The 59,475-nt window shown below is 47.1% G+C and overlaps 1 protein-coding gene across 1 annotated transcript; it reads right to left on the reverse strand.

The window, feature by feature from the left end:
* Positions 1–6,399: 6,399 nt before the first annotated feature.
* On the reverse strand, positions 6,400–35,376 carry LOC144591230 (ribonuclease T2-like). Its single transcript, XM_078395508.1, has 9 exons — positions 35,275–35,376; positions 29,028–29,086; positions 27,619–27,673; positions 22,058–22,116; positions 19,128–19,214; positions 17,125–17,158; positions 13,553–13,597; positions 8,231–8,263; positions 6,400–6,893 (listed from the first exon to the last, which is right to left on the reverse strand). The coding sequence occupies exons 1-9, from the start codon at positions 35,374–35,376 to the stop codon at positions 6,861–6,863; spliced, it is 507 nt and encodes a 168-aa protein (XP_078251634.1). The 3' UTR covers positions 6,400–6,860.
* Positions 35,377–59,475: the final 24,099 nt, after the last annotated feature.

Raw genomic sequence — 59,475 nt, forward strand, 5'->3', positions numbered from 1 at the left:
AGGAGCACCACACTGTGGGAGGGGCAGTACTAGGAGCACCACACTGTGGGAGGGGCAGTACTAAGGGAGCGCCACACTGTGGGAGGGGCAGTACTAGGAGCACCACACTGTGGGAGGGGCAGTACTAGGAGCACCACACTGTGGGAGGGGCAGTACTAAGGGAGCGCCACACTGTGGGAGGGGCAGTACTAAGGGAGCAGTGTGGGCGACACATATCCTTCTGAACCGTTCTTATCAATGTACCTGCCCAAATGTTCTTTGCCAATGTGGTTATAGTCCCGACCTGAACTAACCACTCTGACAGTCGCCCAATATACCGACCACCCTCTGTGTACAAACATTGTCCGTACGGTTCGTAATCATTTGTCTTTTTGCACAATTACCAACTGCTCCCTTGTTCTTGATACCATTACTCAAAAAAATACACAAAAAAATACTCTGCCCATCTAACTTATCTATTTCTCTCCTGATTTTGTACACCAGCTGTCATCCTCCTGCGCTCTATGCAATACAACCCGCGCCGTCGAAAACGTTCCCTTTAAGTCCTACCTCTTGGCATGATATTAAAAAGAGATAGGTATTGATCAGGTGAGGGGAGGGGGGATAAAGTTGATGGAGGGGGGAAGGAGTGTGTGACTGGGGTTCTTTAAAACAACCTTAACTCAATTTCAGTTAATGTAGGGGGGGTTTTGGGGAGCTTTTAAGTGGGGGTTATCTTTAACAGCTCAGCAGCAAATAAAATCTTTATACAAAAACTCTTGTTTGTTTGTTCCGGGACTACAGCCAAAACGGTACACGTTAGCATGACAATTTTAAGCCCACCTTACCATCGTCCGGTGGTCTTATTGGAAGACGTTTCATCGAAATAGGTGTTATATTTTTTTTAAGTTATTCACATTTTAAAGTTTAAATCTGTCTCCTTGGGAGGAGGGGGGAGGGAGGAAAGGAGAGGGGGGAGAGAGGAGAGGGGGGAGAGAGGAGAGGGGGCGAGGGAGGAGAGGGGGGAGAGGGGGGAGGGAGGAAAGGAGAGGGGGGGGAGAGAGGAGAGGGGGAAGAGAGGAGAGGGGGAGAGAGGAGAGGGGGGAGAGGAGAGGGGGGAGGGAGGAGAGGGGTGTGAGGGAGGAGTGGGGGGTCAAGGAGAGGAGGGGGAGAGCAGGGGGGGAGAGAAGAGAGGAGAGGGGGGAGAAGAGGGGGGAGAGGAGAGGAGAGGGGGAGAGGAGAGGGGGAGAGGAGAGAGGGTGGGGTGAGAGGGGAGAGGAGAGGGGAGAGGAGAGAGGGCGGGAGAGAGAGGGGGGAGAGGAGAGGGGAGAGGAGAGGGGGAGAGGAGAGGGGGAGAGGAGAGAGGGTGGGAGAGAGAGGGAGAGAGGGTGGGAGAGAGAGGGGGGAGAGGAGAGGGGGAGAGGAGAGGGGAGAGGAGAGAGGGCGGGAGAGAGAGGGGGGAGAGGAGAGGGGAGAGGAGAGGGTGGGAGAGGAGGGGGGGAGTAGAGGGGGGCAGAGGAGAGGGGGGAAAGGAGAGGGGGGAGAGGAGAGGTGGGGGGAAAGGAGGGGGGGGGAAGAGGTGATCGGGCGCTGCGCGAATGCGGGAGGAGTTTGGGCCCAGTTGGTCCGCTTGGTCTAATCAGTCTGATAGGTGGGCCTAAAAATGTTGTGCTATCTAGTACAGTTTTGGCTGAAGTTCAGTCACAAATAAACAAACAAACAAGAGTTTTTGTATATAGATAGATGGCTGTATGGTAACTCAAATTTCACTGTACATGTGACAATAAATTGAATCTTGAATCTTGAATCCTGAATCTAGTACCTGCCTCAACTCCGGCAGCTCGTTCCATACACCCACCACCCTCTCTGTGAAAACGTTACTGCTCAGTTTCCTATTAAATCTTTTCCCCTCTCCTTAAACTTATGTTCTCTGGTTTGTGATTCCCCTACTCTGGGCAAGAGACTTTGTGCGACTACCCTATCGTTTCTTCTCATGATTTTGTACACGTCTATACGATCACCCCTCATCCTCCTGCGCTGCAAGGAATAGAGTCCCAGCCTGCTCAACTTCTCCCTGTAGCTCAGGCCCTCGAGTCCTGGCAACATCCTCATAAATCTTCTGTGCACCCTTTCCATCTTGACATCTTTCCTATGTCATGGTGCCCAGAACTGGACACAACCCTCTCAATGCTGCCTCACCAATGTCTGATACAACTAAATCATGACCTCCCAACTTTTATACTCAATACTCTGAATGATGAAGGCCAATGTGCCAAAAAGCCGTTTTGACCGCCCTATCTGCCTGTGATGTCACTTTCAACAAACTATGTATCTGCACTCCTAGATTGTCTGCTTTCCAACACTCCCCAGAGCCTTAACATTCACTGTGTAGGTCTTGCCCATGTTTGACTTTCCAAAATGCAACACCTCACATTTCTCAGTGTTAAATTCCATCAACTATTTCTCAGCCCACATGGCCAACTGATCAAGATCCTGCTGCAATTTGAGTTGTGATGGTGGGTGGGTTTATTGGCTGTTTTGAATTGCCCTCAGGGTGTGCGTGTGCTGGGGGGGGTGTTGGTGTGAATGTGGGGAGAGTGAAGTGGGTGAATGTGGGATCAGTGTAGATGGGTGTGTGGGTGGTCACTGCACGGCTGGAGGCACTGCCACTGTGCTGTATGACTGAGAGCATCTCTCCCTCCCACCACCAACATCACAGAATCCAGTCCATTCCCCACTCCGTATCAGTCAGCTACTGCCTTGCTGTGGTTCTCAGCTCTCCCTCAGTGGCAGGCACACCATGGAATCAGAGCCTCCACCTTACCATCCACGGTAATGATACAGCCCTGCAATCTCTCGAACCCCGCTCGACCACCCTCTGATACAGAGGTATCCACTTGGCATGCAGTCTGCTGCTCTTCCTTGGGTGCTTGCTGTTGGGATCAGCCAGCCACTGAGCCGCTATCATGGCTTTGCCCACGTTGATGGAGTCTCCAACCTTCATCCCCTCATTTATCGAATATTGTGCCGAACCTGATGCCAAATTAAACCAATCCCCCCTGCATGCACATAATCCATATCCCTCCATCCCCTGCATATCCATGAGCCTGTCTAAAGCCTTTTAAATCCCACTATCATATCTGCCTCTACCATCTCTCCCAACAGCACATTCCAGGCACTCCCCACTTTATGTTGTAAAAACTAAATTTTCCCCTTATATTCAACCTCCCAAAATGCAATTCCGCATATTTGCCCGGGTAAACACTGCCTGCCATTTCTCCGCTCACATCTGTAACTAAGTTATATATACATTTGAGTCTTTTTTTCACTGTCCCTGAGCACCAATTTGTGCATCATCTGCACATTTACTGGCCAACTAATTTTCATCGCTATCATTAATATATATACTGTTAAAATAGGTGCCAGCACTAATCCCTGTGGAACTCCACTGGTTATGGGCCTCCAGTCAGAACAACATCCTTTCGCCACAGCCCTGTGTCTTCCCTGGGTGAGCCAGTCTGAATCAAACTATCACTGGTCATCTATTCTATATATGGTACGCGTTTATAGTATGATGTTCATAATGCATAGGAGCAGAATGAGGCTATTCAGCCCATCGAGTCTACTCTGCCATTCAATCCTGGCTGATCTATCTTTTCCTCTCAACCCCATTCTCCTGCCTTCTCCCCATAACCTTTGTCGGAGCCATGTGTATTTGCTAGCTGTCTTAGCATATTATATTCTTTTGTATCCTATTTTTGGGGTTGTCGTCAGATGAATACTAGGCTTACATATATGGGCATATGTGCATATATGGACTGGGAGGAGCCAGGGGAGGGGCCAGAATTATAATTGGGAAGACAGCGATGTTATGCGATAGACACGAGAGGAGCTGTGGTGGGATACAATTCTTACCAAGTCAATGACTAGAGATATACTAATCTGTTTGTATAACTACTTCAATAAACGACTAATTAAACTGAAACGTCATGAAGATTTCTGTCGTTGTTTGCGTCAAGAATGTTCACTCCACTCCTTTCGTAAAAGTGGTAAGCTTAAGGACTTTATTGGGAAGGACTAAGTTGCTGCTACAACCTTTGACGCCCGGACTAATCAAGAATCTTGATTAGGTTGAAGGAGCCGAGAGAGGGAAGAAGGTCCAGAAGAGGCTCATGAGAGTTATCCCGGGGGTGATTGGGTTAACCCGTGATGTGTGTTTGAAAGCTGTTTGTCAGAGGGTGGTGAACCTGTGGAATTCTTTGCTGGCTGTGGAGGCCAAGTTATTGGGTATTAGAGAAGAGAGTCTAAAACTAAAGGGCATACGTTGACGCAGAGAGGGAAAAGATTTAAAAGGGATACAAGAGGCAACTGCTTCCCCATACAGAGGGCTGTGTACATATGGAGCTGTCAGATGCGATGGTAGAAGCAGCTACAATTATGACATTTGAAAGCCACTGACAGCTACATAGAAGGGGGTGTTTGAAGGGATAGACACAGAGTGCTGGAGTAACTCAGCATCTGCAGTTCCTTGATAGACACAAAAAGTTGGAGTAACTCAGCGGGACAGGCAGCATCTCTGGAGAGAAGGAATGGGTGACGTTTCAGGTCGAGTCCCTTCTTCCGACTGGTTAGGGATAATGGAAACGAGAGATATAGATAGCGATGTGGAGAGATACAGAAGAATGAATGAATGATTGAATGAAACAATGAATGCAAAAAAGATATGCAGTTCCTTGTTTCAATCAAGGGTTGAGGGGATATGGGCCTGGTACAGGCAAGCTGTGGCTGGATAGTATGCAAAATAAAATATTTCATTGCATCTCGGTACACGTGACAGCAATAACAGAACTAAACTAAACCAATTGTCTCGATCAGGCTGCCATGAGGTACTTTATCAGGATGCATCTCTGCTTGGCTTGGGAACAACTCCATCCAAGACCACGAATTGTGGACGCAACCCAGACCATCACACAAACCAACCTCCCTTGTATTGACTCTATTTATATCTCATGCTGCCTCGGCAAGGCCAGCAGCATAATCAAGGACATCACACCTTAGCCACAACCTCTTCTTTCCTCAGGCAAAAGGTATTAAATGTGAAAACGCACACCTGCAGATTCAGGGACAGTTTCTTCACAGCTGTTATCTGGAAAGTGAACTATCCTATCACAGCCAGAGAGCAGTTCTGAACTACTCTCTATCTCTTATGGTAACCCCCAGATTTCACTGACACTAATGTCCATGAAGCCGGAATTAAGAACAGAGTTAGGCCATTTGGCCCATCGAGTCGACTCTGCCATTTATTCATGACCGATCTATCTTTCCCTCACAACCCATTCTTCAGCCTTCTCTCTGTAACCTTTGACCCCCTTACTGACCAGGTCAGCAGCAACATTCACTGACACTCTTGTCCATGAATCCGGAATTACGAGCAGAGTTCGGCCATTTGGCCCATCGAGTCGACTCTGCCATTTATTCATGACCGATCTATCTTTCCCTCACAACCCATTCTCCTGCCTTCTCTCTGTAACCTTTGACCCCCTTACTAATCAAGAACCAGTCAACCTCTGCTTTGAAAATACCCAATGACGGCCTGCACAGCCGTCTATGGTGATGAATTCCACAGATTCACCACCGTCTGGCGAAAGATATTTCACCTCATCTCCATTCTTATGGTCCGTCCTTTCATTCTGAGGCTGTGCCCTCTGGTCCCAGACTCTGCCACTAGTGGAAACATTCTCTCCACATGCACTCTATGTAAGCCATGCCTACTGGTCACTGCAAACCTCCCATGGCCTCTGCATTGTCCTCCACTACCCCCCCCCCCCCCCCCCCCCCTCACCCCAACCACACACACTGAACTACAAACAATTAACCCCTTCAAAACCTTTACACATTTCTGGATTTCTTTATGAGGAAAGCCCTTTCAGTCCTTCCAGTCTGTGCAATCGTATTGGCCCACAAAGTTTACCTGTGGCCCAGGATGGGCTACCAGAGTGACCGATCACCCCGTGGGGCAGGGGATGTGGGAGGAGTGCCAGGGGAACCCACGGACACAGGAAGAGCATATAAACTGCACACGGATTAGAGCTGGCAGACAGCAGCACTAACTGCTGCTCCACTGTACCCTCTACTTGGTTTTCTTTCTTCCAGCCTGTTTCATCTGCTTTGCAGACTCATTTACTGAAGGCACCCAGCGGTCCTGAATCATTGTGGGTTTCCCTTCACCCTGCCAATCCAGCTCTGAGCCTGACCATTCAGTTTGGCTGCCCTGCCCCAGGAATCCAAGTCCTTCCTCTTGTATCAGTTGTGGGTCACACATTCACCTGCACCCCCTCCTGTCTCCATCCATGGCACCAGGAGAGGTCCAGACATACATAACCAATACAAGACAAGTTTTGAAATGATTTTTTATTGCTTAAAAGCCACAAAGCAAAGCATAGCTCGCATTTGCTGAACCCCTGGAGTTTCAATCTGTCTATCACACCACTTCTTTGCCTGTTTGTGTGGTGTCCTTCCTTTGCTTGTACATATGTTTCCTCTAGGTCTCTCCCCATAATAATTTTGAGAACATTGAAAGGTGCATGTCCATGTAGTGACGATGTGTGATGTGAGCACAGGTCACAGCTGAGTCTCCAATAAAGAATATTACCTTCAGGTGATAACTGCAGTGAGAATTTAGCAGCTCGACAGGACTAACACATGAACACCTCCAACTTTCTCTCTTTCCCTCTTTCAACCTGCCTCTTTTTCCTGTTTATCCATCCACCAGAGTGTCTCTGGCAGTCTCTGTTCTTCCATCCCTTTCCATCCCCTGTCCCGCTGAGCATTTGCAGAATCGTAGCGTGCTGTGCAGTTGGTTGGCTGTGAGCTCTGTACGGTTAGTTGAGATACAAATGTGCTTCAGTAATAATCTGCGGGCAAAAGAAAGTGGTGAAAACCTTTCTGGGAAAGGAGCTGGAGTGAGGGTGACCAACAGTCGGTGAAGGGTCACCCCTCACTCACTCACTGTGGAAACCCCCCATTAACTCAGACTATCACCCCAACCCACTGGCAGGCCCTTGTCCTTGTCAACCCAAACCCTACTACCTCTCCCCCCCCCCCCTCCCCCCCATTCACTGACGACCACCGCCCCATCCACCCATTCATCCTCTGGGGCTCTGTCACTCCAGGTCTGTCCCTGCCCAAGAATAGATGGGAAAACCATGCTGCTAGGGGAAGTGAGCAGGTTAGGCAGCATCTGTGGAGGGAAGGCACAGTGGACAGGACTAAATAATCTAGAAATAATTTACCAGAATTTTTCATGGCTTGATGGCCTGAGTTAGAGAGAGTGATGTGTTTTGGGTGTTTAAAATCATGAGGAGAGTGAATAGAGTCTTTTATCCAGGATAGACAATCAAAAGTCAGAGGTCCTAGATTTAAGGAGAAAGGGGCAAGATGTAATAGGAACCTGAAGACCACTTTTTTCAATCAGAGGATGTTGGGTCATGGAATTAGGTGCCAGTGGAGATCATTCTTGCAGGAACTATAACAGCATTTAAAAGACTCTTGAACAGGCACATGGATATGAAAGACATTGAGGGATATGGGCCAAACACAGGCAAATGGAACTTGCTTATCTGAGGCATTTTGGTCGGTGTGGACAGGTTAGGCCGAAGCAGCTGTATCCATGCTGTAAGAGATAGATTGTAGGAAATGTTTCCCAATGGTACATGTGTCTAGGGACAGAGGGTGTTGGTCTAAGGAGGATCCGAGGAAGACCTTTATTCATTCAGAGGGTGATTGGAATCTGGAATGATCTCCTTGAAGGGATGGTGGAGGCAGAAATTTTCAGTGTTGAAGAAACATTTGCATGAGCTCCTGAATTACCAAGACTGAGTAGGGTGCGGACCAAGTGGTTGGAGTTGGATACCTAATGGTCAGCATGGACACAATGGACTGAGGGTTCTGTGTTGCATGATGTGGCCATAACCCTTGCATTTCTCTTTGCCACTCTTTCTTCTCTTCTCTATTTCCCTCTCCTTCCTCCCGGTCTACCTATCTGCCTCCCTCACACTCTCCCCCCAAACTATCTCTCCCCTGTACCCCTCTCACCTCACTCTGCCTTCCAGTTCTCTGTTTCACTTCTCTCACTCACTTCCTGTTCCACCCATTGTCCTGTCACCAACATCACTTCTCCCCACTAGCGCTTAGTTGCAGACACCTTCTCTGGATCGAGTGTTCGCTTTTATACTCAGGACTTGATACTCACTTTGTTTCCATTTACGTTTCCCCAGATTATTTGCTGTGAACAGAGAGCGGAAAGATAAGGTTACCAGGTACGGACGGATCTAAGTTAGGACATCAGGAGCAGAAATAAGGAGAGGTTATCAACTACTGAACCGTGGAGAGGGAGAGCCAGGCACAGGGTGGGAACAAGTCCCACATCCCCTCCCCCTCTGGAATTCCAGATTGGATTTGAGAGTCGGTGAATGACAGGAGTCCACTCAGCCCATCAGGCTTGTTCCAGCTTGATGGTGGAGCTCCTTGCTGAGTCTCACTCCCCATTCCTCCCCACAGTCCAGACTTTCTCCAGTTCCCTTTACCCAATGCTGTGAATCTACTGAGCTCCATTCAGGCAGCACATCCCAGATCACTGGAGTTCCTCGCCTGAAACATCTCTGCTGTTGTCAATCCCCTTCCCCCCCCCCCCCCCCTGTTTCTTCTGCTCTCCCTCTCTCCTGCCATCCTCCATCTATTCAATCTCTGAGAGGGCTTTCAGGGGTTTGATGAAGTCCTACCCTCAAGGCTGTGTGAAACTGGGCCAGAGGGGGTTAAAGATTGGGTAGCAGCATGGACCGGCAGCTGAGAGTGGGGGATAATTGTATTTCAGACTGTAGGCAATGGAAACATCAAATTCATATCAAATCCAGTAAAAATTTGTGTTTCAATGAGATCACCTCTCATTCTTGGAACTAGAGTTTAGACCAAGTTTGTTCGTTCTCTCTACAGAGGAGCAGCCAGACCCCATCCCAACCCACCATTCAACCTGGTAAAGCAATGCGGCTCACCCTCCATTGAGGGTAATCTTTCCTCAGGCAGGTACAGCAGATCTGTACATATTCCAGATCCTGTCTCACCAGTGCCCCATATAATTGGAGCAATCCTCTTAAAATAAAGCTCAACACACAACAAATAGCTCACTACCCTACATGTGAACTTTCAGTGGTTGGTGTGCAAGAACCCCATACTTGGACCTCTCCCAACACCAACACCGTTCAATTTCCCACCATTTAAAATTCTCCACCTTTCTCCACATTATTTTCCATCCGCCATGTTCTGCCCGATGTCTCTGCATAATCCTGGCTTGGTATCGTCAGCTACCTTGGATACATCATGTAGTGAGCTGGTGCAGGATCCTGACCCCAAACAGGCACCATCCCTCTGCCTCCACTGATGCTGAGTTCCTCCAGCAGTTTGTGTTTTGCTTGGACATATCCAACCTGATCTTCTAATACAATTCAGGGATATCAATTGTGAGCAGCTGGGCCCAGCATTAATCCAGCATCATTCCTGGTCACAGCCACCCAGTCCAAAAAATGACCCATTTTATCCCACTCCATCTTCTCTCAGTTGACCAAGTCCTGGCTCGTATATTATCCTCATGGCCGAGCATGTAAATTTTGTTTAATAACCTCCTATACTCCACTTTATTAAAGGCCTCTGAGTCCAAATACATATCAACTGGGTCCTCTTTTTCATTCCTGCCTGTTGCAACTTCGAAAGACATTAAGGTTTCAGGTTGGGACACTTCTTTGGACTGATTTTGGGGGTGGGTGGGGTGGGAAGGAAGTTGGATGAGAGGAGGGGCAGGACAAAGCCTATGAGTCACGGGTGGACACAGACAAAGGTTTTTTGATCAGCGAATGGTTGAACAAAGTCCAGAGGGTGAGTTGAAAATTGTGAAGCTAGAGGAAGGAATGTAGTTGGAAGGAAATGGGTGAGAGAGAAATGGTTATGAGTCCAGGTGTAGCACAGGGAAGAGAGATGGACTGGGGGGAAGGAAGGGGGGAAGAAGGTGGGGGAGTTTGGTAAGTTACCCAAATTGGAGAATTAAATGTCCATATTATTAGGTTGTAAGCGACCCGTGGAATTTGAGGCACTGTTCCTCTAGTTTGTGTCTGGCCTCACTCTGGCAATGGAGGAAGCACAGGACAGAAAAGTCAGTGTTGGAATGGGAAGGGGGGTTAATGTGGTTAGAAACTGGGAAATCCAGTCATCTTTGGTGGGTCGAGCTCAAGTGTCCGGCAAAACAGTCGCTGAATCTATGCTTTGTGTCACCGATAGAATGAAGGCCACATCCGGAACACCTGGAACATCTGGAAGGTTAGATCGCATGTGATCTAAGGAGAGATAGCTGGATGGATAGAAAATTGGCTTCATGAAAGGAAGCAGAGGCTGATGGTGGAAGGTTTCTTTTCACAGACTCGAGGCCTGTGACTGGTGGTGTACCTCAGGGTTTGGTGGTGGGCCCATTGCTGTTTGTCATCTATATCATTGATTTGGATGGGAATGTACATGATTAGCAAGTTTGCAGATAACACGAAAGTGGGTGGTATTTTAGATAGTTAAGATGGAGCTTAACTACAGCGCCTTCGAGAGCGAGTTGGCAAGCTCGCACCTGTGCCGACGTCCCGCCATGGTACATTCCGCCTGTTCATGCCATCGGCCCTCCGGGACTGCACCCATGTGTTCCTGCGCCGTGACACCCACCGGACGCCACTCCAGAGGCCTTATGAGGGCCCGTAACGGGTGCTGGAGCACGGACAGACAACCTTTGTCTTGGACATGGGGGGCCGGACGGAGGCCATGTCAATTGACCACTTGAAGCCGGCCCACTTGGACATCGACCAACCGGTGCGGGTTGCCCAGCCTCGGTCACGAGGTTGCCCCTCTTTGCAGGTCCCACCACCTGTCCCTCCAACTGTGCCTCCGCCGGCCCCTCTGTTGGCCGATTTTCGTACGCAGTCCGGTCGGGTAGTGCGACCACCAGTGCGTTTCGTGCCTCCGGTTCTGGGGCGCGGTGTCCTGTGGCGGCTCCCAAGGGTCGGGCCATACCACTACCGACCCCTCGGCACGGGAATGGACCGGTTCAGGGGGGCGGCCCTTTGCTACGGTTATAAAGGACAAGGTTTTGGGCACGATTTCACTCTGACAGACTTGACCGGTCTAGCAAACGTAATAAAATCAAACCTCCCGAAATACCCGGCTCCTTGCCTTTATTTCGGGCCTTTCTCGATACGTTGCCACAGTTGTCAAAAATTGCAGCAGGATCTTGATCGGTTGGCCAGGAGGGCTGAGGAATGGTTGATGGAATTCAATCAGAGAAATGTGAGGTGTTGCATTTTGGGAAGACTAAAATGGGCAGAATCTACACAGTGAACGGTAAGTCTCTGGGGAGAGTTGTAGAGAAGGAAGATCTAGGAGCGCAGGTACATAGTTTGTTGAAAGTGGCAACACAAGTAGATAAGGTGGTCAAAAAGGTTTTTGGCACACTGGCCTTCATCTGTCAGAGTATTAAGTATAGAAGTTGGGAAGTCCTGTTGCATTTATATCAGACATTGATTAGGCATTAGGCAAGATGGTGTCAAGCTGGAAAGGGTGCAGAGAAGATTTACAAGAATCTTGCCAGGATTCAAGGGCCTGAGATTTATGAGTCGTAATTATATGGAGGTTGAGCAAGCAGGACTCTATTCCTTGGAGCGCAGGAGGATGAGGGGTGATCTTATAGAGGTGTACAAAATCATGAGAGGAATAGATTGGGTAGACATACTGAGCCTCTTGCCCAGTGTAGGGGAATCAAGAACCAGAGGACATAGTTTTAAGGTGAGGGGGGGGAAAGTTAATAGGAACCTAGGGGTAACTTTCACACAGGTTGTGGATGTATGGAATGAGCTGCCGGAGGTAGTAGAGGCAGGTAGTATCACAATGTTTAAGAAACATTTGGACAGGTGCATGGATAGGACAGGTTTAGAGAGATATGGGCCAAACATAGGCAGGTGGGGCCAGTGTAGATGGGACATGTTGGTTGGTGTGGGCAAGTTGGGCCGTAGGGCGTGTTTCCGCGCAGTATGACTATCCTCCTGTCGCCTTCAGTTCTCTCTCCAACGCCATTCTTGCGAAGTACATTAATGACTTGGATGAAGGGATTAAAAGTACCATTAGCAAATTTGCAGATGATACAAAGCTGGGTGGCAGTGTGAACTGTGAGGAAGATGCTATGAGGATGCAGGGTGATTTGGACAGGTTGTGTGAGTGGGCAGATGCATGGCAGATGCAGTTTAAGGTGGATAAATGTGAGGTTATCCACTTTGGTGGAAAGAACAGGAAGGCAGATTATTGTCTGAATGGTGTCAAGTTAGGAAATGGGGAAGTACAAAGAGATCTGGGTGTCCTTGGTCATCAGTCACTTAAAGTTAGCATGCAGGTACAGCAGGCAGTGAATAAAGCTAATGGCATGTTGGCCTTTATGACAAGAGGAGTTGAGTATAGGAGCAAAGAGGTCCTTCTGCAGTTGTACAGGGCCCTAGTGAGACCACACCTGGAGTTCTGTGTGGAATTTTGGTCTCTAAATTTGAGGAAGGACATTCTTGCTATTGAGGGCGTGCAGCATGGATTCACTAGGTAAATTCCCAAAACGGTGGGACTGTCGTATGTTGAAAGACTGGAGCGACTAGGCCTGTATACGGTGGAATTTAGGATGAGAGGCGGTCTTATTCAAACATATATTATTAAGGGATTAGGCACATTAGAGGCAGAAAACATGTTCCCAATGTTGGGGGAGTCCAGAACCAGGGGCCACAGTTTAAGAATAAGGGGTAAGCCATTTAGAACGGATATGAGGAAATACTTTTTCATTCAGAGAGTTGTAAATCTGTGGAATTCTCTGCCTCGGAAGGCAGTGGAGGCCAATTCTCTGGATGCTTTCAAGAGAGAGCTAGATAGAGCTCTTAAAGATAGCGGAGTCAGGGGGTATGAGAAGAAGGCAGGAACGGGGTACTGATTGTGAATGATCAACCATGATCACATTGAATGGTGGTGCTGGCTCAAAGGGCCGAATGGCCTACTCCTGCACCTATTGTCTATTGTCAAAATCTGTTGTAATTTTAAGGGGTTGCAGCTCAGGGTGAACTTGTTGTGGTACATTTGGACCAGAGTGATTTTATCCTGAGGAGAGATTAAGCAGAATGGGCCTGTCCTCTCGAGTGGAAAATAATGAGTAATAACCTCTTGATGATTTGCATATCCATTATAGGCTTTGGGAGGGGATTTATTGCAATGTTGGTTCCTCTAGTTGAGAAGTGTAGAAGTAGGGGGTTGTTGGGATTGCAAGTTGGGACAGGCTGTTGAGTACTGAGATAAGAAAAAAATCCCCATCCTCATAGGTGGCGATTCTTTAGATTTCATCACACAGGGGTGTGGGAGCTCAGCCACTGAGGGCATTCACAACAGAGATTACTAGATTTCTGGATATCAAGGGGAACATGGATTATGGGCTGGTTGTGAGCTTTTTCCATCAGGACCTGATACTTACACATCTCTTCACAGATGGTAGATTTGTGAAGCATGCTTTGGCTTTCTGTGAACAAAGGAAAGTGGAGGTTACCAGGAGTGGACTGACCAGCTATGATCCTTCAGACAGAAAAGACGATGACAAACTAATGAAACGCAGAGAGGGAAGTGCTCCGAGCACATTACATCAGCACGTATTACTGGATGACGGATTGGCTGGAAATCTAAATAAAATAGAAAACAATAAATAACCTCAGCAAGTCAGGTAACGTTTATAGGGAAAGAAACAGATTTAACATTTCAGGTTCAACATCCCACTACAGTATCGGCAAAGGAAAGCACAAAAGGTAATTGAAGTTGCAGAAACGTCCTGAAAAGGTCAGGAAAAAGGAGGCTTGGATCAGGTCCAGGTGGCTGGGACAAAGCGTATCCCTGGAGAATGTAGTGGACTGCAGGGCACATTTATAGTAATGGAATCACACAGCACAGAAACAGGCCCATAGGCACAACCTGCCCATGCTGACCAATATGCCCCATCTATATTAGACAGTAGACAATAGGTGCAGGAGGAGGCCATTCGGCCCTTTGAGCCAGCACCGCCATTCAATGTGATCATGGCTGATCATTCTCAATCAGTACCCCGTTCCTGCCTTCTCCCCATACCCCCTGACTACGCTATCCTTAAGAGCTCTATCTAGCTGTCTCTTGAATGCATTCAGAGAATTGGCCTCCACTGCCTTCTGAGGCAGAGAATTCCACAGATTCACAACTCTCTGACTGAAAAAGTTTTTCCTCATTTTTTTTCTTCTTTTTTTTTCTTTCATATTTCAGATACAGCACGGAAACAGTCCTTTTTGGCCCACCAAGTCCGCGCCGCCCAGCGATCCCCGCACACTAACACTATCCTACACACACTAGGGACAATTTTTACATTTACCCAGTCATTTAAACTACATACCTATCCATATCATCTCCGATCTAAATGGCCTACCCCTTATTCTTAAACTGTGGCCCCTGGTTCTGGACTCCACCAACATTGGGAACATGTTTCCTGCCTCTAACGTGTCCAACCCCTTAATAACCTTATACATTTCGATAAGATCTCCTCTCCTCCTTCTAAATTCCAGTGTATACAAGCCTAGTCAATCCAGTCTTTCAACATATGACAGTCCCGCAATTCCAGGAATTAACCTAGTAAACCTACGCTGCACGCCCACAATAGCAAGAATATCCTACCTCAAATTTGGAGACCAAATCTGCGAATTTGCTAATGGTACTTTTAATCTCTTCATCCAAGTCATTGATGTATACTGTAATTAGCTGCGGTCCCAGCTCCGAGCCTTGCGGTACCCCACTAGTCACTGCCTGCCATTCTGAAAGGGACCCATTTATCCCCACTCTTTGCTTTCTGTCTGTCAACCAATTTTCTATCCATGTCAGTACCCTACCTCCAATACCATGTGCTCTAATTTTGTCCACCAATCTCCTATGTGGGACCTTGTCGAAGGCTTTCTGAAAGTCGAGGTACACCACATCCACTGGCTCTCGCCTGTCAATTTTCCTAGTTACATCCTCAGAAAATTCCAGTAGATTAGTCAAGCATGATTTCCCCTTTCGATAAGATCCCCTCTCATCCTTCTGAATTCCATTGTATACAAGCCTAGCCACTCTAGTCTTCCAACATATGACAGTCCCGCCATTCCATGAATTAACCTAGTATACCTACGCTGCACGCCCTCAATAGCAAAAATATCCTTCCTCAAATTTGGAGACCAAAACTGCACACAGTACTCCAGGTGCGGTCTCACTAGGCCCCTGTACAACTGCAGAAGGACCTCTTTGCTCCTATACTCAACTCCTCTTGTTATGAAGGCCAATATTCCATTGGCTTTCACTGCCTGCTGCACCTGGAGCTTCCTTTCAGTGAATGATGCACTAGGACACCCAGATCTCGTTGTACGTCCCCTTTTCCTAACTTGACACCATTCAGATAATAATCTGCATTCCTATTCTTACCACCAAAGTGGATAACCTCACACTTATACACATTAAACTGCATCTGCCATGCATCCGCCCACTCACACAACCTGTCCAAGTCACCCTGCAACCTTATACCATCTTCCTCACAGTTCACACTACTACCCAGATTTGTATGATCTGCAAATTTGCTAATGGTACTTTTAATCCCTTCATCCAAGTCTTTAATGTATATATTAAATAGCTGCGGTCCCAGCACCGAGCCTTGCGGTACCCCACTAGTCACTGCCTGCCTTTCTGAAAGGGACCCATTTATCCCCACTCTTTGCTTTCTGTCTGCCAACCAATTTTCTATCCATGTCAGTACCCTACCCCCAAACCCATGTGCTCTAATTTTGCCCACTAATCTCCTTTGTGGGACCTTGTTGAATGCTTTCTGAAATTCGAGGTACACCACATCCACCGGCTCTCCGCTGTCAATTTTCCTAGTCACATCCTCAAAAAATTCCAGAAGATTAGTCATGCATGATTTCCCCTTCGTAAATCCATGCTGACTCGGAACAATCCTGTTACTGCTATCCAAATGCTCTGCAATTTCATCTTTTATAATTGACTCCAGCATCTTCCCCACCACTGATGTCAGACTAACTGGTCTATAATTTCCCGTTTTCTCTCTCCCTCCTTTCTTAAAAGTGGGATAACATTAGCTACCCTCCAATCCACAAGAACTGATCCTGAATCTATAGAACATTGGAAAAGGATCACCAATGCGTCCACAATTTCTAGAGCCACCTCTTTAAGTACCCTGGGATGCAGACCATCAGGCCCTGGGGATTTATCAGCTTTCAGTCCCATCAGTCTACCCAACACCATTTCCTGCCTAATGTTCCTTCAGTTCCTCCGTTACCCTAGGATCTCTGGCCACTAGAACATCTAGGAGATTGTTTGATTGTTATACTAGTCCCACCTACTTGCACTTGGCCCATATCCCTCCTTCATTATCCATGTACCCATCCATATACCCAACATTGCATTTACCCACCACCCTCTGTGTGAAAAAGTTGCCCCTTGGGTTCCTATTAAATCTTTCCCCTATCACCCTAATCCTATGGCTTCTGATTCTTGATTCCCCTACTCTGGGTAAAAGACTGTGCATCTTATACATCATGATCTTATACTCACTCCTGTGTAAGTTCATTCCTCATCCTCCTGCATTCCAGGGAATAAAGTCCTAGACTGCCCAATCACTCCCTGTAGCTCAGGCCCTCAAGTCCTGGCAACATCCTTGTAAAGGATGTTCGTAAAGGAAAACTAAAGGCCAAAAAAATAAGGCCTGGCAGACCTCTGGCAGATAAGATGCAAGAGACTCCAATGAGTTTTTGTAACATTTTATGCGTGGGTGGGGGGTGGGAGACACGACATGGGGGGGGGGAGATATGACACGGGGGGGGGGGGGGGATATGACACGGGGAGGGGGGGGGGAGATATGACACGGGGGGGGGGGGGGGGAATACGGAAGAGACGGCGCCGAGGACTCCTGTACATTGGTAACATTAGGTCCCTGTCTCAGAACATAAACACCTTGTAACAAAGAACCATTAATTGAGCATGACTTACCTCTGGGTCTTGGTCTACACAACCTTTCACACGTCTGCAACAAAACAAAGAAGTTTTGTTTCCGCTGCACATCAACATTCAACGCTCATAAGTAAATACAAATTATTGTATCCCTTCCTCCCCCTCACCAACATACCGTCCCCACATTCCTCACCCTCTCTGCTTAATCCCCATTAACCCATGCGCTCCCTCTCAGTATTCCCACCTCTCCACACACTCTCCCTCTCTGGCACACAATCACATTGGAGAGTAGCAACGATTTGTGAACAAAAACTGATCTGTGTTCCTGTTGCATTGTGCAGCTCTCTGTCCATCTACACAGGTTCACAACCCAATGGTATGAACATTGAATTCACCAATATCAAGTAATACCCCCATGCCCTCTCTCGTTTCCGTTCCCCCCTCCTACACCCGGTGCAGCCCATTTATTTCACTATCTCCCATCTGCCCCTTCACACCCCACCATTTTCCTTCCTCAGTGTGCTCATCTCCCATCCCCAGATCCCTCATTTCTCTTTTATTCCCCCCTCTTCCCCCCCCCACACAATACTGCACACAATACTCCAAATGTGCCCTGACCATAGTTTATAAAGCTGCAACATGATCACCTGATTGTAAAACCCACATCTGACTGATGAAGGTAAGCAAGCTGTCTGCCTTCTTTACCTCCCTATCCATGTTGTGCTTCCACTTTCAGTGAACTATGGACTTGCTCCTCAAGATTCCTCTGCAGATAATGCTATGGAGGGTTTAATTTATAAGGACCAGATTCAAAGAGCAGAGGGCAAAGCTTTAAAGTGAGAGGGGCAAAGTTTAAAGGAGAGTGGTGGGTGCCTGGAACACACTGCTGAGGGTGGTGGTGGAGGCAGATACAATAGTGGCATTTGAGGCCTTTAAATAAGTACATGGATATGCAGGGAATGGAGGGATGTGGATCATGTGCAGGTGGAGGAGATTAGTTTATCTTGGCATCATGAACAGCACTGACATTGTGGGCCAAAGGGCCTGTTCCTGTGCTGCATTGTACTGATAGGCCTGGAACAATGCAGGGTGTAACACAGGGAACTTTGATCATGTGGATGATCACAGTCTTTTCCCAAGGGCGGGAAAGTGTAAAACTAGATTTTCGATGAGAGGGGAAAGATTTAAAAGGGATCTGAGGGTGGTGGGAGTATGAAATGAGCTGCCAGAAGAGGTAGGAGGAGCGAGTACAATAACAATATTTCAAAGTTATACGGACAGGTACATGGATTGGAAAGGTTTAGAGGAGTATGGGCCAAACGCAACCTAATGGGTCTGGCTCGAGGTGAACACTTTGGTTAGCATGGAAGAGGTGCTGAAGGCCCTGTTTCCATGCTGCGTAGCTCTCTGTCTATATGATCTATATTCTGCCTCTCCCTCTACCCATCCATCTCTTTCTCCCTGCCTGTATAGCTCTCCATCTCTTCACATCTGTCCTCCTCCCCTCTTTTCACACATCTATCTGTAACTATCTATCTATCTTCCTGTGTCTTCCTCTGTTTCCCACATCTGTTTGTTTTGTCAGGCATCTGTGCATCTCCCCCTTCTCTCTCTCCCTCGCTGCATCCTTTATCTCCCACTCTCTCTCTGCCACTCATACACTGTTGCTCTCTCCTTCCACTCTCCATCTTTTCCCATCTCTTTGTGCTCTGTCCTCAATCTCCCCTTTCCTTCTCATTGTCTCCCCCTCTGTCACTCTTACTCTCTCCATCACTTCTCCCTCAGACTCTCTCTCTGTCCGTCCTCCTCCTCTCCCTCCTTCCATCTCTCTCTCTCTCTCTCTCTCTCTCTCTCTCTCTCTCTCTCTCTCTCTCTCTCTCTCTCTCTCTCTCTCTCTCTCTCTCTCTCCATCTCCCTGCCTCTGTCTATCTTCTTCCATATATTTGTCTCTCTGCCACCCTTCCTCATTTTGTCTCTCTCTCCTCCTGTGGATGGTGGTAGTGGGGCTGTATGTCAGTGAGATACACACATCAGGTCCTCACCTGTAGTAGTTCAGACCTTTCTCAAAGTACCGATGCACTGTTAATGTCTGAGTAGCAGGCTTCCCGTGTGCATACCACTGTTGGGGCCTGTGGAAAGAGATTAGGAACAGCAATGTTTCAATATGAAGAGTTTTCAAGAGTGCAGAGCTGAAAGATGGATTGAAGGAGAAACAGAAACTGTCTTTGAATGATATTGGTGGTGAGACCACACTTGGACTATTGTGCAGAGTTCCAGTCACCCAACTACAGGAATTATTCCAACTAAATATATAGGAATAATTTCAACTATGGGAACCCCGTCATTAAGTTGGAAAGGGTACAGAAGAGATTGATGAGGATGTAACAGGGACAGGAGGGATTGAATGATATGGAGGGACTGGACAGGCTGGGGCTGTTTTCTGGAGCGAAGAAGGCAATAAAGTGACTGCTTTCCCAGGGTTGGGGTGTCTAAAACATGAGGGCATAGGTTTAAGGTGAGAGGGGAAAGATTTAAAGGGGACATAAGGGGCAATCTTTTCCACACAGACGGTGCTACATTTATGGAATAAGCTGACAGAGGTCATGTAGAGATGGATTTAAAAGACATTTGGACAGGCATTTGGATAGAAATGTTTAGAGGAAATTAAAAACAAGTTGGTGGAGACCAGACAGTATCTGCAGGGAGAAAATGCACAGATGACCATTTTTTCCAGTCTGAAGATCAGGAACCAAAACATTATTTGTCCAGTTGGAAGGGGAGGGGAGGGGAGGGGGTGGGGAGAGTGGGTGATGAAGGAGAGTGTCCATGGTGGGGGTGGGGGTGGGGGTGGGGAGAGTGGGTGATGAAGGAGAATGTCCATGGGAGGGGAGCGATGATGGGGGAGAATGTCCATAGGAGGGGTGGGGGCAGGGAGGGTGGGTGATGAGGGAGAGTGTCCGTGGGTGGGGAGGGGGTGGAGAGAGTGAGTGGTGGGGGAGAGTGTTCAGAGGAGGGGTGGGGGCAGGGAGAGTGGGTGATGAGGGAGAGTGTCCATGGGAGGGGAGGGGTGATGGGGGAGAATGTCCACAGGAGGGGTGGGGTTGGGGAGAGTGGGTAATGAGGCACAGTGTCCATGGGTGGGGAGAGTGGGTGATGGGGGAGAGTGTCCGTGGTAGGGGTGTAGAGTGGGTGATGAAAGTGTCCGTGGGAGGGGTGTAGAGAGTGGGTGGTGCGAGTGTCCGTTGAAGGGTGGGAAGGGGGTGGGGAGAGTGGGTGATGGGGGAGAGTGTCCATAGGAGGGGTGGGGATGGGGAGAGTGGGTGATGAGAGTGTCCATGGGAGGGATGGGGATGGGGAGAGTGGGTGATGGGGGAGAGTGGGTGATGGGGCAGAGTGGGTGATGGGGGAGAGTGGGTGATGGGGGAGAGTGGGTGATGGGGGAGAGTGGGTGATGGGGCAGAGTGGGTGGGGAGAGTGGGTGATGGGGCAGAATGGTGGAGAGAGTGTCCGTGGGAGGGGATCCAGTGGGTTGGAGATTTGACTGATATGAAGGTACAGCACAGCAGTCAGTTATTTGGCTTATTGAGTCTGCACTGACCACCAAGCACCCATTTTATGATCAATTGCCCCATAGATTCTCCCCCTTCATTTATAGCAGCCAATTAACGTAGCACTCACACATCTTTTGAATATGGGAAGAATCCAGAGCACCCTTGGGAAGCCCACAGAATAACAGGGAGAATGTACAAACACAGGCAGCAGCAGATATCAGGATTGAACCAGGGGTTACTGGAGCCGTGTGGTGGTAGCTTTACTAGTTGTACCACTGTGCCACCTAAACCATTGAACAGACAAACTTTGGTGTTCAAACCCAAGGATTGCAGGTGTGCAGTACACAAGGTTGCCAGCACAGGTGTGCACAATATTTCCCTTCATTTGTCAGGCACTAAATAAGAACAGTGTTACAACTTTATCTATTGGTCAGGCCACACCTGGAGAACTGTATAATTCTGATCTAGGATTAGGCACCTGAATTATGAGGAACGACTGGATAGACAGCGTTAGCTTTCCCGGGAGTTGAGGAGGCTGAAGGGGACCCGGTGGACATGCACAAAGGTATGAGAGTAAGAGACAGAGCAGATAGTAGGAAACTAGATGGCTCACTTTTAGGAGAAGTGGGAAAAGATTTAGAGATCTGAAAATAACTTTTTCAAGAGAGGGTAGTTGGAATCTGAAACACACTGCTCGAGGCAGTGGAAGCAGTGACTCTCACAACATTTAGAAGTTAGAAGAGGATTGATGAGGGCAGTGTGGCCTGCTAAATTCAGCAAGGCCTTTGACAAGGTATCGCATTGTAAGCTCGGCTGGAAGGTTAGATCACATGGGATCCACGGCAAACTAGCCAATTGGTGAGAAAATTGGTTTGATGGCAAGAGCCAGAGGGTATAGTAAAGAGTTGTTATTCAGATTGGAGATCAGAAACCAGTGGTGTGCCACAGGGATCGATGCTGGGTCACTATTGTGGAATGACCGAATGGCCTAATTCTGCTCCAATCACTTATGACCTTGTCATGGCCCAGCTAATGTCCACATAGACAACGATCTTTAACCTCAATCAATCCTCTTGGTCACCTCTTTAAAAAACTGTCTGCTTTGTGAGATATGATTTCCTATGATTATCCCTGATCAGTCTTTATCTATCAACTGCTGGTAAATGATGTCCCTCAGAATCACCTGCAGTTACGTACCCACTACTGATGCGGTCTCACCAGTGGTGCCCTGGCTTGTCCTTGGTGCCCTTAAATAACTGTACATTAGCCACCCTCCAGTCTACTGGAACTTCACCTGTGCCTAAAGATGATGGTAATATCTGTGCAAGGGCTCCACAATTTCTACCCGAGCTTTTCACAAGGTGCAAGTATACATTTGGTCAACCCCTGGGGATTTATCCACCTGAGGTACAAACCATTACCAAAGAGCGTTATGGCTAGACAGATCGGGCCAAACGACGGTCAACTCTTCCATTAAATCCTGAAAATAAACAATTTAAGTTTGTGTCAGGACAAGAGTGAAATAAAAACTGAAAATACAAGAAAGAGAACATCACATCACAATAGCAGCTGGATTGCAAACAAGTTGGTCCATACCGGCCAGCAGTGGCCCAGCTACCCTAGTCCCATTTGCTTGGTCCATAATACTCCAAACCTGTCCTATCCATGTACTTGTCCAACTGTTTCTTAAACAATGGGATAGTCCCATCCTCAACTACCTCCTCTGGTAGCTTGTTCCATACACTCATCACCCTCTGTGTGAAAAGGTTACCACTCGGATTACGATTAAATCTTTGTCCCTTCACCTTGAACCTATGCCCTCTGGTCCTTGATTCTCCTACTCTGGGTAAAAGACTCTGTGCATCTACCCGATCTATTCCTCTCATGATTTTGTTTACCTCTATAAGATCTCCCCTCATCCTCCTACGCTCCATGGAATAGAGACCCAGCCTAGTCAACCTCTTCCTATAGCTCACACCCTCTAGTCCTGGCAACATCCTTGTAAATCTTTTCTAAACCCTTTCAAGCTTGACAATATCTTTGCTATAACATGGTGACCAGAACTGAACACAATATTCTAAATGTGGTCTCACCAACGTCTTATAAAACTGTAACATGACCTCCCAACTTCTATACTCAATACTCTGACTGATGAAGGCCAAAGTGCCGAAAGCCTTTTTGATTACCTTATCTACCTGCGACGTGACCTTCAAGGAACCATGCACCTGTACTCCTCGATCCCTCTGCTCTGTAACACTACACAGAGGCCTACCATTTTACTGTGTAGGTTCTACCCTTGTTTGACGTCCCAAAATACAACACCTCACACTTCTCTGCATTAAATTCCATCAACCACTCCTCCGCCCACCTTGCCAATCGATCCAGATCCTGCTGCAATTGTTCACAACCATCTTCACTATCTGCAAAACCACTAACTTTGGTATCATCAGCAAATTTGATAATCTTGCCCTGTATGTTCTCATCCAAATCATTGATGTAGATGGGAAACAGTAATGGGCCCAGCACCAAACCCTGAGGCACACCACGCGTCACAGGCCTCCATTCTGAGAAGCCACCTTCCACCATCACCCTCTGCCTCCTTCCATGGAGCTAATTTGCTATCCTTTCAGCTGTCTCTCCTTGGATCCCATGAGATCTAATCTTCCAGAGCAGCCTACCATGTGGAACCTTGTCGAACACCGTACTGAAGTCCATTAACACAACTTCTACAGCTCTGCCCTCATCAACCTTTTTGCTCACGTCTTCAAAAAAATCAAACAGAATTCTGAGACATGACCTCCCACGTACAAAACCATGCTGACTATCCCTAATTAGCCCTTGCCCATCCAAATGCCTGTATATTCTATCCCTCCGAATACTCTCCAGCAACTTACCAACTACAGATGTTAAGCTCACCGGCCTATAGTTCCCAGCATTTTCCCTGCAGCCTTTCTTGAAAAGAGGCACAACATTTGCCACCCTCCAATCTGGCACCTCTCCTGTATTTAAGGATGACTCATAAATTTCAACCAGGGCTCCCGTAATTTCCTCTCTAGTTTCCCGGAATGTCGTCGGATATATCTGATCAGGCCCCGGAGATTTGTCTACCTTCATACACGACAGTACCTTCAGTACTTCCTTGACGGTAACAATGACTCTCATGACACTTCCAGTGACTGCTCCAATTTCCTCTGCCCTACTGTCTTTCTCCTCAGTAAATACAAAGGAGAAATACTCATTTGAGGACCTTGCCCATCTCCTGTGGCTCCACACAGAGGTGACAGTTTTTATTCCTGAGATGTCCCACTCTCTCTCTAGTTACCCTTTCTCCCTTAATTATTTATAAAATCTTTTGGAATTGTTCTTGAGGCTACTCGCCAGAGCTATCTCCTGGCCTCTTTTTAGCCTTTCTGTTCTCCTTTTTTTAGTTGCTCCTTAGTTCCCAAAACTCCTCCAGGGGTGCACTTGATCCCAGCTGCCTATACCTGTCCCATGTATCCTTCTTGTTTTTGACTAACATCTCAATTTCCCTCATCAGCCAAGCTGCCTTGTTTGCCTGCTATGCCTTTCACTCTAACGGGGACGTACACATCCTGAGCTCTCTTTAGTACACTTTTAAAAACATCCCACTTGGCCGATGTTCCTTTCCCCATCAAATAACCTGCTCCAGTCAACTTGAAGGGTCTCTAATACCCTCAAAGTTGGCCTTGCCACAGTTGAGCATTTTAACACATGGACCCTCTCCATCCCGATCCATAGCTTTCTTAAACCTCATCTGAACCCTTCATGCTATGATTTTCCCAGTCTATATTAGGAAAGTTAAAATCCCCTACAATAACAACCTTATTTGACCTGCAGCTGTCTGCAATCTCCTGGCACATTTGCTCTTCTAATTCCCGTTGATTATTTGGACGTTTGTAGTACACCCCTTTCCTGATCATCCCTTTCTTGTTCCTCAGCTCCACCTATATAGTTTCAATAGACGAACCGTCCGTAATGTTACCTCTGAACTTAACCTCTGAACCAAGCCGTGCCATCCTCCTTAATCAACAATGCAACTCCCCCTTTGCTTTTTTCGTCACCCATGTCTCTCCTGAAGTTTCTGTACCCCGGATCATTGAGCTGCCAGTCCTGCCCCTCCCTTTTCCAGGTTTCAGTCATGGCTACAACGTCCCAGTCGTTCGAACCTAACCACGTCCTAAGCTCATATGCCTTACCCATCAAGCCCTTGCATTAAAATACATGCAGTTTAAACCATCCCTCCTTCCACACTCTCCGGGTTTTTCCCTCTTCTGTCCATCAACCTTTCCTACACCACCCTCCATTCTAACCTCTCCTGTGCCTCTGTCCTGCACGAGATCCCACCCCACTGCCAATCTAGTTTAAAGCCTCCCATGTAGCATTAGCAAACCTTCCCGCTAGGATGCTGGTCCCCCTCCAGTTTAGGTGCAACCCATCCCTTTTATACAGGTCACCCCTGCTCTGGAAGAGATCCGAAAGATCCTGAAATCCGAATCCCTGCCCCCTGCACAAACTCTTCACGGAGTTGGACAAAAGAAAATTCACCAGGATGTTGCCTGAAAAGGAGGTTGATAAAGGATAATAAGATCATGAGGGGCATTGACAGCATAGATAGTTGGAGTCCTTTCCCCAGGGTAGGAATGTCCAGATACATGGGTAGGAAAGGAATAGAGAGATGAGATCCCAATGTGGTCAAATGGGGTCATGCAGATGAGGATCATGATCAGCATAGACAAGGTTACCTGAAGGAAACGTTTCTGTGCTGCACTACTCTACAACTCTATAAGCATCGAATTGAGCTCTTTGGCATACTGGGTTCATGCAATTTACCCAACTACACTAATCCCATTTGCCCACATTAAGACAGTATCCCTCTCTGCCAAGTCCTATTTAAGCATTTGACTCAAAGCTTTTTAAACATAGGATTCAGATTAACATTCAGCGCGGAAACGGCCCCTTTGGCCCAAGTCCTCGCCAACCAGCGACCCCCGCACATTAACACTATCCTACACACACGAGAGATGGGGTTTTTAACATTTACCAAGCTTACAACCCAAGAGTATGAACATTGAATTCTCCAATTTTAGGTGACCTCTAACAACCCCCCCCCCCCCCCGCCTTACCTGGCTCACGCCTATTTCTCCCTTCCCCCTCCTCTTACATCTCTTCCTATGGCTTCACAATTTGTAATCCCCCTCCTCTCTCCAGCTTTCTTTCCCCCCACCCCTTACAATCAGTCTGAAGAAGTATCCTGACTTGAAACGTCTCCAATCCACATTCCTCAGAGATGTTGCCAGACCCACTGAGTTACTCCAGCACTTTGTTTCTTTGTTTAACACAGACCAGACTTAGACCCAACCAGTGACCCAACCAACACAATCACTGACTTGTCAGACCCTGGTCATCCTTCTCCCTGTTCCCTTCCAGCAGAAGGTACAGAAGCTTGAAAGCGTGCAACACTAGACTCCAGAACAGCTTCTTCCCCTCTGTTATCAAGCTTCTGAACGGTCCTTCCATTAACTAGGGTACTAAACCAATTCACCTCTACTGCATTGCAGACATTGGACTTTGTTTCTGGAACTAATGCACTACAAAGCTGAGAAACATATTCTCAGTTACTCCAGCACTCTGTATCTTCCCCTTTGTTCTATCTATTGCATTCGAGTTTGGCTTGATTGTATTTATGTATAGTATTTTCTGATCTGATTGGAAAGCATGCAAAAGAAAGCTTTTCACTGTATCTCGGAACATGTGACAACAATAAACTTAAGCCGAACCTAAACCTAATATTGTGTAGGAAAGAACTGCAGATGCTGGTTTAAATCGAATGTAGACACAAAATGCTGGAGTAACTCAGTGGGACAGGCAACATCTCTGGAGAAAAGGAATGGATAACATTTCGGATAAGACTTCTTCAGACTGAAGGGTCTCGACCTGAAATGTCACCCAGTCCTTCTCTCCAGAGATGCCTCCTGTCCCGCTACACCTAATATTCACAGGTGAAATACTACAAGATTGGAAGGCTTGAGTTATTAGGTGACATTGGATCAGCTGGGGACACAAGAAACTGCAGGCGCCGGAATCTTTAGCAAAAACAATGCTGGAGTAAGATGCTGGATTCAGGCAGCATCTGCAGAGGGAATAGACAGGAGACCTTTTGGGTTGGGAACCTTCTTCAGATTGATCAGACTGAACAGACTGGGACTGTTTTCCCTGGAGTGAAGGAGGCCGAGGGGTGATCTTATGGAGGTTTATGAAATCATGGGAAGCATAGAGAAGGCGCATGGTCACAGCCTATACTCCAGCATAGGGGAGTCTAAAACTAGAGGGCGCAGCTTTAATGTGAGAGGGGAGAGACTTATTCCCACATAGGGTGCTGGGTATAAGGAAGAAGCTGCCACAGAAATTGGTAGGGATGGGTAGAATTATAACGTTTAAAAGACATTTGTACAGGTTTATGCATAGGAAGGGTTTAGAGAGATATGAGCCAAACAGGCAAAGCTCACTAGCTTTGGTAGACATCTTGATTGGCATGGATAAGCTGACAGGTCTCTGTGCATGCTGCATGATTCTAATATCAGATATCTGTGGGGGAGTAACATGCTTGGATCTATGGCAGGAGTTCAGATAGTTTATGTGTGGAAATAACAGATACCAGAGTTACAGAGTGGGAAGTCATTCATTGTCTGTAGGAAGTAATTTACATGTTGAATAACAGATACTAGGAGTGGGTTACAAACTGAAGGTTTTCAATGGGTTTGTGTGTTAATGTACACAATCTCAAATACTGCAGCTGAGGCCAATGTAAAATGCCCAGAGAACAGACCTGAGGACACTTCCTGCTGCTGTGTGATTTGAAAAGCCCACCCACCCTCTAGAGAAATTGACCAAAGGCCTGTGTGCCAGCGTGTCACCCCAGACCCAAAACCCACGATGGTCTTGAACCGTAAGTACTACTGACCTTTATTTTGTTGTAGTTATACGGATCCATATTCACATTGCAACCCTTGGGGGGCCTGGAAGATAAATGGATGGGATGAGTTACTACCTCCAAGCTGAAGAGTTCCTGCACTTTGCTGACAACTTCTTCACAGGGACAACACTTCCTGTTCTGTCTCAGTGCCAGAGACCAGGGGCTCCGTGGTAACTCCAGCGTTGCAGAATCGGTGCTCCCACACTGCAGCTTGGAGCAATGACAGCAAATATACCCCGTCCCGGGTTTGCCGGGTGTGAAGTGTAATAGTGAGGAGGTGTGGGAATTGTGGGAAGAACTGAACTGCTCTCTGTCTTGTTATGAGCACTTCGTACCGTGGAAATAGAACTTTATTTTAGTGAAGTGTCTCATAGGTTGAACATGTCTGACCTTGTACTTTTGATCTTTAATGTTAAGGCTGATAAGGGAAAGAGGAGAATTCTGGATCACAATAGTTAACCATGTTAACAAATATACGTGACCCACTCCACATTTCTTGCTATTAAATATGATATTAAAAGGTCGCATGCTCTGAGTCAGCAGAGCAGTCTCTGGCTTGACACCGTTATTGTGAACAAAGAAGTGAATTGTCACTCACGTCTTGAATATATTATTCCAACAGAGGTCTGGCTTTGTCTCTGCAGACCTTTAGTGACATCACAACAGATTCTTGGTCTCTTTATTTAAAGAGAGGTATAGCTGCCATGGAAGCAATAGACAATAGACAATAGGTGCAGGAGGAGGCCATTCAGCCCTTCGAGCCAGCACCGCCATTCAATGCGATCATGGCTGATCACTCTCAATCAGTACCCCGTTCCTGCCTTCTCCCCATACCCCCTCACTCCGCTATCCTTAAGAGCTCTATCCAGCTCTCTCTTGAAAGCATCCAACGAACTGGCCTCCACTGCCTTCTGAGGCAGAGAATTCCACACCTTCACCACTCTCTGACTGAAAAAGTTCTTCCTCATCTCCGTTCTAAATGGCCTACCCCTTATTCTTAAACTGTGGCCCCTTGTTCTGGAGCAGTTGGGTGAATGGTGAAAGGTTGAGTCCTGGGATGGGGTGCTGTATGAGAGATTGAGCAGGTTGGGCCGAAGCTCACTGGAGATTTTGGAATGAGAGGTGATCTTCATGAATTGTCTAAATTGTGCGGGGGACTGACAGGGTTGTGTCAGATTCAGGGGCGGCCATTTGAGGTGGAGCTGAAGACCTTTGCTCAGAATGCAGCCGTGCAGCTGCAGAACCAGCTGTTGTTCTGGCGCTGGTGCCCAGTGCCTGGGCTCAGTGGAGACCACAGCCCAGCACCACAGCCCGACACTACCACTGGAGACCCCCCTGTCAGCTCTCCCTGACAACTCCCATCTCTCACTAGAACCCATCTGAGTAACGAGACTTACCACCAGCCATGGATGGTCCACCACTCAAATTTACATCCTTTGCCGGTCCAGTGATTCACCTGGAGAAAGAACAAAGAAAACCCATCACTGAAACAGAATGGATGAAAAAGTTTAAAAAAAAGATAGATCATTGGGGTCATTGTCAGGCAGAGAGTGGGCAGGCAATGGGAGGGTTTGGCAAAAGGACAGAGGGGTGAGTGAACAAAGGGAGGGGTGGAAGAGACAGGTGGATGGGTCAAAGTGACTGTGGGATTGGTTGCTTCTCTCCAGGTGGATGTTTCTCTGCTTCTCAGGATATGAGTGAGAGGGTGCAGAGGAAAGTGGGACCCAGAACAAGCGATACACATTGGTACCAATGTGGAGAAGGCAGCAATGGAAGTCTGTCAATGTTGCCAGAGGTGGACAGGTGGCAATCTCTGGGCTGCTGGCACGGCCAGGCTTCAGGGAGAACAGAATATGAAGAGAAGGTGGTAGACTGGTAACATCCATGATGCATGCAGGTACATTCAGATTCAGAGGCAGATGAAACCTGCATGAGATGGACGGGTCACAAGTTAATAGGATTGGGACAATGCCCAAGTCATGACAGTTGAATCAAGATCAGCAGGGTATGGGCATACCAGACAATAACAGCAAAAATAAATAAGGGGAACAGAGGGTGTGAGTGTTGGATGATGACAGAGAAGGAATTGTTGGATAGGAGCAAATTGAGAGACACAATCTGGTGTCCACAATATACACAGAATGTGATGAGTAAGATTGGTGAGCTGCAGGTACAAAGAGCCATGTGTGATTATGATGTGCTGCTGATCACATGGCTCATTCTCGGCAGAACAGACCTCTTAATATTCAAAGATATGGTGGACAGAAAAGGCAAGGATGGAAAACAGGAGATGGGGGGCAGAGGAAAATGGTATTATAGACTATTGATTAAACATTCCCTTCTCCAAACAAGACAGCATCAAAGCTTCACCGTCGCCTCTCGCCGATGGACGGATGCCAACTACTATAGACTGAAGAGAGGGGATGTCCTTGAGGCCATGCACAAACTCGCTTGGGCTGGAATTCACTTTGCAGAACTTCCTCTTCTTCCCGACGTCGTTCATGCCCACGTGCACAACCACTTCTGGCTGTTCACCCTTCCTCTTGAGGATGTTCTGAAGTCGGTCTGTGACATCTTTAACCCTGGCACCAGGGAGGTAACAGACCATCCTGAAGTCCCGCCTGCCGCTACAGAATCTCCTGCCCACACTTCGGACAATGGAGTCACCCACTACTATGGCTCTGCCTGACGTCGGTCTCCCCAGTCGAGTCTCCTTGCCAGGATTGGAGCCACCGACCTGTTCACCGCTTGGACTGGAAGCGTCTTCTGCTCCGACAACTCCTAAGGGGGCATACCTGTTTTCATTCGGCACAGCCACCGGGGTCGCCTGCTCTCCACGTTTACTCCCTTTTCTCCCAGTCACCCACCTGCTCTCCTCCTGAATCACTGGCGTAACAACCTCACTTGTCCAGGAAACTCTCATTTTCCAGGATGGCCCTAAAGTCATCCAGCTGCTTCTCCAGTTCCCCAACACGTTCACTCAGGAGCTGCACCTGGACACAATTCCTGCAGGTGTAGTCTCCAGAAGCTCCATAGGCATCCTTGACCGCCCATAACCTGCAGGAAATACACTGCACCAACCCGCCTGCCATTTCTTCAGTGGACAAAAAATCACAAGTTTTAAAGATCTGGGATACCAAAGAAAATTAGAGATTGCCAAATTTTATTTGGAGAAAAAAATAAATGGACAGAATACTTTTCAACTCGTGTTTCCTTACGCAAGCATAGATAATGTGCTTTGTGTTAGTAGATAGCGATATGGACCGCTCTCCCCAGTCCTCATGTATCACCAGTGTTGATGTTGTGGCAGCTGGCACTGTCACTGAAGAATGGGAGATGTTTTATGTACAGACGAGGAGTATTCCCACACCAGGGAAAAGTAAAGGAACTCTGGTGCTCCCTGGATCACCCAGGAGGGAGTGAAGGAAGGAGTGAGCATGAGGAAGGTGAGACTTCAATGGAAACCCACCTGAATGTGGTGAGATGGGAGAGGCAGTGAGTACAAAAGGAGAGAGGCTTTTCAAGGGAAAGTGGAACAATAGACAATAGACAATAGACAATAGGTGCAGGAGTAGGCCACTCAGCCCTTCGAGCCAGCACCGCCATTCAATGCGATCATGGCTGATCACTCTCAATCAGTACCCCGTTCCTGCCTTCTCCCCATACCCCCTCACTCCGCTATCCTTAAGAGCTCTATCCAGCTCTCTCTTGAAAGCATCTAACGAACTGGCCTCCACTGCCTTCTGAGGCAGAGAATTCCACACCTTCACCACCCTCTGACTGAAAAAGTTCTTCCTCATCTCCGTTCTAAATGGCCTACCCCTTATTCTCAAACTGTGGCCCCTTGTTCTGGACTCCCCCAACATTGGGAACATGTTATCTGCCTCTAATGTGTCCAATCCCCTAATTATCTTATATGTTTCAATAAGATCCCCCCTCATCCTTCTAAATTCCAGTGTATACAAGCCCAATCGCTCCAGCCTTTCAACATACGACAGTCCCGCCATTCCGGGAATTAACCTAGTGAACCTACGCTGCACGCCCTCCATAGCAAGAATATCCTTCCTCAAATTTGGAGACCAAAACTGCACACAGTACTCCAGGTGCGGTCTCACCAGGGCCCGGTACAACTGTAGAAGGACCTCTTTGCTCCTATACTCAACTCCTCTTGTTACGAAGGCCAACATTCCATTGGCTTTCTTCACTGCCTGCTGAACCTGCATGCTTCCTTTCATTGACTGATGCACTAGGACACCCAGATCTCGTTGAACTCCCCCTCCTCCTAACTTGACACCATTCAGATAATAATCTGCCTTTCTATTCTTACTTCCAAAGTGAATAACCTCACACTTATCTACATTAAACTGCATCTGCCATGTATCCGCCCACTCACACAACCTGTCCAAGTCACCCTGCAGCCTTATTGCATCTTCCTCACAATTCACACTACCCCCCAACTTAGTATCATCTGCAAATTTGCTAATGGTACTTTTAATCCCTTCGTCTAAGTCATTAATGTATATCGTGAATAGCTGGGGTCCCAGCACCGAACCTTGCGGTACCCCACTGGTCACTGCCTGCCATTCCGAAAGGGACCCATTTATCCCCACTCTTTGCTTTCTGTCTGTCAACCAATTTTCTATCCATGTCAGTACCCTACCCCCAATACCATGTGCCCTAATTTTGCCCACTAATCTCCTATGTGGGACCTTGTCGAAGGCTTTCTGAAAGTCGAGGTACACCACATCCACTGACTCTCCCTTGTCAATTTTCCTAGTTACATCCTCAAAAAATTCCAGTAGATTTGTCAAGCATGATTTCCCCTTCGTAAATCCATGCTGACTCGGAATGATCCTGTTACTGCTATCCAAATGCTCAGCAATTTCGTCTTTTATAATTGACTCCAGCATCTTCCCCACCACTGATGTCAGACTAACTGGTCTATAATTACCCGTTTTCTCTCTCCCTCCTTTCTTAAAAAGTGGGATAACATTTGCTATCCTCCAATCCACAGGAACTGATCCTGAATCTATAGAACATTGAAAAATGATCTCCAATGCTTCCACTATTTCTAGAGCCACCTCCTTAAGTACTCTGGGATGCAGACCATCAGGCCCTGGGGATTTATCAGCCTTCAGTCCCATCAGTCTACCCAACACCATTTCCTGCCTAATGTGGATTTCCTTCAGTTCCTCCATCACCCTAGGTTCTCCGGCCCCTAGAACATTTGGGAGATTGTGTGTATCTTCCTCAGTGAAGACAGATCCAAAGTAACGGTTTAACTCGTCTGCCATTTCTTTGTTCCCCATAATAAATTCCCCTGCTTCTGTCTTCAAGCGACCCACATTTGCCTTGACTATTTTTTTCCTCTTCACGTACCTAAAAAAACTTTTGCTATCCTCCTTTATATTATTGGCTAGTTTACCCTCGTACCTCATCTTTTCTCCCCGTATTGCCTTTTTAGTTAACTTTTGTTGCTCTTTAAAAGAGTCCCAATCCTCTGTCTTCCCACTCTTCTTTGCTATGTTATACTTCCTCTCCTTAATTTTTATGCTGTCCCTGACTTCCCTTGTCAGCCACAGGTGTCTCTTACTCCCCTTAGAGTCTTTCCACCTCTTTGGAATAAATTGATCCTGCAACCTCTGCATTATTCCCAGGAATACCTGCCATTGCTGTTCTACCGTCTTCCCTGCTCGGGCCTCATTCCAATCAATTTTGGCCAGCTCCTGCCTCATGCCTCTGTAATCCCCTTTGCTATACTGTAATACCGACACTTCCGATTTTCCCTTCTGCCTTTCCATTTGCAGAGTAAAACTTATCATGTTGTGATCACTGCATCCTAATGGTTCTTTTACCTCTAGTCCCCTTATCAGATCAGGATCATTACACAACACTAAATCCAGAATTGCCTTCTCCCTGGTAGGCTCCAGTACAAGCTGTTCTAAGAATCCATCTCGAAGGCACTCTACAAACTCTCTTTCCTGGGGTCCATTTCCAACCTGATTTTCCCAGTCTACCTGCATGTTGAAATCTCCCATAACCACTGTAGCATTACATTTTTGACACGCCAATTTTATCTCCTGATTCAACTTGCACCCTATGTCGAGGCTACTGTTTGGGGGCCTATAGATAACTCCCATTAGGGTCTTTTTACCCTTACAATTTCTCATTTCTATCCATACTGATTCAACATCTCCTGATTCTATGTCACCCCTTGCAAGGGAATGAATATCATTCCTTACCATCAGAGCAACCCCACCCCCTCTGCCCACCTGTCTGTCTTTTCTATACGTTGTATACCCCTGAATATTCAGTTCCCAGCCCTGGTCCTCTTGTAGCCATGTCTCAGTGATCCCTACAACATCATACTTGCCCATGACTAACTGAGCCTCAAGCTCATCCACTTTATTTTTTATACTACGCGCATTTAAGTACAACACTTTAACTTCTGTATTTACCTCCCCTCTCACATCGTTCACAATTGGCCCTGCCCTTAATTTCTTTTCCCCTCTAGAACTTCTGTTCCCATTCTTCCGAGAGTCTTTTGCAATATCTCCTGTATTCCCTTTTACCTCATCTTCATATTCACAATTTGTTAACCCCTCCCCCCCACTACTTAGTCCCTAGGAACAGAGCCTTCCAAAGGCCTGTAAATGGGATGAGCGGAGTGAGGAGATCAGGGTATAACGGAGTGATCTGCATCAAGGTAGAGGCACAGCTGGAACATGGCTGAGGGCATTGTATCACCCGTTATCAGGAAATGGGAGCTGCCAGAAGCGGAGTGATGCAGATCTGGGAGAGGGGGTGGGGGTAACTGATGAGGAGGAGGAGGAGGTAACACTAACAAGTCACTTGCACTGGAAGGGATAATCCCAGGTTGTTAAAGGAGGCAAGGGTCGTGGAGCAGGTGGCTGTAATCTATGTTGCCACCACCTTCTGTGTGAAGAAATTGACCCTCAGGTTCCAATCAAATCTTGCCCCACTCACCTTTAACCTAAGTCTTCTTGTTCTTGATTCCCCCACGTTCGGTAAAATACCCTATCTATTCCCCTCAAGACCCTATACTCCTTTATAAGATCATTGCTCATCTTCCTGCACTCCAAAGAATAACGTTCTCACCTACACAACCTCTCTCTGTAGCACAGGCTCACAAGTCCTGGCAACATCCTCTTCTAGCTTCTCTGTGCTCTTTACAGCTTAATGACATCCTTCCTATTGCAGAGTGACCAAAACTGAACACAATACTCCAAATGCAGCCTCAAAGTCTTGTGCAACTGTAACACAATATTGCAACTTCTTTACTCAACACCCTGATTAATGAAGGTATCAAAAGCCGTTACTACCCATTCCTCAAACCTCCCTGAGAGGATGTTAGTCCTTTTCCAGTTTTGATGCACCCTGTCCCTCTTGTAAAGGTCACACCTGCCCAGAAGTTATCCCAGTGATCTCATCAGCTAAAGGCCTGCCTTCTGCACCAGTTCTTCAGCCATGCGTTCATCTATTCTATTGTTACCATCATTGGCATATGGCACTGAGAGGAATTTTGAGATTACACTCTGGAAGTTCTGCTTTGTAAACTTCTACCAAACTCTCTAAGTTCACCCTGTCGGATCTCACCTCTCGTTCTGCCTAGGTTGTCAGTACCATTGTGTACAACAATCTCAGCTGTTTTCTCTCCCCTTTCACAATGTCCCGGATCCAATCCAAGACATCCCTGTCCTTGACACGTGAGAGGCAACAAACCATCCTGGGATCTCGCTCTGAGCCAAGGGGAAGTCCATCTCTTCCCCACACCACAGCTCACTGAGATGTTTCCTTGCCCTGCTGTGCATCACAGCCAACTGTGGTGCCACACCTTGGCTACTGCTGCAACTTTCCTCTGAGAGACCTACTCTGTCTGCAAGGGGAATGACCACAGGGCACTCACTCCTGCACGACCTGCCTGCACTTACTGCTCCTCCTGGTCATCCACCTCCTTCCTTTCTCTACCTGCAGTGTGACTAATTGCTAAATTCAGTCAACAAAGTTCTCCGTAAATCAAATTCTCCACGGCACTACACAGTGGGAAGCTGCAGCTGGACACAGCCTCCTGCAGGTGTAGTCAGACACACCAGAAATGTTCCCAAACTCCCACAGGAAGAGCAGACCACTGGCCTAACCTCCATAACCTTTCCTCTTGTTCTACCCTTATTAGACCTTTGATGTATATGGTCTCACTTCCACCTGGCATTGCTCTGCCCATCTTATTAGATCAATATCACCATGTAACCAATCACTCTTCAGACATAAATCCAGATAGACACATTCTGTCCCAAATAAACCTCCTCACCATGGGTGGCACATTGGCGCAGTAGTACAGCTGCTGCCTCCCAATGCCAGAGACCCGGGTTTGATCCTGACTACGGGTGCTGTCTATATGGAGTTTGCACGTTCTTGCTGTGACTGCGTGTGTTTCCTCTGGATGCTCTGGTTTCCTCCCACATCCCAAAGACGTGTGGGTTTGTAGGTTAATTGTCCCTAGTGTGTAGGATAGAACTAGTGTACTGGTGATTGCTGTTCAGCACGGACTCAATGGGCCTATTCCACTCTATATCTCTGAAACTAAAAACATGTACACGTTACTGAAGGAATCACTGATCAGAGGAGCAGGACATGTCACAAGAGGGTCTGATGTCAGAATGCAGCTGTTTTATGGATCGCTGACTGAGGGCAAACGATTAGGTGGTGACAGAACAAGTTTCAGAGATGCTCGTACAGTATTCTTGAAGCCTTTCAACATCGACACACTCCATTGGTAACAATGAACAGTGGATTGTCTTATTTGGCATACCTGCATAAAGTGTGTGCTCGGTCGTAAAGAGTTATCATGGAAACAGCCCCATTGATCAAACTCGTCCATGCCGACCAAGGTGCCTCACCTAAGCTAGTCCCATTTCCTTAGGTATGGCCCATATCCCACTAAACCTTTCCTGTCCATGTGCCTGCCCAAATGTCTTTTAAATGCTATTATTGTACGTGCCTCAACGATCTCCTCTGGCAGTTCATTTTCCATAACTACCACCCTTTGTGTGAAGAAATTCTTATTAATTCTTTCCCCTCTCACCTTAGGCCTATGCTCTCAGGTTCTTAATTCCACTATCCTGGGTAAAAAACTGTACATTCACCATATCCATTCCCTATGACTGATGAAAGCCAATACACTAAAACTCCTCTTTAATACCCAAACCACCCGTGATGCCACTTTCAGGGAACTACACTTTACACTAGCACTTTCACTGCTTAGTTTTTAGTTTAGTTTAGAGATACAACGTGGAAACAGGCCCCTCGGCCCACTGAGTGCACAGATGAGCAATCCCCACACATTAACACTAATCTATACACACTAGGGACAAATTACAATTATACCCCGCCAATTATCCAACAAACCTGTATGTCTTTGGGGTGTGGAAGGAAACCGGAGATCCTAGAGAAAACCCACACAGGTCACGGGGAGAACTTACAAACTCTGTACTGACAAATACCTGTAGTCAGGATCAAAGGTGGGTCTCTGGCGCTGTAAGGCAGCAACTCTACTCCCGCACCACCGCCCGATCCCTCTGCTCTACAACACTCCACAGGCCCCTGCCATTCACTGCGAAGGTTCTACTTTGGTTTGACTTTACAAAATTTAACATCTTGCACTTATCTGCATAAAACTCCATTTGCCTCTCCTCGGCCCACTTGCCCAGCAGATCAAGACCCTGCTGTAATTTTTGATAACCCTCTTTGCAATCTGCGATACCACCTACTTTATTGTCATCTACAAACTTACTAATCAAGGCTTGTACACTCTCATCCAAATCAGTTGTAACCTGAGACAAGCCTCTTCATTGTCCACTATACCACCAATCTTCTCTCAACCTTATTGTTCCAAACGTGCGTTTCAAGGTAGATAAGGAAAGGTACAAGGATTAGAAATTAAGAATCTGAAGTGGGGAAGGATGATATGAATGTCATGAAACAGGACCTGGCAAAAGTTGACTGGGAGCAGGTACATCCATAAACCTACCAGTCATGCCATCCAGATTCTAATTATTAGTACGGCAATATGATCTCTAAAGCAGCTTCTGTGATAATGACACTATTTGCATGCTCTCACAATCAAAGCACTCAGACTGGCACACAAATAATTCCATTTACCTTACAGACATTTTTCACCACTTAAGTGCCAGAACATTAACGGTAGGATCTCCCAAGTTAGATTTGCTATAAAACAAAAGTGTTTTCATTAACGGATCTGTGAACTGGCCACACGAGGAAGTGCTGATAGAGCAAATAGTAATTGGCGGTACAGCCCCCATTCACCTACTGCATATAAACCACCAAAACACACACTCACCTGGTAACTCCAGAGATGGGGGTAGAGATGTCAAAGGGAGGGAAAGAGTCAGAGTGGTCTAGGTGGGAGCAGAGTCAAAGTGGCAGCAGGGGTCATGAAATGTTTACATTCCATCTGAGTACACCAATCCAGTCATCTAGGTAGACAGAGCTCGGTTCAGTTTAGTTTATTGTCACATGTATCGAGGTACAGTGAAAAGCAGTGAAAAGTGACCAAAGGCAGCAGATCAAAACACCATCCACATTCCCCTCAGCCCCACACTTTCTGAACTTGGACGTTTCCTCACTTGCTTCCAATCCACTCACCACCCTCCCATTCATCTAGGCTTAATCAATGTAAATGCTGCATTCTCCAAGTTTATAATGTGAAGGTGTTTCTGGGGCTACTTGGATTATGAATCCAAATCAGGTCTTACATTGTTCAATCCATGGTCTATAATGAATATCAAGACAATAATGAATACTCTCCACATTCCTAGATGTGTGCACTTCCAATGACACTCGGAATGCTTGACTCATGTCTAGATGACCAAGGCGAATAACGCATTTAATGAGCACCCAGTCTATTCACACCCTCCACAGTGATACACCATGGCTGCAGTGTGTCCAGATTAAACTCCATCAGTCGTTTCTCTGCACATATTTTCAACCTATCTATATCCTGCTGAATCATTCGACAAGCCTCCTCACTATCCATAACTGCACCAATTAGGCAGCATCTCTGGAGAAAAGGAATAGATGATATTTCAGGCTGAGTGAGAGTGTCAGTCCAAAGAAGGATTTCGACCCGATACGTCACCTAGACGTTTCTCCGGAGATGCTGCCAGACCAGCTCAGTCTTTGCATATGCATGGGCGCAATCCCTTGTTAGGACAGGACGAGGCACTGGCACCTCAGGCTTGCCCCGGCCACTTGGCCTTAGTCTCAGTGGAAGTGCTGGCTGTCTCGGATTTTTTCCTGACAGCCCAGTCTTGACCACACAATGGTACTGGCAGTCTCAGTTTTGTCCCAGTAACTCAGTCTTCCTCGGACGTGTGACAGGGGAACACAGCCAACAGGGAGCCCTGCGCCTTGCGCCTTGCGCCTTGCGCCTTGCGCCTTGCGCCTTGCGCCTTGCGCCTTGCGCCTTGCCCCTTGCCCCTTGCCCCTTGCCCCTTGCCCCTTGCCCCTTGCCCCTTGCCCCTTGCCTTTCCCTTTCCCACACTCTCCTTTTCACTAGAATGCCTAGGTTTATAGGGAACAGGCTGAAAAGGTTCTGGTGACCAAACCAATATAAGCTAATTGCCCCCCGCTGTTACCAATGATGCTGAGAATTGCCTCTCCTGGCCTGTCAGCCAATGAGAGGGACAGGAGCGGCATCTGAAGGAGGGGTCCCTCTCACATTGTGCACATCAACTTTGAATTCAATCTATCAAGTCTCTGTGGATCTCATGTACTTTAGCCTTTACATCAGCCTACCATGAAGGCCTGTGTTGAAAACTTTACTAAAATCCATTTATTCAACACCCATTGCCCTACGTTCAATCATCTTTGTCACCTCCTCAAAAAACTCAACCAATTTTTTAAGATATCATCTCCCCCTCCCAAAGTCATGATGACTATCCCTTAAAAGACTTATTATGGATAGATTAGGATTCTATCCCTAAAAATCTTCTCCACCAATTTTTCTACCACAGCCTCACCATCCTATGAATGACCTGTTTTGTCTCTATTTCCTGCCTCAAATGAAGGAATTGCAATGGGGTACCTGCAGAACTTTGGGATCTTGCATGTGGCTAAAGAGGATACAAAGATCTTTGTCAAGGCCCCAGCAGTCTCCACTCTTGTATTTTCAATGATCTGGGATAGATCCCATTAGGCGCAGGGGAGTTATCCACTATATTATTCTTCTAGAAAACAATACCTGTGCCACAGTGGCCCAAGGGTGATACAGTGACACAGCTGGTAGTGCTGCTGCCTCACAGTGCCCAGGACCAAAGTTTGATCCTGACCTTGGATGCTGCCAGTGACACAACTATACCTCGCGCTCCCGCATCTCGTGCCTCGTTAGCCCAACCGAGGGTTCGAGACCCCCCCGCTAATCCGTATGTCCCTACATGACCCCCCCCGCCCCCAGAACCCTCGAAACCGTACCTCACGGGTGCCCGGACCTCCCTCCTGGAACGCGTACGGAGGGGGGAACCCGATACCGCCAATGTGACGGGAGGCGGTGAGGTCGCCGCCGCCGGAGGCGATGGAGGGGCCACGGAAGTGGAGGGCGTAGGCGACGGAGAGCGCTTGATCGGGAACGGGGGCCCGGGCCCAACCATAGGCGGCGGGGGGCTGAGGGGTGGCAACCAAGGCACCGCTGGCGGCAGCAGGGGGGCGGCCATAGGCCGGCCCTGGCGCGGAGGTTGAGCCACCGACACCGGGAGGTCCTGGTCCAAATGGGCCGGCTTGAGCCGGGATACGGAAACGAGTTCCTGGCGATTACCCACCTGTAAGGTAAAAGTGACAGCCCCTCTCTTCAGTACCTGAAACGGGCCCTGATAAATCGGCTGAAGAGGGGGGCGGTGGGAATCTTTCCGCAGGAACACGAAATCACAGTCCCGCAAGTCCGACGGGACGTGGACCGCCATGCTTCCGTGCCAGGAGGTCGGAACTGGAGCCAGAGAACCTACCCGTGCCCGGAGGGAACCCAACACCGACGTAACGGGTGGTGGCAAAGCGGGGGCTGGAAGGGAGGATGTCACCTCGTACCCGCAGGGGCGAACCGTAGACGAGCTCGGCCGAGGATGTGCCTAGCTCAGCCTTCGGGGCCGTACGAATGCCGAGGAGGACCCAAGGCAGCTGGTCAGCCCAATCGTGGCCGGTCAGTCGGGCACAGAGGGACGCCTTCAGCTGCCGATGGAAGCGCTCAACCATCCCGTTGGATTGGGGATGGTAGGCGGTGGTCTGCTGTAAACGAGACCCATACAACTGTGCCAGCGCGGCCCAGAGGGAGGAGGTGAACTGGGCTCCCCGATCTGTGGTGATGATAGCCGGGACGCCGAAACGGGCCACCCAATGCAACGCCAGGGCCCGTGCACAGGAGGCCGCCGAGGTGTCCGTCAATAGGAGCGCCTCCGGCCAACGTGTAAACCGATCCACCACCGTCAGCAGATGAGGATAACCCCTGGAATAAGGCAATGGACCCACCAAATCCACGTGGATGTGGAAAAAACGGACTGGGGGAACCTCAAAACTCTGGTATGGGGCTGGACATGGCGATGAACTTTGGAGGTTTGGCACGGAATACAGGCACATGCCCAGGCTACCACCTGCTTCCGCAGGCCGTGCCAGACAAACCGGGCGGCCACCATGGCCGAAGTCGCCCTGATGGACGGATGTGCCAGGCCGTGAATGACCTCAAAAACCTTACGCCGCAGGGCGGCAGGCACCACCAGGCGAGGGCGTGGAAGGGAAACGTCACACCACAACTTGGTACCTGTTGGGCCACACGCCACATGCTCCAGACGCAGTCCCGAGGCTGTGGAGGCGTACACCGCGGCAGTTCCTTCCAGGCGCTGAGCCTCCGCTAGCTCCTGGAAATCCACCTGTCCACCTACCGCGGCTACGGAGGGAATGGCCGGCTGGGACAGGGCATCAGCAAAAGTATTAAGCCTACCCGCAATATGAGGGACATCGGTGGTAAACTCCGAAATCAGGGTGAGGTGCCGCTGCTGGCGAGCCGACCATGGGTCAGAAACCTTAGCAAAAGCGAATGTTAGAGGTTTGTGATGCGTGTAGGCCACAAAAGAACGGCCTTCCAAAAAATAACGGAAGTGGCGGACTGCTAAATAGAGGGCCAGGAGCTCCCTATCAAACGCACTATATTTGAGATCGGCTCGCGAGAGCTGCCGGCTGAAAAACACCAGGGGCTGCCATTGACCTTCGACCTGCTGCTCCAAAACCCCACCCACCGCCACGTCCGAGGCGTCCACCGTCAGCGCCGTGGGGGCGGAGGAGCGCGGGTGCACCAGCATGGTGGCGTTGGCGAAGGCCTGTTTGACCGCGACAAAAGCCGTCTCTGCAGATGCGGACCATAACAACTCTGCGGGGTTACCCGCGAGGCATAGAAAAAGGGGGCGCATGACCCGAGCTGCTGCAGGCACGAACCGGTGGTAAAATTTCACCATGCCTACGAATTCCTGCAAACCCTTGATGGTAGTAGGGCGTGGAAAAGAGCGGACCGCCTCCACCTTAGCTGGCAAAGGGGTGGCTCCGGCCGATGTAACCCGGTGACCCAAAAAATCTACCACCGACAGGCCGAATTGGCATTTGGACGGATGGAGAATCAGGCCGTGGTCCTGCAGCCTCTGGAATATAGTGCGGAGGTGGACTAAGTGCTCCTGGACCGAACGGCTGGCAATAAAAATGTCATCGAGATAAATAAACACGAACGGCAAACCTCGACCCACACGGTCCATCAGACGCTGGAATGCCTGAGCTGCGTTTTTAAGGCCGAAAGGCATGCGCAACCACTCAAACAATCCGAACGGAGTAATGGTAGCCGTCTTTGGAATTTCCGGCGGGTGGACCGGGATCTGATGATATCCTCGCACCAAATCAATCTTAGAAAAAATTGTAGCCCCCTCCAGGCTAGCTGAGAAGTCCTGTATGTGCGAACTTTCCCCTGACACCCTTTATATCAAACAAAAATCACAGCTGGAGAAGTGACTGATGCAACTGTGTCATGTTATAGTGTCCAAGTAAACCCCTGGAACAGATATATGGGAAAGATGTAAAAGCAGAGGGTGAGTTGTAGTGGGTGACTTTAATTTTCCCAATATGGACTCGGTCTCCGGTGGTGCCACAAGCTTAGATGAGGCAGAATTTTTGTAGGTGCATCTAGGAGGGTTTCTTGACAATATCTAGATCCAACCAGGGAAGGGACCATACTGGACCCTGTATTGGGAAATGAGCCTGGCCAGCTGATTGGAGTTTCAATGCAGGAGCATATTGGGAACAGTAAACACAACTCCATATGTTTTCTGAAAGTTACGGATAAGGATAAATCTGGACCTTGGAGGAGAGTGCTAAGTTGAGAAGATGCCAATGACATCAGTATTAGGCATGAGCTGGGGAGACAGGATGAAAGGCAAGAATGGCAAGGCTCACGAACCTTCGATGACAAGTTTAGTCAAAAAGAAAAAAAGAAGCATATGTAAGGATGAGGAAACTGAAATTGGGCCCTTGAGAAATGTAGACAATAAGAAGAAAACAAAACTTCCATGGCAAGTTGGATTAAGGAGAATCCCAAGATATTGTATTCATTGTTGACAAATAAGTGGGTAACTAAGGAGGGGATTGGAACAGTCAAAGGTAAATAAGAGAATTTATGCATGGATTCACCGAAAACGGGTGAGTTACTAAATGAGTACTTTGCACCTGTATTCACCAAGGAGAGAATAGTGCAATCACGGAGGGGTATATTGATATTCTAGGGCATGTTGATCATTTTGACTGTTTATCATTATTGTCCTATTCTGCTGCAGGCTCTGGTGCCTGTGGTAAGAGCAGGGAGTGTACCTCTGGTAGTTGCAAGAACTTGTGGTTGGAACATGTCGTATAGGAAGCCTGTGTGACCACAGCCCCATCTGATCTCATGAGCCTGAAGCCTGGGGATGTATAAAGCCTGAGCATCCCACTGTGCATTACAGCTACAATAGCCTACAACTGTCTCCGCCGTGACATGGGAAAACAAAACATTTCTTCACACAGAGAGTGGTGAGTCTGTGGAATTCTCTGCCACAGAAGGTAGTTGAGGCCAGTTCATTGGCTATATTTAAGAGGGAGTTAGATGTGGCCCTTTTTGCTAAAGGGATCAAGGGGTATGGAGAGAAGGCAGGTACAGGCTAATGAGCTGAATGATCAGCCATGATCATATTGAATGGCGGTGCAGGCTCGAAGGGCCGAATGGCCCACTCCTGCACCTATTTTCTATGTCTATGTTTCTATGCGTCTGCCATTCCTCCTGAGTACTTTGCACCTGCATTCACTAAGGAGAGAATAGTGCGATCAGGGAGGGGTATATTGATATTCTAGGGACATGTGATCAAGAAGGAGGAGGTTTACTCTGCTTTAGTTCAGAGATACAGCATGGAAACAGGCTCGTTGGCTCTCCATGTCCATTCCGACCATTGATCACCCATACACACTAATTCCATGCTATCCTGCTTTCTCATGTACTTCCTACACATCAGGGGCAATTTACGGAAGCCAAATAACCTACAAACCCGCATGTCTTTGGGATGTAGGAACAGGGAGAATAGGCAAACTCAACACTGGCAGCATCCAAGGTCAGGATCAAACTTTGGTCCTGGGCACTGTGAGGCAGCAGCTCTACCAGCTGTGTCACTGTATCGCCCTTGGGCCACTGTGGCACAGGTATTGTTTTCTAGAAGAAGAATATTGTGTCCAAGAAAACTACCGGAACAGATATATGGGAAAAATGTAAAAGCAACAGAGGAGTTGCAGTGGGTGACTTTAATTTTTCCAATATGGACTTAACTCCCCTTGGTGCCACAAACTTAGATGGGGCAGAATTTTTGTAGGTGCATCTGGGAGGGTTTCTTGACAATATCTAGATCCAACCAGGGAAGGGACCATACTAGACCCTGTATTGGGAAATGAGCCTGGCCAGCTGATTGGAGTTTCAATGCAGGAGCATATTGGGAACAGTAAACACAACTCCATATGTTTTCTGAAAGTTATGGATAAGGATAAATCTGGACCTTGGAAGAGAGTGCTAAGTTGAGAAGATGCCAATGACATCAGTATTAGGCATGAGCTGGGGAGACAGGATGAAAGGCAAGAATGGCAAGGCTCACGAACCTTCGATGACAAGTTTAGTCAAAAAGAAAAAAAGAAGCATATGTAAGGATGAGGAAACTGAAATTGGGCCCTTGAGAAATGTAGACAATAAGAAGAAAACAAAACTTCCATGGCAAGTTGGATTAAGGAGAACCCCAAGATATTTTATTCATTGTTGACAAATAAGTGGGTAACTAAGGAGGGGATTGGAACAGTCAAAGGTAAATAAGAGAATTTATGCATGGATTCACCGAAAATGGGTGAGTTACTAAATGAGTACTTTGCACCTGTATTCACCAAGGAGAGAATAGTGCAATCACGGAGGGGTATATTGATATTCTAGGGCATGTTGATCATTTTGACTGTTTATCATTATTGTCCTATTCTGCTGCAGGCTCTGGTGCCTGTGGTAAGAGCAGGGAGTGCACCTCTGGTAGTTGCAAGAACTTGTGGTTGGAACATGTCGTATAGGAAGCCTGTGTGACCACAGCCCCATCTGATCTCATGAGCCTGAAGCCTGGGGATGTATAAGGCCTGAGCATCCCACTGTGCATTACAGCTACAATAGCCTACAACTGTCTCCGCCGTGACATGGGTCTGCCATTCCTCCTGAGTACTTTGCGCCTGCATTCACCAAGGAGAGAATAGTGCGATCAGGGAGGGGTATATTGATATTCTAGGTACATGTGATCAAGAAGGTGGAGGTTTACTCTGCTTTAGTTCAGAGATACAGCATGGAAACAGGCTCGTTGGCTCTCCATGTCCATTCCGACCATTGATCACCCATACACACTAATTCCATGCTATCCTGCTTTCTCATGTACTTCCTACACATCAGGGGCAATTTACGGAAGCCAAATAACCTACAAACCCGCATGTCTTTGGGATGTAGGAACAGGGAGAATAGGCAAACTCAACACTGGCAGCATCCAAGGTCAGGATCAAACTTTGGTCCTGGGCACTGTGAGGCAGCAGCTCTACCAGCTGTGTCACTGTATCGCCCTTGGGCCAATGTGGCACAGGTATTGTTTTCTAGAAGAAGAATATTGTGTCCAAGAAAACTCCCGGAACAGATACATGGGAAAAATGTAAAAGCAACAGAGGAGTTGCTGTGGGTGACTTTAATTTTTCCAATATGGACTTAACTCCCCTTGGTGCCACAAACTTAGATGGGGCAGAATTTTTGTAGGTGCATCTAGGAGGGTTCCTTGACAATATCTAGATCCAACCAGGGAAGGGACCATACTGGACCCTGTATTGGGAAATGAGCCTGGCCAGCTGATTGGAGTTTCAATGCAGGAGCATATTGGGAACAGTAAACACAACTCCATATGTTTTCTGAAAGTTACGGATAAAGATAAATCTGGACCTTGGAGGAGAGTGCTAAGTTGAGAAGATGCCAATGACATCAGTATTAGGCATGAGCTGGGGAGACAGGATGAAAGGCAAGAATGGCAAGGCTCACGAACCTTCGATGACAAGTTTAGTCAAAAAGAAAAAAAGAAGCATATGTAAGGATGAGGAAACTGAAATTGGGCCCTTGAGAAATGTAGACAATAAGAAGAAAACAAAACTTCCATGGCAAGTTGGATTAAGGAGAATCCCAAGATATTTTATTCATTGTTGACAAATAAGTGGGTAACTAAGGAGGGGATTGGAACAGTCAAAGGTAAATAAGAGAATTTATGCATGGATTCCCCGAAAATGGGTGAGTTACTAAATGAGTACTTTGCACCTGTATTCACCAAGGAGAGAATAGTGCAATCACGGAGGGGTATATTGATATTCTAGGGCATGTTGATCATTTTGACTGTTTATCATTATTGTCCTATTCTGCTGCAGGCTCTGGTACCTGTGGTAAGAGCAGGGAGTGTACCTCTGGTAGTTGCAAGAACTTGTGGTTGGAACATGTCGTATAGGAAGCCTGTGTGACCACAGCCCCATCTGATCTCATGAGCCTGCAGCCTGGGGATGTATAAAGCCTGAGCATCCCACTGTGCATTACAGCTACAATAGCCTACAACTGTCTCCGCCGTGACATGGGTCTGCCATTCCTCCTGAGTACTTTGCACCTGCATTCACCAAGGAGAGAATAGTGTGATCAGGGAGGGGTATATTGATATTCTAGGGACATGTGATCAAGAAGGAGGAGGTTTACTCTGCTTTAGTTCAGAGATACAGCATGGAAACAGGCTCGTTGGCTCTCCATGTCCATTCCGACCATTGATCACCCATACACACTAATTCCATGCTATCCTGCTTTCTCATGTACTTCCTACACATCAGGGGCAATTTACGGAAGCCAAATAACCTACAAACCCGCATGTCTTTGGGATGTAGGAACAGGGAGAATGGGCAAACTCAACACTGGCAGCATCCAAGGTCAGGATCAAACTTTGGTCCTGGGCACTGTGAGGCAGCAGTTCTACCAGCTGTGTCACTGTATCGCCCTTGGGCCACTGTGGCACAGGTATTGTTTTCTAGAAGAAGAATATTGTGTCCAAGAAAACTCCCGGAACAGATATATGGGAAAAATGTAAAAGCAACAGAGGAGTTGCTGTGGGTGACTTTAATTTTTCCAATATGGACTTAACTCCCCTTGGTGCCACAAACTTAGATGGGGCAGAATTTTTGTAGGTGCATCTAGGAGGGTTTCTTGACAATATCTAGATCCAACCAGGGAAGGGACCATACTGGACCCTGTATTGAGAAATGAGCCTGGCCAGCTGATTGGAGTTTCAATGCAGGAGCATATTGGGAACAGTAAACACAACTCCATATGTTTTCTGAAAGTTACGGATAAGGATAAATCTGGACCTTGGAGGAGAGTGCTAAGTTGAGAAGATGCCAATGACATCAGTATTAGGCATGAGCTGGGGACACAGGATGAAAGGCAAGAATGGCAAGGCTCACGAACCTTCGATGACAAGTTTAGTCAAAAAGAAAAAAAGAAGCATATGTAAGGATGAGGAAACTGAAATTGGGCCCTTGAGAAATGTAGACAATAAGAAGAAAACAAAACTTCCATGGCAAGTTGGATTAAGGAGCATCCCAAGATATTTTATTCATTGTTGACAAATAAGTGGGTAACTAAGGAGGGGATTGGAACAGTCAAAGGTAAATAAGAGAATTTATGCATGGATTCACCGAAAATGGGTGAGTTACTAAATGAGTACTTTGCACCTGTATTCACCAAGGAGAGAATAGTGCAATCACGGAGGGGTATATTGATATTCTAGGGCATGTTGATCATTTTGACTGTTTATCATTATTGTCCTATTCTGCTGCAGGCTCTGGTGCCTGTGGTAAGAGCAGGGAGTGTACCTCTGGTAGTTGCAAGAACTTGTGGTTGGAACATGTCGTATAGGAAGCCTGTGTGACCACAGCCCCATCTGATCTCATGAGCCTGCAGCCTGGGGATGTATAAAGCCTGAGCATCCCACTGTGCATTACAGCTACAATAGCCTACAACTGTCTCCGCCGTGACATGGGTCTGCCATTCCTCCTGAGTACTTTGCACCTGCATTCACCAAGGAGAGAATAGTGCGATCAGGGAGGGGTATATTGATATTCTTGGGACATGTGATCAAGAAGGAGGAGGTTTACTCTGCTTTAGTTCAGAGATACAGCATGGAAACTGGCTCTTTGGCTCTCCATGTCCATTCCGACCATTGATCACCCATACACACTAATTCCATGCTATCCTGCTTTCTCATGTACTTCCTACACATCAGGGGCAATTTACGGAAGCCAAATAACCTATAAACCCGCATGTCTTTGGGATGTAGGAACAGGGAGAATAGGCAAACTTAACACTGGCAGCATCCAAGGTCAGGATCAAACTTTGGTCCTGGGCACTGTGAGGCAGCAGCTCTACCAGCTGTGTCACTGTGTCGCCCTTGGGCCACTGTGGCACAGGTATTGTTTTCTAGAAGAAGAATATTGTGTCCAAGAAAACTCCCGGAACAGATATATGGGAAAAATGTAAAAGCAACAGAGGAGTTGCAGTGGGTGACTTTAATTTTTCCAATATGGACTTAACTCCCCTTGGTGCCACAAACTTAGATGGGGCAGAATTTTTGTAGGTGCATCTAGGAGGGTTTCTGGACAATATTTAGATCCAACCAGGGAAGGGACCATACTGGACCCTATATTGGGAAATGAGCCTGGCCAGCTGATTGGAGTTTCAATGCAGGAGCATATTGGGAACAGTAAACACAACTCCATATGTTTTCTGAAAGTTACGGATAAGGATAAATCTGGACCTTGGAGGAGAGTGCTAAGTTGAGAAGATGCCAATGACATCAGTATTAGGCATGAGCTGGGGAGACAGGATGAAAGGCAAGAATGGCAAGGCTCACGAACCTTCGATGACAAGTTTAGTCAAAAAGAAAAAAAGAAGCATATGCAAGGATGAGGAAACTGAAATTGGGCCCTTGAGAAATGTAGACAATAAGAAGAAAACAAAACTTCCATGGCAAGTTGGATTAAGGAGCATCCCAAGATATTTTATTCATTGTTGACAAATAAGTGGGTAACTAAGGAGGGGATTGGAACAGTCAAAGGTAAATAAGAGAATTTATGCATGGATTCACCGAAAATGGGTGAGTTACTAAATGAGTACTTTGCACCTGTATTCACCAAGGAGAGAATAGTGCAATCACGGAGGGGTATATTGATATTCTAGGGCATGTTGATCATTTTGACTGTTTATCATTATTGTCCTATTCTGCTGCAGGCTCTGGTGCCTGTGGTAAGAGCAGGGAGTGTACCTCTGGTAGTTGCAAGAACTTGTGGTTGGAACATGTCGTATAGGAAGCCTGTGTGACCACAGCCCCATCTGATCTCATGAGCCTGCAGCCTGGGGATGTATAAAGCCTGAGCATCCCACTGTGCATTACAGCTACAATAGCCTACAACTGTCTCCGCCGTGACATGGGTCTGCCATTCCTCCTGCTCCTCTTCCTGGTGGCAGCCAGCTGTTCTGGGTGAGTACAGTCAGGATTACTGGTAAGGGGAGCTTTTTCTTTCCATTGTGTCTGGATTAATCCCATCTGTTCATGAGTGATAGCTGAATGAGGCTATTCAGCCCATCAAGCCCACTCTGCCATTCAATCATGGCTGATCAACTGCCATTCAATCATGGCTCCCTCTCAACCCCATTCTCCTGCCTTATCCTCATAAGCCTGTCACTCGTACTAATCAAGAGTCTATCTACCTCCACCTTAAAAATATTCATCGACCTGGCCTCCACAGCCTTCTATGGCAAAGAATTCCATGGATTCACCACCCTTTGAGTAAAGAAATTCCTCCTCATCTTCCTAAATGGACGTCCTTTTATTCTGAGGCTACGACCTCTGTTCCTAGACTCTCTCACTAGTGGAAACATCCTCTCCACATCTACTCTATCCAAGCCTTTCACTATTCGATGTTTCAATCAGGTCCCCCCCACATCCTTCTAAATTCCAGGGAGTGCAGGCTCAGTGCGGTCTGGGCGGTAAAACCAGCCAACACTCTCAAAGTACTCAACTTATAGATGTTAGTCTTTAAAATGTTTATTGGAAGTAAATATCAAAAACTATTATGGCATAAAATACGTAATAAAATGTGCGATTAAATTTTACAAGAAAGTTAAAATGATGCAAGATAAAATGTTACAAAATACAATGCACTGACCATTCCTCTGTGCCCTAATGGGTTTGCACAGCTTTAATTCTTAACTTTAAGTCTCCAACTCAGAATGCAGCTCACCTCAATGTTTACTGATCCAGTGGTTAAATGGTACTTTATTGTCACATGTAACTAGGTACGTACACTTGAGTAAGAATCTTACTATACAAAGACACAAACATACTTAAGTACAAGAGTGTAGGAATAGTAGATTACACTGTTACAGGCATTACACAAGGCACACCACATTTCCAGCGCTATTTGTAAGATTGAAGTCCAAGGTTGTTTAAAATGTTGAGTCCGAACTTGGCCATAAAGGCCAGTTGTCCTAGTGGCGGCACTGCATTGGAGTTGCAGCGGCCGATCTGGCCAGACGATGTTATCAAAGTCCTCCACCCCTACTCCACCACTCCGTGCTGCAGCAGGCTGGTTCTGATCCACGCACTCGGCCTCTTAGTGCGGCACCTGAGCCACTCGAGCCCCCGGCTGCTGCAGGGCCTCCAGTGGCCCACTCCACCGACACTTTGACCAGGGGACATCCACCCATAAACATGTCGTCCCTCGCCTCACACGGCCACTGCTCAGCCTTCGATCCCCAGGGTGCCACCCCGCAATCAACCTTGAGCACAGAGTGCTGCCGAAGGTGTGGGAGGAAAGACCCCAGCAGCACCGTTCTTTTACTGCAACCGCCACCATTTTGAATCTTACGCACCAATCCTGTCCTGTTTCATTGCAAGTTGCTCTGAACTTTCCCCTGACACCCTTTATATCAAACAAAAATCACAGCTGGAGAAGTGACTGATGCAACTGTGTCATGTTATAGTGTCCAAGTAAACCCCTGGAACAGATATATGGGAAAGATGTAAAAGCAGAGGGTGAGTTGTAGTGGGTGACTTTAATTTTCCCAATATGGACTCGGTCTCCGGTGGTGCCACAAGCTTAGATGAGGCAGAATTTGCACCTGCATTCACCAAGGAGAGAATAGTGCGATCAGGGAGGGGTATATTGATATTCTTGGGACATGTGATCAAGAAGGAGGAGGTTTACTCTGCTTTAGTTCAGAGATACAGCATGGAAACAGGCTCGTTGACTCTCCATGTCCATTCCGATCATTGATCACCCATACACACTAATTCCATGCTATCCTGCTTTCTCATGTACTTCCTACACATCAGGGGCAATTTACGGAAGCCAAATAACCTACAAACCCGCATGTCTTTGGGATGTAGGAACAGGGAGAATAGGCAAACTTAACACTGGCAGCATCCAAGGTCAGGATCAAACTTTGGTCCTGGGCACTGTGAGGCAGCAGCTCTACCAGCTGTGTCACTGTGTCGCCCTTGGGCCACTGTGGCACAGGTATTGTTTTCTAGAAGAAGAATATTGTGTCCAAGAAAACTCCCGGAACAGATATATGGGAAAAATGTAAAAGCAACAGAGGAGTTGCAGTGGGTGACTTTAATTTTTCCAATATGGACTTAACTCCCCTTGGTGCCACAAACTTAGATGGGGCAGAATTTTTGTAGGTGCATCTAGGAGGGTTTCTGGACAATATTTAGATCCAACCAGGGAAGGGACCATACTGGACCCTATATTGGGAAATGAGCCTGGCCAGCTGATTGGAGTTTCAATGCAGGAGCATATTGGGAACAGTAAACACAACTCCATATGTTTTCTGAAAGTTACGGATAAGGATAAATCTGGACCTTGGAGGAGAGTGCTAAGTTGAGAAGATGCCAATGACATCAGTATTAGGCATGAGCTGGGGAGACAGGATGAAAGGCAAGAATGGCAAGGCTCACGAACCTTCGATGACAAGTTTAGTCAAAAAGAAAAAAAGAAGCATATGTAAGGATGAGGAAACTGAAATTGGGCCCTTGAGAAATGTAGACAATAAGAAGAAAACAAAACTTCCATGGCAAGTTGGATTAAGGAGAATCCCAAGATATTTTATTCATTGTTGACAAATAAGTGGGTAACTAAGGAGGGGATTGGAACAGTCAAAGGTAAATAAGAGAATTTATGCATGGATTCACCGAAAATGGGTGAGTTACTAAATGAGTACTTTGCACCTGTAAGATTTGAGAAGTTTTCCCTCATTCTGAAATCAACACAAAACCAAAGAGCTGCAGTTTGGACATTTTAAACGGGAGACTGGGGCTGATAGCGGAGAAAGGCTGCAGTCAGTTTACCAAAGTATGTCACAATCTGTGGGTCCTAAAATGGCTGCAGGACCTCGTGACCAGCCACAAAAGGTAAAAAACCTTGCAACCCAGTCTCTAGGTTTCTGCAAAGCTACGGCCAGAACAAAGGATGGGTATTGGCCATGCAGAAACCTACGAAACCAGGTCGGAGTCCAGACACTGGGGCGCTGACATCAGCATACTCACAATGCCCCAAGCCGACCTAAACAGTTCATCTCAGTGAGGGGGCACAATAGCCCATAGAAAACTACCTGGTAGGTGATGGGAAACCAGTTAACACCCATCACCTCACAACGAAATCCCAATTAACACCGTCTGGCCATCCCCGGTATCCCCGAACATAAGCGCAGATCAGAAGAAAACCTCATACATATCTTTTTGAACAAAGAGATTCCAAGATCTGGCGGGAGATAGGACGGGTCAGAAACAGTATAACTGGCCACTACTTTTGGGTGAATAAGTGAAGTCAACTCGAGAAGAAAACCTGCAGGGAACGCAAGCAGTCAAGACAGACACAGTCAAGAAGCGCAGAGAAAACCGGGTTCGAAGTCAACTGAAGTCAAGAAGAAAGTCGGAAAGAAGAACGGATGCAAGAGGGAGGAACAGGCATGCAACTGGAGAAGAAATACTGCAAAACGAACAGCCAGTAACCCCAGTAATAGCCCCATGGTGAACATGCACTCCAAATCCTACATATCCTGGACATAGTTTAGTGTAGAGGGGAGGGTGGTTGTGAATAAACGTTGGGTGTGTATTAAAATATGGGTTGGTCAAGGTTGCGATGCGTCGTACGTTCCCCATCTTACAGTCGTGTATGTGTCTTGCAGAACTGTGTTTAAGAATTCATAAGAACCACTGAAGGTCACCTCACCTACTGTCTCCTTTCTCTGTTCATTTATTTATTTACTTATTTATCTATTTATTAATTTCCCTATGTTCTCAAAATCTCTGTAAAGCGTCTTTGAGTATATGAAAAGCGCTATATAAATAAAATGTATTATTATTATTATTATTATTATAAGTAAAAGGGTATTCGTGTATATGTTTTGTGGAACTGTGTGTTTCAAGAATTCAGCGAAGAAGGTATTCGGATATATGTCTCGTGGAACTGTGTGTTTTTAAGTTTTCAGCGAAAAGGGTATTCGGGTATATGTCTTGTGAACTGTGCGTTTCGTGATTAATAAATCAAAGGTATTCATGTATTCGGTATGTGTATTATAGATATGTCTTATAGAACTGTATAAATATATTCATGGACAATAGTCCCAAGTGCTGAATAAAAGCCTTTTCATTTCAACCCTGGTTTTGAAATCTGGTCTGGTTGAATTTTTTCTGCACTATAAGAGCTCCTGCATCTAAGCCCAGTGTCTAGAACCATAAGGGGTGAGTGGGTCGAACCACTCACGGGGAACCAGTGTGCACGGCCTGGTCAAGGGATCAGAGCAAGGCACGGGGACCTTAGGTCGGGCGAAAGCTCGGCGCAGAAACCCCTTACACACCTGTATTCATCAAGGAGAGAATAGTGCAATCACGGAGGGGTATATTGATATTCTAGGGCATGTTGATCATTTTGACTGTTTATCATTATTGTCCTATTCTGCTGCAGGCTCTGGTGCCTGTGGTAAGAGCAGGGAGTGTACCTCTGGTAGTTGCAAGAACTTGTGGTTGGAACATGTCGTATAGGAAGCCTGTCTGATCTCATGATCTCAGGCCTGCAGCCTGGGGATGTATAAAGCCTGAGCATCCCACTGTGCATTACAGCTACAATAGCCTACAACTGCCTCCGCCGTGACATGGGTCTGCCATTCCTCCTGAGTACTTTGCACCTGCATTCAGCAAGGAGAGAATAGTGCGATCATGGAGGGGATATTGATATTCTAGGGACATGTGATCAAGAAGGAGGAGGTTTACTCTGCATTAGTTCAGAGATACAGCATGGAAACAGGCTCGTTGGCTCTCCATGTCCATTCCGACCATTGATCACCCATACACACTAATTCCATGCTATCCTGCTTTCTCATGTACTTCCTACACATCAGGGGCAATTTACGGAAGCCAAATAACCTACAAACCCGCATGTCTTTGGGATGTAGGAAAAGGGAGAATAGGCAAACTCAACACTGGCAGCATCCAAGGTCAGGATCAAACTTTGGTCCTGGGCACTGTGGGGCAGCAGCTCTACCAGCTGTGTCACTGTATCGCCCTTGGGCCACTGTGGCACAGGTATTGTTTTCTAGAAGAATAATATTGTGTCCAAGAAAACTCCCGGAACAGATATATGGGAAAAATGTAAAAGCAACAGAGGAGTTGCAGTGGGTGACTTTAATTTTTCCAATATGGACTTAACTCACCTTGGTGCCACAAACTTAGATTGGGCAGAATTTTTGTAGGTGCATCTAGGAGGGTTTCTTGACAATATCTAGATCCAACCAGGGAAGGGACCATACTGGACCTTGTATTGGGAAATGCGCCTGGCCAGCTGATTGGAGTTTCAATGCATGAGCATATTGGGATCAGCAAACACAACTCCATATATTTGCAGTAAGTTACGGACAAGGATAAGCCTGGACCTTCGGGGAATGTGCTACATTGAGGTGAGGCTAATGACATCAGTATTAGGCACGTGCAGGGGAGAGAGGACGGAAGGCAAGAATAGCAAGGCTCAGGATCCTTGGATGTCAAGAGATGCTGCAAGTTTAGTCAAAAAGAAAAAGGAAGTTTGAGGAAGCTGAAATTGGGCCCTTTGAGAAATGTATAGACAATAGGAGGAAAATGAAACTCCCATGGCAAGTAGGATTAAGGAGAATCCCAAGATATTTTACCCATTGTTGACAAACAAGTGGGTAACTAGATAGAGGATTGGAGCAGTCAAGGATAAATTGGAGAATTTATGCTTGGATCTGGAAATGGGCGAGGTACTAAATGAGTACTTTGCACCTGCATTCACCAAGGAGAGAATCGTGCGATCAGGGAGGGGTATATTGATATTCTAGGGACATGTGATCAAGAAGGAGGAGGTTTAATCTGCTTTAGTTCAGAGATACAGCATGGAAACAGGCTTGTTGGCTCTCCGTGTCCATTCCGACCATTGATCACCCATACACACTAATTCCATGCTATCCTGCTTTCTCATGTACTTCCTACACATCAGGGGCAATTTACGGAAGCCAAATAACCTACAAACCCGCATGTCTTTGGGATGTAGGAACAGGGAGAATAGGCAAACTCAACACTGGCAGCATCCAAGGTCAGGATCAAACTTTGGTCCTGGGCACTGTGAGGCAGCAGCTCTACCAGCTGTGTCACTGTATCGCCCTTGGGCCACTGTGGCACAGGTATTGTTTTCTAGAAGAATAATATAGTGGATAACTCCCCAGCGCCTCATGGGATCTATCCCAGATCATTGAAAATACAAGAGTGGAGACTGCTGGGGCCTTGACAAAGATCTTTGTATCCTCTTTAGCCACATGCAAGATCCCAAAGTTCTGCAGGTACCCCATTGCAATTCCTTCATTTGAGGCAGGAAATAGAGACAAAACAGGTAATTCATAGGATGGTGAGGCTGTGGTAGAAAAATTGGTGGAGAAGATTTTTAGGGATAGAATCCTAATCTATCCATAATAAGTCTTTTTAGGGATAGTCATCATGACTTTGGGAGGGGGAGATGATATCTTAAAAAATTGGTTGAGTTTTTTGAGGAGGTGACAAAGATGATTGAACGTAGGGCAATGGGTGTTGAATAAATGGATTTTAGTAAAGTTTTCAACACAGGCCTTCATGGTAGGCTGATGTAAAGGCTAAAGTACATGAGATCCACAGAGACTTGATAGATTGAATTCAAAGTTGATGTGCACAATGTGAGAGGGACCCCTCCTTCAGATGCCGCTCTGATCCCTCTCATTGGCTGACAGGCCAGGAGAGGCAATTCTCAGCATCATTGGTAACAGCGGGGGCAATTAGCTTTTATTGGTTTGGTCACCAGAACCTTTTCAGCCTGTTCCCTATAAACCTTGGCATTCTAGCGAAAAGGGAGAGTGTGGGAAAGGGAAAGGCAAGGGGCAAGGGGCAAGGGGCAAGGGGCAAGGGGCAAGGGGCAAGGGGCAAGGGGCAAGGGGCAAGGGGCAAGGGGCAAGGGGCAAGGGGCAAGGGGCAAGGGGCAAGGGGCAGGGCTCCCTGCTAGCTGTGTTCCCCTGTCACAAGTCCGAGGAAGACTGAGTTACTGGGACAAAACTGAGACTGCCAGTACCATTGTGTGGTCAAGACTGGGCTGTCAGGAAAAAATCCGAGACAGCCAGCACTTCCACTGAGACCAAGGCCAAGTGGCCGGGTCAAGCCTGAGGTGCCAGTGCCTCGTCCTGTCCTAACAAGGGATTGCGCCCATGCATATGTAAAGACTGAGCTGGTCTGGCAGCATCTCCGGAGAAACGTCTAGGTGACGTATCGGGTCGAAATCCTTCTTCGGACTGACACTCTCACTCAGCCTGAAATATCATCTATTCCTTTTCTCCAGAGATGCTGCCTAATTGGTGCAGTTATGGATAGTGAGGAGGCTTGACGAATGATTCAGCAGGATATAGAAAGGTTGAAAATATGTGCAGAGAAACGACTGATGGAGTTTAATCTGGACACACTGCAGCCATGGTGTATCACTGTGGAGGGTGTGAATAGACTGGGTGCTCATTAAATGCGTTATTCGCCTTGGTCATCTAGACATGAGTCAAGCATTCCGAGTATCATTGGAAGTGCACACATCTAGTAATGTGGAGAGTATTCATTATTGGCTTGATATTCTTTATAGACCATGGATAGAACAAAGTAAGACCTGATTTGGATTCATAATCCAAGTAGCCCCAGAAACACCTTCACATTATAAACTTGGAGAATGCAGCATTTACATTGATTCAGCCTAGATGAATGGGAGGGTGGTGAGTGGATTGGAAGCAAGTGAGGAAACGTCCAAGTTCAGAAAGTGTGGGGCTGAGGGGAATGTGGATGGTGTTTTGATCTGCTGCCTTTGGTCACTTTTCACTGCTTTTCACTGTACCTCGATACATGTGACAATAAACTAAACTGAACCGAGCTCTGTCTACCTAGATGACTGGATTGGTGTACTCAGATGGAATGTAAACATTTCATGACCCCTGCTGCCACTTTGACTCTGCTCCCACCTAGACCACTCTGACTCTTTCCCTCCCTTTGACATCTCTACCCCCATCTCTGGAGTTACCAGGTGAGTGCGTGTTGTGGTGGTTTATATGCAGTAGGTGAACGGGGGCTGTACCGCCAATTACTATTTGCTCTATCAGCACTTCCTCGTGTGGCCAGTTCACAGATCCGTTAATGAAAACACTTTTGTTTTATAGCAAATCTAACTTGGGAGATCCTACCGATAATGTTCTGGCACTTAGGTGGCCACCAAACGCCTGTAAGGTAAATAGAATTATTTGTGTGCCAGTCTGAGTGCTTTGATTGTGAGAGCATGCAAATAGTGTCATTATCACAGAAGCTGCTTTGGAGATCATATTGCCATATTAATAATTAGAATCTGGATGGCATGACTGGTAGGTTTATGGATGTACCTGCTCCCAGTCAACTTTTGCCAGGTCCTGTTTCATGACATTCATATCATCCTTCCCCACTTTAGATCCTTAATTTCTAATCCTTGTATCTTTCCTTATCTACCTTGAAACGCACGTTTGGAACAATAAGGTTGAGAGAAGATTGGTGGTATAGTGGACAATGAAGAGGCTTGTCTCAGGTTACAACCGATTTGGATGAGAGTGTACAAGGCTTGATTAGTAAGTTTGTAGATGACAATAAAGTAGGTGGTATCGTAGATTGCAAAGAGGGTTATCAAAAATTACAGCAGGGTCTTGATCTGCTGGGCAAGTGGGCCGAGGAGAGGCAAATGGAGTTTTATGCAGATAAGTGCAAGATGTTAAATTTTGTAAAGTCAAACCAAGGTAGAACCTTCGCAGTGAATGGGAGGGGCCTGTGGAGTGTTGTAGAGCAGAGGGATCGGGCGGTGGTGCGGGAGTAGAGTTGCTGCCTTACAGCGCCAGAGACCCAGGTTTGATCCTGACTACAGGTATTTGTCAGTACAGTGTTTGTAAGTTCTCCCCGTGACCTGTGTGGGTTTTCTCTAGGATCTCCGGTTTCCTTCCACACCCCAAAGACATACAGGTTTGTTGGATAATTGGCGGGGTATAATTGTAATTTGTCCCTAGTGTGTGTAGATTAGTGTTAATGTGTGGGGATTGCTCATCTGTGCACTCAGTGGGCCGATGGGACTGTTTCCTCGTTGTATCTCTAAACTAAACTAAAAACTAAGCAGTGAAAGTGCTAGTGTAAAGTGTAGTTCCCTGAAAGTGGCATCACGGGTGGTTTGGGTATTAAAGAGGAGTTTTAGTGTATTGGCTTTCATCAGTCATAGGGAATGGATATGGTGAATGTACAGTTTTTTACCCAGGATAAGAACCTGAGAGCATAGGCCTAAGGTGAGAGGGGAAAGAATTAATAAGAATTTCTTCACACAAAGGGTGGTAGGTATGGAAAATGAACTGCCAGAGAAGATCGTTGAGGCACGTACAATAACAGCATTTAAAAGACAATTGGGCAGGCACATAGACAGGAAAGGTTTAGTGGGATATGGGCCATACCTAAGGAAATGGGACTAACTTAGGTGAGGCACCTTGGTCAGCATGGACGAGTTTGATCAATGGGGCTGTTTCCATGATAACTCTTTACGACCGAGCACACA

Source organism: Rhinoraja longicauda, unplaced genomic scaffold (assembly GCF_053455715.1).
Source record: "Rhinoraja longicauda isolate Sanriku21f unplaced genomic scaffold, sRhiLon1.1 Scf000739, whole genome shotgun sequence".
Lineage (NCBI taxonomy): Eukaryota > Metazoa > Chordata > Chondrichthyes > Rajiformes > Arhynchobatidae > Rhinoraja > Rhinoraja longicauda.

Excerpts from the sequence above, each read along its gene's own strand:
- LOC144591230 (XM_078395508.1), bottom strand. The coding sequence starts at position 35,376 with ATGGTTTGTTGCCTCTCACGTGTCAAGGACAGGGATGTCTTGGATTGG. Across the intron at positions 22,117-27,618 it reads ATAACTACAACAAAATAAAG|GATTTAATGGAAGAGTTGAC; the intron begins GTCAGTAGTACT and ends GTTTATTTTCAG. Across the intron at positions 13,598-17,124 it reads GTGTAGACCAAGACCCAGAG|AAAGCCAAAGCATGCTTCAC; the intron begins GTAAGTCATGCT and ends CTTTGTTCACAG.